Raw genomic sequence first — 72,089 nt, forward strand, 5'->3', positions numbered from 1 at the left:
CACCACCCTTTCAGGCAGTGCATTCCAGATCCTAAACACTCGCTGCATAAAAAGGTTTTCCTCATGTCGTCTTTGGTTCTTTTGCCAATCACCTTAAATCTGTGTCCTTTGGTTCTCGACCCTTCCACCAATGGGAGCAGTTTCTCTCTATCTATTGTGTCTAGACCCCTCATGATTTTGAACACCTCTATCAAATCTCCTCTTAACCTTCTCTGCTCCAAGGAGAACAACCCCAGCTTCTCTAATCTATCCATGTAACTGAAGTCCCTCATCCCTGAAACCATTCCTGTAAATCTTTTCTGCACCCTCTCTAAGGCCTTCAAATCCTTCCTAAACTGCAGTGCCCAGAATTGGACACAATACTCCAGTTGAGGCTGAACCAGTGTTTTATAAAAGCAAAGAGTAGGAATAAACGGCTCTTTTTCCGAGTGGCAGGCAGTGACTAGTGGGGTACCGCAGGGATCGGTCCTTGGACCCCAGCTATTCACAATATATATTAATGATCTGGACGAGGGAACTAGATGTAATATCTCTAAGTTTGCAGACAACACAAAGCTGGGTGGACGTGTGGGCTGTGAGGAGGATGCCGAGAAACTCCAGTACGATTTGGACAGGTTGGGTAATTGGGCAGAAGCATGGCAGATGCAATAGAACGTGGATAAATGCGAGGTTATCCACTTTGGTGTCAATAACAGGAAGGCAGATTATTATCTGAATGGCAATAGATTGGGAGAAGGGGAAGTGCAATGAGACCTGGGTATCCTTGTGCACCAGTCGCTGAAAGTAAGCATGTAGGTGCAGCATGCGGTTAAGGCGGCAAATGGTATGTTGGCCTTCATAGCGAGAGGGTTTGAGTACAAGAACAAGGATGTCTTGCTGCAGTTGTACAGGGCCTTGGTGAGACCACATCTTGAGTAGATGTGTGCAGTTTTGGTTGCCTTATCTGAGGAAGGATGTTCTTGCCATGGAAGGAGTGCAGCGAAGATTCACCAGGCTGATACCTGGGATGGCAGGAATGACGTTTGAGGAGCGATTGGGTCGGTTGGGCTTATACTCGCTGGAGATTAGAAGAATGAGAGGGGATCTCATCGAAACTTAGAAAATTCTAACAGGACTAGACAGACTAGATGCTGGAAGGATGTTCCCGATGGTCGGGGAGTCCAGAACCAGGGGTCACAGTCTAAGGATAAGGGGTAAGCCATTTAGAACAGAGATGAGGAGGAATTTCTTCACCCAGAGAGTGGTGAACCTGTGGAATTCTCTACCAAAGAAGGCAGTAGAGGCCAATTCATTAAATATATTCAAGAAAGAGTTTGATATATTTCTTAAGGCTAAAGGGATCAAGGGATATGGAGAGAAGGCAGGAACAGGGTACTGAATTTGAATGATCAGCCATGATCTCATTGAATGGCGGAGCAGGCTCGAAGGGGCCGAATGGCCTACTCCTGCTCCTCTCCTCTATGTTTCTATGTTCATCATAACTTCCTTGCTTTTGTACTCCATGATTCTATTTATGAAGCCCAGGATCCGCATGCTTTTTTAACCGCTTTCTCAACCTATCCTGCCACGTTCATCGATTTGTGCACATATACCCCCAGGTCTCCCTGTTCATGCACCCCCTTTAGGATTTCACCCTTTAGTTTATATTGCCTCTCCTTGTTCTTCCTACCAAAATGTATCACTTCACACTTTCCTGCATTAAATTTCATCTGTCATGTGTTCGCCCATTTCACCAACCTGTCTATGTCTTCTTGAAGTCTATCACTATCCTCCTCACTGTTCACTATACTTCCAAGTTTTGTGTCATCTGCAAATTTTGAAATTGTGCCTTGTACACCCAAGTCCAAATCATTATTGCATATCAAGAAAAGCAGTGGTCCTAATACTGACCCCTGGGGAACACCATTGTATACCTTCCTCCAGTCTGAAAAACAACCAACCATTCGCCACTACTCTCTGTTTCCTGTCATTTAGCCAATTTTGTATCCATGCTGCCTCTGTCCTTTTTATTCCATGGGCTTCAACCTTGCTGGCAAGCCTATTATGTGGCACTTTATCAAACGCCTTTTGGAAGTCCATTGCCTTCATCACCCCTCATCAAAAAAATCAATCAAGTTAGTTAAACACAATTTGCCTTTAACAAATCCATGCTGACTTTCCTTAATTAATCCACACTCATCCAAGTGATTGTTCATTTTGTCCCTGATTATGGTTTCTAAAAGCTTCCCCACTACCAAGGTTAAACTGACTGGTCTGTAATTGCTGGGTTTATCCTTACACACTTTTTTGAACAAGGGTGTAACATTTGCAGTTCTCCAGTCCTCTGGCACCACTCCTATATCTAAGGAGGGTTGGAAGATTATGGCCAGTACCCTCCGTGATTTCCACCTTAACTTCCCTCAGCATCTTAGAATACATCCCATCTGGTCCTGTTGACTTATCTACTTTAAGTACTGCCAGCCTTTCTAGTACCTCCTCTGTATCAATTTTTATCCTATCCAGTATCTCCACTACCTTTTCTTTCACTATGACTTTGACAGCATCTTCTTCCTTGGTGAAGACAGATGCAAAGTACTCATTTTGTACCTCAGCCATGCCCTCTGCCTCCATGCGTAGGTCTCCTTTTTGTCCCTAATTGGCCCACCCCTCCTCTTATGCCTATAGAAGACTTTTGAATTCTCTTTTATGTTAGCTGCCAATCTACTCTCATATTCTGTCTTTCCCCCTCTTATTTTCTTTTTCACTTCTCCGCTGAACTTTCTATATTCAGCCTGATTCTTACTTGTATTCTCAACCTGATATCTGTCATATGTGCTCTTTTTCTGCTTCATCTTTCTCTCTCTATCTCTTTCATCATCCAGGGAGCTCCAACTTTGGTGCCCTACCTTTCCCCCTTGTGGGAATGTACCTTGACTGTACCCGAAGAATCTTCGTGCTTAGGGCCATACTTTGTATGAGACTCCCATGGCAGAAATTTGATTGATTTCTTAACAGTTCAACTTGGTCTGGGCACCTGTCAGGAAAGTCCATTGACCCCTACCATCTTCCCTTAAAGTTTGAGCCTAGACAATCAATAAATATCATGCAATATACCAGTTATAATAATTTTGGTGCTGCTGTTGGCCTGCTCAATAGCTCCCTTGCTGTTGCCTTCAACATCCTCATCTACAAGCCCAATCGACCCAATCTCTCTTCATACATCATTCCTGCCATCCCAGGAATCAGCCTGGTGAATCTTCGCTGCACTCCTTCCATGGCAAGTACATCCTTCCTTAGATAAGGTGACCAAAACTGCACACAATACTCTAGATGTGGTCTCAACAAGGCCCTGTACAACTGCAGCAAGACATCCTTGTTCCTGTACTCAAACCCTCTCGCTGCGAAGGCCAACATACCATTTTTGCCTTCTTAACCTCCTGCTGCACCTGCATGCTTAATTTCAGCGACTGGTGCACAAGGACGCCCAGGTCTCGTTACACTTCCCCTTCTCCCAATCTATTGCCATTCAGATAATAACCTGCCTTCCTGTTTTTGACACCAAATTGGATAACCTCGCACTTATCCACATTATATTGCATCTGCCATGCTTCTGCCCAATCACCCAACCTGTCCAAATCATCCTGAAGTTTCTCGGCATCCTCCTCACAGCACACATGCACACCCAGCTTTGTGTCGTCTGCAAACTTGGAGATATTACATCTAATTCCCTCGTCCAGATCATTAATATATATTGTGAATAGCTGGGGTCCAAGGACCGATCCCTGCAGTACCCCACTAGTCACTGCCTGCCACTCTGAAAAAGAGCCGTTTATTCCAACTCTTTGCTTTCTGTCTGCCAACCAGTTCTCTATCCAAGTCAATACCTTGCCCCCAATCCCATGTGCCTTAATTTTACATGCTAATCTCTTATGCGGGACCTTATCGAAAGCCTTTTGAAAATCCAAATACACCACATCTACTGGTCCTCCCTTATCTATTTTACCAGTTACATCCTCTATAATTCCCTGCTTTCTCTCTACCACCTTTTTTGAATAGTGGGGTAACATTAGCTACTCTCCAATCCATGGGAACTGTTCCAGAGTCTATCGAATTTTGGAAGATGACCAGCAATGCATCTATTATTTCTAGGGCCACTTCCTTAAGTACCCTAGGATGTAGATTATCAGGCCCTGGGGATTTATCGGCCCTCAATCCCATCAATTTCCCTAACACCATTTCCCTACAAATACTGATTTCTATCAGTTCCTCCCTTTCATTAGGCCCTATGTTCCCCGACATCTTTGGGAGGTTATTTGTGTCCTCCTTTGTGAAGACAGAACCAAAGTATGTATTTAATTGGTCTCCATTTCTTTGTTCCCCATTATAAATTCCCCTGATTCTGACTGCAAGGGACCTACATTTGATTTCACCAATCTTTTTCCTCTTCACATATCTATAAAAGCTTTTGCAGTCAGTTTTTATGTTCCCTGAAAGCTTACTCTCATACTTTATTTTCCCCCTCTTAATTAATCCCTTTGTCCTCCTTTGTTGGATCCTAAACTGCTCCCAATCCTCAGGTTTACTGCATTTTCTTGCCAATTTATATGTCCTCTCCTTGGATCTTATGCTATCCCTAATTTCCCTTGTTAGGCACGGTTGAGTCACCTTTTTTGTTTTATTTTTATGCCAAACTGGGATGAACAAATCCATGCGATCTTTGAATGTTTGCCATTGCCCATCCACCGTCAACCCTTTGAGTGACATTCCCCAATCAATCCTACCCAACTCGCACCTCATACCATCGTAGGCTCCTTTATTTAAATTCAGGACCCTAGTCTCTGAGTCAACTATTTCACTCTCCATCTTAATGAAGAATTCTATCATATTATGATCGCTGCGACCCAAGGGGCCTCGTACAACAAGATTGCTAATTAATCCTTTCTCATTACATAATACTCAGTCTAAGATGGCCTGATCTCTAGTTGGTTCCTCGACATATTGGTCCAGGAAACCATCCCGTATACACTCCAGGAATTCCTCCTCCACAGTATTGTTATTAATTTGGTTAGCCCAATCAATATGTAGATTAAAGTCACCCATGATAACTGCTGTGCCCTTATTGCACGCTTCTCTAATTTCCCATTTAATGCCATCCCTGACCTCTGCATTACTGTTTGGAGGTCTATATACCACTCCCACTAATGTTTTCTGCCCCTTGGTATTTCTCAGTTCTACCCATACAGATTCCACATCATCAGAGCTAATATCTTCCCTTTCAATTGTGTTAATCCCCTCTTTAACCAGCAATGCTACCCCACCTCCTTTTCCTTTTTGCCTATCTTTCCTGAATATTGAATACCCCTGGATGTTGAGTTCTCAGCCTTGGCCACCCTGGAGCCATGTTTCCGTAATCCCAATCATATCATATTCGTTTACCTCTATTTGCGCAGCTAATTCATCCACCTTATTACAAATGCTCCTTGCATTAAGACACAAAGCCTTCAGGCTTGTTTTTTTAATGCTCTTAGATCTTTTTAGAATTATTATTTAATGTGGTCATGTTTGATTTAAACCCTTGATTTCTCTGCCTGTCACTTTTGTTTTTCTCCTTCCTATCTTTTGCTTTTATCCTTGTTTCCCTTTCCTCTGTCCCCCTGCTCAGGTTCCCAACCCCCTGCCATTTTAGTTTAAACCCTCCCCCAGAGCACTAGCAAACACTCCACCTAGGACATCGGTCCTGGCCCTGCCCAGGTGCAAACCATCCGGTTTGAGCCAGTTCCAATGTCCCAGGAATTTGAATCCCTCCCGCTTGCACCATTCCTCTAGCCACGTATTCATCTGAAATATCCTTCTATTTCTACTCTGACTAGCACGTGGCACTGGTAGCAATCCTGAGATTACTATCTTTGAGGTCCTATTTTTTAAATTTACCTCCTAACTCCCTATATTCAGCTTTTAGGACCTCATCCCAGTTTTTACCTATATCGTTGGTGCCTATATGCACCACGACAACTGGCTGTTCACCCTCCCCTTCCAAAATGTTCTGCAGCCGCTCTGAGACATCCTTGACCCTTGCACCAGGGAGGCAACACACCATCCTGGAGTCTCGTTTGCGGCTGCAGAAACGCCTATCTATTCCCCTTACAATAGAATCCCCTATTACTATAGCTCTCCCCCTCTTTTTCCTCCCGTCCTGTGCAGCAGAACCACCCCTGGTGCCAGGAAGTTGGCTGCTGCTGCCTTCCCCTGGTAAGCCATCCCCCCCATCAGTATCCAAAGCGGTATATCAGTTTGAGAGGGGGATGGCCACAGGGGACCCCTGCACTACCTGCCTGCGCATACTACTCTGCCTGTTGGTCACCCGTTCCCTTTCTGCCTGTGCCATCTATATCTGCAGTGTGACCAACTGATTAAACGTGCTATTCACAACATCCTCAGCATCGCGAATGGTCCAGTATGTATCCAATCGCTGCTCCAGCGCCGCAATGCGGTCTGCCAGTAGCTGCAGCTGGACACACTTCCTGCACACATAGTTGTCAGGGACATAGCTGCCAGTCTGGGCTTAGGACAAGTGGTGAGAGAACCAACACGAGGGAAAAACCTACTTGACCTCGTCCTCACCAACCTACCTGTCGCAGATGCATCTGTTCATGTACAGTATTGGTGGCAGTGACCACCGCACAGTCATTGTGGAGATGAAGTCCTGTCTTCACACTGAGGACACCCTCCATCGTGTTGTGTGGCACTACCACCATGCTAAATGGGATAGATTCAGAACAGATCTAGCAGCTCAAAACTGGGCATCCATGAGGTGCTGTGGGCCTTCAGCAGCAGCAGAATTGTATTCCACCACAATCTGTAACCTCATGGCCCAGCATATCCTTCACTCTACCATTACCATCAGGCCAGGGCAACAACCCTGGTTCAATAAGGAGTGTAGAAGAGCATGCCAGGAGCAGCACCAGGCGTACCTAAAAACGAGGTGCCAACCTGGGGCAGCTGCAACACAGGACTACATGCATGCTAAAAAGCTGAAGCAGCATGCTATAGACAGGGCTAAGCGATCCCACAATCAACTGATCAGATCAAAGCAAAACTCTGCAGTCCTGCCACATCCAGTTGTGAATGGTGGTGGACCATTAAACCACTAACGGGAGGGGGCTCCATGAATATCCCCATCCTCAATGATGGTGGAGCCCAGCACATGAGTGCAAATGACAAGGCTGAAGCATTTGCAACCACCTTCAGCCAGAAGTGCCGAGTGGATGATCCATATTGGTCTACTCCTGAGCTCCCCCCCATCACAGAAGCCAGTCTTCAGCCAATTCGATTCACTCCACATGATATCAAGAAACGGCAGAGCGCACTGGGTACAGCAGAGGCTATGGGCCGCGACAACATCACGGCTATCATGCTGAAGACTTGCGCTCCAGAACTAGCCGCGCCTCTAGCCAAGCTGTTCCAGTACAGCTACAACACTGGCATCTACCCGACAATGTGGAAAACTGCCCAGGTATGTCCTGTCCACAAAAAGCTGGACAAATCCAACCCGGCCAATTACCGCCCCATCAGTCTACTATCAATCATCAGCAAAGAGATGCAAGGTGTCATCAACAGTGCTATCAAGCGGCACTTACACACCAATAACCTGCTCACTGATGCTCAGTTTGGGTTCCGCTAAGACCACTCGGCTCCCAACCTCATTACAGCCTTGGTCCAAACATGGACAAAGGAGCTGAATTCCAGAGGTGAGGTGAGAGTGACTGCCCTTGACATCAAGGCAGCATTTGACCGAGTGTGGCATCAAGGAGCCCTAGTAAAACTGAAGTCAATGGGAATCGGGGGGAAAATGCTCCACTGGCTGGAGTCATACCTAGCACAAAGGAAGACGGTTGTGGTGGTTGAAGGTCAATCATCACAGCCCCAGGACATCACTGCAGGAGTTCCGCAGGGCAGTGTCCTAGGCCCAACCATCTTCAGCTGCTTCATCAATGACCTTCCCTCCAACATAAGGTCAGAAATGGGGATGTTCGCTGTTGACTGAACAGTGTTCAGCGCCATTCACAACTCCTCAGATAATGAAGCAGTCCATGCTCGCTTGCAACAAGACCTGGACGATGTTCAGGCTTGGGCTGATAAACGGCAGGTAACATTTGCGCCATAGAAGTGCTAGGCAATGACTCTCTCCAACAAGCAAGAGTCTAACCACCTCCCTTTGACATTCAATGGCATTACCATTGCCGAATCCCCTACCATCAACATCCTGGGGGTCACCATTGACCAGAAAGTTAATTGGACCAACCACATAAATACTGTGGCAACAAGAGCAGGTGAGAGGCTGAGGTATTCTGCAGCGAGTCTCTCATCTCCTGATTCCCCAAAGCCTTTCCAGCATCTATAAGGCACAAGTAAGGAGTGTGATGCAATACTTGCCTGGATGAGTGCAGCTCCAACAACACAAGAAGCTCGACACCATCCAGGACAAAGCAGCCCGCTTGATTGGCACCTCATCAACCAGCTTAAATATTCACTCCCTCCACCACCGGCGTACCATGGCTGCAGTGTGTACCATCTACAAGATGCACTGCAGCAACTCGCTAAGGCTTCTTCGGCAGCACCTCCCAAACCCGCGACCTCTTCCACCTAGAAGGACAAGGGCAGCAGACGCATAGGATCACCACCACCTCCAAGTTCCCCTCCAAGTCACACACCATCCTGACTTAGAAGTATATCACCGATCCTTCATTGTCGCTGGGTCAAAATCCTGGAACTCCCTCCCTAACAGCACTGTGGGAGTACCTTCACCACACTGACTGCAGCGGTTCAAGAAGTCGGCTCACCGCTACCTTCTCAAGGGCAATTAGGGATGGGCAATAAATGCTGGCCTTGCCAGAGACGCCCACATCCCATAAACGAATTTTAAAAAGCGTATCTACCAACTCCTCCTACTATTTTCTGGGGGGGTCAGCGGGCACAATCGGTGGCGGGTCGGGTAGGAAATCTTTTTTTTTTCCCCCCAAGAGGGTCAGGACCCCACTGTGAACTTGCCGCCACACGCCTTTCCCAATGTCAGGTCTGTCAGCACTGGGCAGACCCGACAGGCAGTGGTGGGCAACCCAATTCAGGTAATTAGTGGCTTGTTAGAGCCAGTTAAGAATGATTTTCAGCTTACCTTTTGCATTTGACAGTTCACCCACAGGGTCCACGCTGGTCGTGGACCACATCTGTCAAGCTGAGGCGGGAGTTCAGTGGCCATTGCTCCAGCTGATTACTTGAGTTTCAAATGTAAAATAAAAGCTCCCATCTTACAGAGATATCTTCCCTCAGCCACAAGCTCTTCCCCATTGCAGTTCCACAACATATTCACCATGCTGCAAGTCTTTACACAAGTCTCCATTCAGTCTAACCTCATTACCTCTCTCACCATTGACAGAATGCTTCGGTCATCTCTACTTCACCTGCCATCTATTCCATCAGCATGGGTGCCCTTTATACTTTCTCATCTTGGTCCTCAGAATCCCACCATGATCAGCCCCAAAACCAGCAGCACCAAAATCACCACCAACCTTTTCCGTAATCAACTGATGCTGCAAAGGACACAGGGCATCAGCACCCAAACACATTGCTGCCCGGGAGGCCAGGGATGGCTTCATCATGGCCAGATTTACTTCACTTGTCGCTGTACACCCTGCCTGACACATGATGCGCTAGGTTGGCACTACCCCACACCAACATCTTAAAGTATCCCTACAATGCCCAAACCATTCCTTTCACACCCATGACCATTGCGGGGGGGGGGGGGGGGTACCGTTAGGTCTCACCATTCACTGCAACTCACTAAACCACTTCCAAAGGTGCACACAAATCTGTCCAAGAACGGAAAGTGTTGAAAATAAAGGTTTCAATGTTTGACAGCACATTAACAGAAGCTTTACATGATCATTGTATAAAACACCCAAGTGGCTACCCTGTGTGTTGTTAGTCGGTATGATTGGACTGGGATGAGGGTGAGTGTGAGGGGTGGCTAGTGACATTGGGATGTGATAATAGAGATAGAGAGGGATGGGTGGAGATGCAAGGTAAGTTGGTGTGAGTAAGAATGTATAGGAGTAGGGTAGGGAAGGCAGAGTGATGGGGATGTGATGAGAGGCACAGCAGGATGAAATTGAGTGTGGCTTTGTACTAATGCTCATGACCTACTGAGAGCATCGAAATGTTTGCGGCACTGCACCAGGTCCTCCTGATCACATCCCTGCTTGTGCCCTCCTCTGCAATATGCAACCAGGCTGTGTTGATCTCCTAGGGAGGTCTCTTCCGCCCACGGGAAGGGAAAAGGACCTCCCTGTGTGCGGTGACACCCTCCATAAGCATTTGGAGGGAGTCATGGGAGAGCTTGGGTGCAGCACTGTGCCTTTGTGCAGTCATTGTCAGTATTTGCAGCACCTCAATGCTGTAGAACACTGACAGCACGAATGTCAAAATAAATTTGGACATGATCCCTTTAAGGAAACCGGCTGATGACGAGGAATCAAATGATGTCACCAGACCTGCTTCCTCTAATTGGCCGGGAAATGTGCTGGGTGGGCTTAACAAGCCCAATCAAGGGAAATTCATTTCACAGAGCGGGATGGAGCCAGCAGCGTGGTCAGGACCCGCCACCGGCGTTGCCCACCACAGACCCACCGAGGTTAGTAAAATCCTGCCCGTTAACTCTGTTTCTCTCTCCACAGATGCTGCCTGACCTGCTGAGTATTTCCAGCATTTTCTGTTTTTATTTTAGATTTCCAGCATCCACAGTTTTTTGCTTTTATATCTAGCATATACTGGAAATTGACCATGGGAGACTGCAATAAATAATTAGATATACTATACATGCACACACACATAAATACAATGCAAAATATCAATGCACATCTATTTTTATATATAATTAAATAACAGAGGAGATTTTAGGAAGAGAAGAACAAACAAAATCGCTGGTATTTTCTGAAGTGGTAGGAAAACAGTATTAAAAATATTTTCAGCTTGTATCTTTCAGGATCATTGAGGTATTATTTTTACCTCATGTCAGTTGATAACATTGCTTCAATACATTTAGTATATTACAATGATGGGCAAGATGCTCTCAGATTTAGGCTGCTACAGGAACATGCCAAGCAGTCATTGTCAGAAACCATGGCGATCTACTGATATACCTATAAAATTACACAGGTCTGAATAAAAGGAATTCACACGATCAGCATTTCCCGTTTCCAACAATATCTTGCTATACAGTGCTACCATCAATGATTTCATCCTGTGTAACTTTCTAAAAAAAACTGCATTTCTTTATTTTATTCATGTTTACTTCTAGCCTGAAAGATTGTTTCCATTGATATTTAGTATTTAATTAAATTCCTTTCAAACAGTAAACCCATTCTTATGCGCAATTAGAGATTACATGTCTTTATTTCAATTTTCTTATATCTAACCTCCTAAGCGTTCCTACAACACACTAAATTGAAGTGAATTCTTGTTTTTTCCTTGACCATACACACTACTTCATTTTGAAATAAAAAAATATATAATATAAAATAACAGAAAATGCTGGAAACACTCAGTCCAGGCAGCTCCACGGATGCTACCTGGCCTGCTGAGTGTTTCCAGCATTTTCTGTTGTTATTTCAAATTTCCACCATCTGCAGTATTTTGCTATTGTAAAAAAATATATATATTCCTTCAGGCAGTGATGGAAAGACTTTCTCACAGTATTATCTTCCATTGGAGATTTGTTTAATTGCCAACAGATCTTTCTCATTTTTATGACACTAGGAACATGGAGTACTGCTTATAGCATACAGTGATATGAAAAGTCAGGTCTCTGAAAAGGAATGAACGTTCAATTAAAAATAAAAATAAATCATTCATAGAGAAAAAAATCTGGGCTGGAACCTTGTATATTCTGGTGCACCCAATAGCTGCATTCTATTAATTAGAAATCTAGCCAGTTCATCCCTTTTATATCTTTTGTATTTATTTTTGCTGTTGCAGCCTGCTATGAAATTCCATGCATGTGTGCTCCTTAGTGTGGTAAAGAATGTAATTCCTAGCCTCATTGTTTTAGGCAATATTTAAGTATACAATGCAATACTATTTGTAATATTTCTCTATGCATGCTTTTTACTGAAATGTCAAAAAGAGAAAAACAGACAATGTAAGTTGATATTCTATTTCATGCTTCTCTGTATATGTATTTTAACAGGTAGACATACTGCAATAAACACAGAACATCCTTAAAACAACATTCCAATACGTTGGGTATTACGCTGCTTTGCACAAAATTATTGATTTAAAAAAATGATCAGTTTGGAATTCTGATAGCTAAAGCATAATGTATGAAGATGAAAACTGAATCAAACTCAGAACCTGAAATGACACAAAGTAAGTTAATTACATGGCTCACTGTAGAAAAAATGTTCAATTACTGGCTACTTTTTGAATAATCACATTGGGAAAAGGAAGTATGCATGTCCCTTACAGAAGGTTTGATCATGTAAATAAAACTCAAGTTAAATTATTCCTACCATATAGGAAAATAGATAACCATTTCTGTTAAAAACATGAAAATTCATCCTCCTATTTAGGTAAAGCAGGAAGGAAATGTATAACAGTGCTGTTAAAATGTTATCCTTATGGCGGATTTGAAAGAGCAGCCCTTAAGCAAGTCATTGCTGGGAACTGCGGCTCTTGGACAAAGTTTTAGCCTGCACCTTCAATTCTCTTCCCATCTACTCCACATCTGCCAGAAATCAGTGACACTTCCTTTAGCTTTCCCAGTGACTTAGAGGAAAAAAAATAATGGCCCTGAATTTGCAATCGGAAGCTTCCGGCGGGGAAATGGCTCCAATCCGCAAAGGAGATCCACGCCTACCTGGGGCCTGGGATCCACGGCGAGTCGCGCTCCTGGGCCTTTCCGGGTACGCACGGGTAGAGACCCACGTATCCCAAGGGCACATGTGGTTCACAAGCACCCTGGGATCATGTGGACTGGCCCAATGAATGAAAGAAGGGGGTCCCCATACGGAATCCCCATAAGCATGAATGGGAATACCCAAAAAAATACATGTACACATCAAATTTTTAAAAAATGCATATTTAAAATTAATTAAAATGCCATTTAATTAAATATTTAAATCAAAAATTAAATTTTTTGAAAAATGTAAATGTTTTAAAGGGGCTAAAAATAACCGTACCTTATTTTCAGGTGTTTTAATGTTTAAATGATTGAATATAAAAAAAACATTTTCTATTAAACTTTTACGCTGGTAAAAGCAGGCCTTACGCCTGCTTTTACCAGGCATAAGAATTTCACGGGCATTCACTGAGCAGAAGCTCTCCACCCGCGGAAGCCCTTTTCCTGGGGATGTGTTGGATCTGTCATGAAGATTCTTGACAGATCGCAAGTTCCGGGTTTTCACACATGCACTTTGCGTACTGTAGTCAACCACCACCTAGACCGAAGGGTGTGTTGGTGCGGGGGGGGGGGGGTGGAGGACACAAGCACAGTCACAAGATTGGTAAATGAAAAACAGCAGTTAGCTGTGTTTTATTTTTAGAAAACGGGGAAAAAGGTTCACGTCTGGCAAAATCCAAAAACATATGACATTCAACAAGAAAAATGAAAAACAAAAACCATCACCCGCCCCGGGCGGTTAAGAAGGCAGTCCTTAAATCAATTTTCTCCAAAACAATAAGCCAGGGTTACTTTACCACTGGATCTTTCTCAGCCAGTCCAGGGATCATATCAGGCTCTCCGTACTAAACCATATTCCACCCGGGTTCAACAGCAGGCCTCTCTGTGGTAGCTGCAAGCTGGCCCCCCCCAACAATAGCAGCCTTGTCCTGGCCCTCTCCTCAGGCACTGGCCTTGAAGGGATGCACTAGTTTGCCTTTTAAACTCCTGAGCTAATGGGTAGATTTGCCTCAGGTGTGTTGGAGGTGGGTGTGGCCTTCACCTGAATTGGAGTGAGAGGGGGACTTTGTCTCCATCTGGTGGCCACATCCACCACAAACTGCCCCCATAGCTCAGTACGAAAACCTGGAACTTGCGCGGCCCTTACGGGCGCCTGCGTGTACCCATAGGGGCCGCAAAATACGGGCCAATGACCTTTAGTAAGTGATCTATGCTACTTCAAACAGCATCTCTGTGTTCAGAGCAACAAGAATAGTTCTGGGTCTCAAAAACTGCTAAAGAGTGGCTGAAAAAAATTGGATTTGTTCTCATCAGGGAAGGTGTCTGAAAACGAGTGTGAATTCTTTAATGCTAGAGATCAAAAATGCTACAATGGGCCGGATCTTGATGGGAAAAAGACAATGTGCAATAACACACATCATTATTAATGCGTAAATTCAGGGGATTAAGATTTGCGAATCTCCAGAACTTGCTGGTCGAATTATGCCACTCACTTTACACAAACTGCATTCTGCCCTTTGCCTCCCCGTTATTTTTACACATTAATGCCCATTAAACTCGCTGCAGAAAGTTAGGGCTGGAACTTAAAAGCACAAGTACCTTTTTAATGACATAATTGTTCATTGTTAATGCAATGTCAATCAACCTCTCTGGCCCAGAAAGGAAATAATTTGAACTGTTTAACAATTTACTACATGCAAGAATGATATTTAAGATGTTAAAAATGTCCAATTTTATTTTTTCTTACTTTTCCTTTCTCTTTTCTCTTAATCCAATCTTTCTTTCCATCTCTGTTTCTCTTTCTGTACCTGATTTGACTCTAGTTCACCCACTCTAATTCACCTTCCTTTTGAAATTGTTGAACTCGATGTTGAGTTCAGAAGGCTGTAAAGTGCCTAATCAAAAGATGAGCTGCTGTTCCTTGACCTTACGTTGAGCTTCAATGGAACAGTGTAAGAGGCCGTGGACGGAGAGGTCAGAGTGGGAGTGGAGCGGAGAATTAAAGTGACAGGCGACCGGAAACTCGGGGTCACCATTACGGACTGAACGAAGCGGTTCCGCAAAGCGGTCACCCAATCTGCATTTGGTCTCCCCAATGTAGTGGAGGCTGGTGGAGTGAAAGGCGAGGACAAGGGGAACCCTATCGTGGTTCCGGGAAAGAGGGGAAGGGGCGAGAGTAGAAGTGCGGGAAATAGAACGGACACGGTCAAGGGCCGTGTCAACCACGGTAGAGGGGAATCCTCAGTTGAGGAAAAAGGAAGACACGTCGGAAGCACTAGTATGGAAGGTGGCATCGTCAGAGCAGATGCGGCGGAGACGGAGAAACTGGGAGAATGGAATAGAGTCCTTACAGGAAGCGGGGTGGGAGGAAGTGTAATCCAGGTAGCTGTGGGAGTCAGTGGGCTTATAGTGAATGTTTGTCAATAGCCTATCCCCAGAGATGGAGACAGAGAAGTCGAGGAAGGGAAAGGAAGAGTCAGAGATGGACTATGTGAAGGTGAGGGAAGGGTGGAAATTGGAAGCAAAGTTCAGCCAGGCGAAGGAGCGTGGTGGTGGATGGGGACTGTTTGGGCCTCTGTTCAAGGAAGAAGCGGCGTGCCCCCAGGCCATCCTGGTGGGGGATGGAGGTGTAGAGGGATTGGACGTCCATAGTGAAAAGGAGATGGTTGGGGCCAGGAAACTGTTAGTGGTGGAGGGCGTCGGAAGAGTCGCAGTTGTAGCTGGGAAGAGACTGAACAAGGGGAGAAAAAAAGAGTCGAGACAGGAAGAGATAAGTTCTGTGGGGCAAGGACAGGCTGAAACGATGGGTCTACCAGGGCAGTCCTGTTTGTGGATCTTGGGAAGGAGGTAGAAGCGGGCTGTGCAGGGTTGGGGAACTATGAGGTTGGCGGCCATGGAGTGAAGATCTCCAGAGGAGACAAGGTCAGTGAGTGTCTTGGAAACGATGGCTTGATGTTCAGTAGTGGGGTCATGGTCCAGGGGGAGGCAGGAGGAGGTGTCGGAGCGTTGGCATTCAGCCTCTGCTAGGTAGAGGTTGGTTCACCAAACAACAACAGCGCCACCCTTGTCAGCAGGTTTAATGACAATGTTGGGGTTGGATCTGAGAGAATGGAGTGCTGCAAGATCAGAGGGAGGTAGGTTGGAGCGGGTAAGGGAAACAGAGCAATTAAGACGGCCGATGTCGCACCGGCAGTTTGCAATGAAAAGATCTAGCGAGGTTAAGAGGCCAGAGGGAGGGGTCCAGGTAGAATGAGAATTCTGAAAATGGGAGAAAGTGTCAGCTGTGCGAGGGGAAGACTCCTGGCCAAAGAAAGGGCACAGAGACGAAGGCGACGGAAAAAGAGCTCAGCGTCATGCCGAATTCGAAATTCATTGAAATGGGGGCGTAAGGGGATGAAGCTCAGGCCTTTGCTGTGGACTGATCATTCGGGATCAGAGAGGGGAAGGTCAGAGGGGATAGTGAAAACACGGTAGGGAGCGAGAGATTGGAAGAAGGAATGGGGTCAGAGGAAAGTGAAGGGAAAGAAGGTTCTGGAGGGGTGTTGGTGTCCAAGAGTTGTCGAAGCTTACAATCCTCGACACCTGAACTTTTATTTAGTCTGTTGGCTCAATTACATTGGCCCAGAAATTCGGGTCTCCGCGGGTGAGTACGCATGGGGTACTCACCCGTAGGCCCAATAGAAGTGCCGGTTTCCTGCATGCACTGTGCATGTGCAGGAAACCGGCACTTCCGTTCCTCTGAATGAAGGGGTTCAGAGGTCGAACGCGTGCGCGGGAGAGGCTGCGCATGCACATCGAACTTTGTTTTTTTTTTATATAAACAGGTTTTCCCACGAGGGTAAGCCTGCAGAAGTTAGACATGTAAAAAGCAGGCGTAAGGCCTGCTTTTTACAAGGTAAGTGGTGAATTAATTAAAATTAACATTTTTTCCACAGGTTTATTATTTTTAAATACTATAAAGCAAGATAAGTTTATTTTTAGCCCCGTTAGAAAATAAAATTATTTTTTTCAAAAATTTAAATTGTTTAAAATAGTTATTTCATGTAATTTATAGTTTATTTAAAAATGTGATTTTTAAAAAAATTAATTGAAGATTTAGTGCTATTTTGGGGCCGTAGTCCGATTGGCTCCCCATGGCCCACGTGATCCCAGGGGACGCATCGAACTAACTGCGCCCCTGGGATACGCAAGCACTGCGCACCGGCATTTGGAGCAGGCCCTGGATTGGAATCCCACGCGGGCCCACAGCTCAACGGCCGGCGCGCAAGGTAAGTGCAGATCGGGGGCTTGCACCCACGGGAAGCCCCCGACCCGAATTTCTGGGCTGTTGTAATATTTTATACTTTTATCCACATTTCCATAGGCCTCAGTTTTGCATAGGTACAATTTACACATATGCTATACAGTTTAGATACTGTATGCCATATGTTTGATAACTACATAAACCTAAAATCTCATGTTATTTCAAGTTCAATAATTTGAATGATTAGTTGTCTATAAATAACCATTTAAATCAGATAAAATATACCTATCATTTCTCTATGTAAAGTTTACAATTACAGTATTATATTATGCATTCTAAAAGTAAAGAATGAAGCAAGTAGAACTTTAAAGTTTTATTGGCATGACTGATCCATGTAACATGTGCAATAAGCACATCAAGCACATTTGATTACAATAGGATTTATTTTCTGTGCTTGCAAAAGTCAAGGTTAGTATAAAGCAGGTTTCCAAGCTTTACACTCAGTATTTTTTGCTAATATTAAAACAAGAACACATGATCAATAAATGTAATCATTTAAAACACAATGTGTTGTGCATCGAGTTCTGAAAGATTTTGGCACTTCAGCAAAGGTAGTAAGGCATTTTGGCAATCATTCAGAAGTCAGGACCATTCTTCTTAAGCTGTTTATAATCAGTGTTGACTGCAATAAACTGTCAAAATAAGAATAAAACAATCAGCAGGCATGTTTCTCAATCATTTCACAGTTCATTTATTATGTTATGACTATTGCTTTATTATTTAGTTTTCTTAAATGCATGAGAGGAAGTAAATTTACTTCCAACAGTGCAACTGTAAGTAAATGTTTTCAACAAATTCTCTCTCCACCAAGTTACCTTGTATTGGCGATTATGACCCAATTTAGTCCATGGCTCAGGGTTGTTCTTTTTGTCCCAGCTGAAGATTAAAATGAAAATATATAAATATATAGACTCATCAAATCATTGAATGATACAGCACAGAAGGAGGCCATTTGGTCCATCGTGTCTGTGCCGGCTCTTTGAAACAGCTATCCAATTTGTCCCACTCCCTTGTTCTTCCACCATAGCCCTGCAAATGCTTCCACTTCAAGTATTTATCCAATTCCCTTTTCAAAGTTATTACTGAATTTGCTTCCACCACCCTTTCAGACAATGCACTGCAGATCATAACAACTCGCTGCGTAAAACTTTTTTCCCTCATTTTTACTTTCTAAAAATGTATTCATTCATGGGATTTGGTGCAGCTGGCAAGGCCAGTATTTACTGCCCATCCTCTAGTTGCCCTTGAGAAGGTGGTGGTGAGCTGCCTTTTTGAACTGCTGCAGTCCGTGTGGTGAAGGTACACCCACAATGCTGTTAGGGAGGGAGTTCCAGGATTTTGACCCAGCAACAATGAAGGAACAGTGATATATTTCCAAGTCAGGATGGTGTAAAACTTGATGGGGAACTTGGAGGTGGTCACTGACCCTGAAATTAGCTTCCGACCACATATCCGTAGCATAATTAAGAAAGCCTATTTCCACCTCCACCCTGCCTCAGCTCATCTGCTGCTGAAACTCTCATCCATGCCTTTGTTACCTCTAGACTTGACTATTCCAACACACTCCTGGCTGGCCTCCCACATTCTACCCTACGTAAACTTGAGGTGATCCAAAACTCAGCTGCCCGTGTCCTAACTTGCACCAAGTCCCGTTCATCCATCACCCCTGTGCTCACTGACCTACATTGGTTCCCGGTTAAGCAATGCGTCGATTTCTAAATTCTCATCATTGTTTTCAAATCCCTCCAAGGCCTCGCCCCTCCCTATCTCTGTAATCTTCTCCAGCCCCACAGCACCCCCACCTCCCAACTCAGATATCTGTCCTCCTCTAATTCTGGCCTCTTGAGCATCCCTGATTATAATCACTCAACTATTGGTGGCCGTGCCTTCTGTTGCCTAGGCCCTAAGCTCTGGAATTCCCTCCCTAAACCTCTCCGCCTCGCTACCTCTTTCCTTCTTTAAGATGCTCCTTAAAACCTACCTCTTTGACCAATAACGGTGCACGGGTGGTGGAGGGAGTGAATGTTTAAGGTGGTGGACGGGGTGCCAATGAAGTGGACTGTTTTGTTCTGGATGGTGTCAAGCTTCTTGAGTGTTGTCGGAGCTGCACTCATCCAGGCAAGTGTAAAGTATTCTATCAAATTCCTGACTTGTGCCTTGTAGGTGGTGGAAAGGCTTTGGGGAGTCAAGAGGTGAGTCACTCACTCACCACAGAATATCCAGCCTCTGACCTGCTCTTGTAGCCATAGTATTTATGTGCCTGGTCTAGTTAAGTTTCTGGGCAATGTTGATTCCCAGGATGTTGTTGGTGGGGGATTCGGCAATGGTAATGCCAATGAATATCAAGGGGAGGTGGTTAGACGCTCTCTTGATGAAGATGGTCATTGCCTGGCACTTGTGTGGCGCAAATGTTACTTGCCACTTATCAGCCCAAGTCTGAATGTTGTCCAGGTCTAGCTGCATGTGGACACGGACTGCTTCATTATCAGAGAAATTGCGAATGGAACTGAACTGTGTAATCATCAGCAAACATCCCCACTTGTGATGGAGGGAAGATCATTGATGAAACAGCTGAAGATATTCAGGACCAGGAAACTGCCCTGAGGAACTCCTGCTACAGTGTCCTGGGGCTGAGATGATTGGCCTCCAACAATCACAATGCCGCCTCTGATTCTTTTGCTAATTATCTTAAATCTGTATCCTCTGGTTACTGAGCCTTCTGCCTCGGGAAACAGTTTCTCCTTATTTACTCTGTTAAACCCCTTCATGTTTTTGAACAGCTCTATCAAATCTTCCCTTAACCTTCTCTGCTTCAAGGAGAACTACAGTTCCTTTAGTCTCTCCATGTGACTGAAGTCTTTCATCCCTAGTACCATTCTAGCAAATTTCCTCTGCACCTTCTGAGGCCTTGACAGCCTTCCTAAAGTGTGGTGCCTGGAATTGGACACAATACTCCAGCTGGGGCCTAACTAGTGTTTTATAAAGGTTTAGCATCACTTCCTTGCTTTTGTACTCTATGCCTTTATTTATAAAGCCATACATAAAGAAGAAACTAACATAAGCTATATTATTTATTATTTCACGTACCAGACATCAGGGCTGAACATTGCCAGGCGTGACAGGTAAAGCCCAGCACCAGCAGCTCCAAGTCCAATGAAGAAGAATAGAGGAATCAACTGAAGTAACAAACATAGATAGATGTTACTTTTCTCTCACAGATAAAGTGGAATACAATTGTTTAAAAACAATTCTTTGAACAAACAATACTTTTGCAATACCTATTAAATGAGTCCTATTATCAACAGTTTTTAAAACAAAGTATTAAATGGCAGTAAATAATACTTTTAATTTAATTGCTGATGTGAAAACCTGACTGGAAAATGTTACAACTTTTGCAATGGTTATGCAGCCTTGCATATGAATTCAGTCCCTTACAATACTGGGCTCAGTAACACCTCCAGGCTAGCTTCCCCAATGACTTTGCCATTATTCACTGCAATAACCACTTTCTCCCTAAAATATTTTTTGCAGCTTTTACTCGGTCCTGGACACTGAACTTATTGGGGCAAGTGGGGGGGGGGGGGGGGGGAGGAAAGAGGAGCAACTGAAATTTGTGGCAAACGGTCAGTGGCTTCAGAAGCATAGAATTTAAAGTACAGAATGCAGCCAGCCATTGCACCTGTACACTTCAGTTGAAACTATGTACTCTGATCCTACTTTCCTGCACCTTTCCCATATTATTTTTCAAATACGTATCCAATTCCCTTTAAATAATATTGCTTCAATAGCCACTTGTAGTAAAACCTTGTGTATTGAAAACATGTTTCTAACTTCTGCATATATTCTTCTAGTGCTAATTTGGAATCTATGCTCTCTAGTTACTGATTTTCTAACAAGTGGAAACAATGTTTCACTATTTACGCTTTCATAATTTTGAAAACTTCTGTTAGATCCTTCCAACCTTCTCTGTTCCAGTGAAAATGACCCAATTTTGAGCCTTTCTTCACAACTGTAACCTCTCATTCCTGGTATTGTTCTAGTAAATCTTCACTGTACCTGTTCTTTGGCACTAATGGCCCGGATTTTGTGGTCAGCGGTGAACGAACTTGCCCACAGACTATCTATGGGCTTTTGCACTGGAATGTGTGATGATTCAAAATCCATTTCAGTGCAGCACCATCTACAGGTGATCTGGGACCTGTGTAAAAAGGGCAAGCAACTGTGTATCTCATTAACCAATCAGATTGATGAGATGTGCAGTCTAAACCAGGAAATGTAAGTCAGAATATTTAATTCAATGCCAAATCATGTACAGAAAGCAAAATAGAGGGGGAAAGAAAGATGAGATTAAGAGAGCATAGGATAAAAAAAAACAAAAGTTTAAAAATCATTTACATTTTTTTTTTTTTTTAATCTACAACCAGCGAGGCCCGAGAGCACTCGGAGCAGCGGGAGCAGAGGAGGAGCAGCTGGGTATAAAAACCCACGACCAGCGAGGCATACCAACTCCGCAGCGGGGAGAGAGGTAAAAAATAGTCAGTGTGTGACGTCACCAGGGAGCAGGTAAGTGATTGGTTGGTGAGTATTTCTCTTTTTTAAACTTTAACTCTGTAGTTTATCGTTACTAGGGTCTTTTCTGGTGTAGCAGGTACTGTTGGTAGACTATACAAGAGCCTTAGAGATATCTTTAATTGGTGATAGTAAATTAATTTAAATTAATTAAGGGGAAAGTCATGCCAGGAGAGCCCAGCCCCGTGATGTGCTCCTCCTGCTCCATGTGGGAATTCAGGGGCACTGCCCCTGGTGACTACGTGTGCAGGAAATGCATCCATCTGCAGCTATTAGCAGACCGCATTGAGGAGCTGGAGCTGCGGGTGGATGGGTTGTGGAGCATTCACGAGGCTGAGAAGTTCGTGGATAGCACGTTTAGTGAGTTGGTCACACCGCAGGGAAGGGCTGCACAGGAAGAAAGGAAATGGGTGACCACCAGGCAGAGCAATAGAAGTAGGCAGGTAGTGCAGGAAACCCCTGTGACCATTCCCCTCTCAAACAAGTATACCGTTTTGGATACTGTTGGGGGGAATGACTCACCAGGGGAAGGCAGCAGCAGCCAGCTTCCTGGCACTGGGGGCGCTCCTGCTGCCCAGGAGGGGAGGAAAAAGAGTGGGAGAGCAATAGTCGTAGGGGATTCTATAGTAAGGGGAACAGATAGGCGTTTCTGTGGCCGTAGACGTGAATCCAGGATGGTTTGTTGCCTCCCTGGTGCCAGGGTCAAGGATGTCACTGAGCGGCTGCAGGGCATTCTGGAGGGGGAGGGTGAACAGCCAGAGGTCGTGGTCCACATTGGTACCAACGACATAGGTAAAAAGAGGGATGAGGTCCTGCAGCAAGAATTTAGGGAGCTAGGGGCAAGATTAAGGAGCAGGACCTCAAAAGGTTGTAATCTCTGGATTACTCCCGGTGCCACGTGCTAGTGAGTATAGGAATAGGAGGATAGAACAGATGAATGCGTGGCTAAAGGGATGGTGCAGGAGGGAGGGCTTTAGTTTCCTGGATCACTGGGTCTGCTTCTGGGAAAGGTGGGACTTGTACAAGTCGGACGGTTTACACCTGAACCAGAGGGGAACCAATATCCTTGCGGGGAGGTTTGCTAGCACTGCTGGGGGGGGGTTTAAACTAATTCGGCAGGGGGATGGGATACAGAGTGGAGCTATAGTAGGGGGTGATGTACAGCCAAATAAGGAGGAAAAAACAAGTCAGCAGGGAAGGCAGAGCAAAGATGTGAAGGCAAAAGGGAATATGGCAGGGCTGGAAGGCATTTATTTTAATGCAAGGAGTCTTGCAAATAAGGTGGATGAACTGAAGTTGTTGTTGAACACATGGGAGTACGATATTGTTGCTATCACGGAGACATGGTTGAGGGAGGGTCAGGACTGGCAGCTAAATATTCCGGGGTATAGAATCTTCAGGCGAGACAGAGGGGGGTGTAAAAGGGGGGGGGTGTTGCAATATTAATTAAGGAGTCTATTACTGCTGTAAGGAGGGATGATATATTAGCGGGTTCCTCTAATGAGGCCATATGGGTAGAACTTAAAAACAAAAAGGGGTCAAGCACCTTGCTGGGAGTGTACTATAGGCCCCCAAACAGTCAGGGGGAGATAGAGGAACAGATATGCAGGCAGATATCAGAAAAGTGTGAAAATAATAGGGTAGTAATAGTGGGGGATTTCAACTTCCCCAATATAAATTGGGATAGTCAGAGGGTGAAAGGCTTGGAGGGAGCAGAATTCTTAAAGTGCATCCAGGAAAGCTTTTTGAGCCAACATGTAGAAAGTCCTACAAGAGAGGGGGCGGTACTGGACCTAATTCTAGGGAATGTAGCCGGGCAGGTGGTGGAAGTGTCTGTAGGAGAGCATTTTGGCGATAGTGACCACAATTCGGTGAGATTTAAGGTGGTCATGGAAAAAGACAAAGACGGCCCGGAAATCAGGGTTCTAAATTGGGGGAAGGCCGATTTTAATAAGATAAGACAGGATCTGGCAAAAGTGGACTGGGAGCAGCTACTTATAGGAAAATCCACATCAAAACAGTGGGAGGCTTTCAGAAGGGAAATAGAGAGAGTACAACACCAACATGTTCCTGTAAAGGTCAAGGGTGGGACCAACAAGCAAAGGGAACCTTGGATGACAAAGGATATACAAAAATGCATTAGGAAAAAAAGGGGGGCTTTTGGCAGTTACAAAAGACAAAAGACGGTGGAAGCCCTAGAGGAGTATAAGAGGTGCAGGGGCATACTTAAAAAGGAAATTAGGAGGGCGAGGAGGGGCCATGAAATAACACTGGCGAGCAAAATAAAGGAAAATCCTAAGATGTTTTATAAGTATATTAAGGGCAAGAGGATAACCAGGGAAAGGGTAGGGCCCATTAGGGACCAAAGTGGCAAGCTGTGTGTAGAGCCAGATGAAGTAGGTGGGGTTTTAAATAATTTTTTTGCCTCAGTGTTCACTATGGAGAAAGACGATGTAGATATAGAAGTCGGGCAAGGGGACTGTGACATACTTGAACATATTAGCATCGAGAGGGAGGAGGTACTAGCGGTTTTAGCAGGCCAAAAAGTGGATAAATCCCCAGGCCCGGACGAGATGTATCCCAGGCTGTTGTGTGAGGCAAAGGAGGAGATTGCAGGGGCTCCGACACAAATTTTCAGAACCTCTCTGGCCACAGGGGATGTACCAGAGGACTGGAGAACAGCTAATGTAGTACCATTATTCAAGAAGGGTAGCAGGGATAAACCAGGGAATTACAGGCCAGTGAGCCTAACATCTGTGGTAGGGAAATTATTGGAAAAAATTCTGAGGGACAAAATTAGTCTCCACTTGGAGAGGCAAGGATTAATCGGGGATAGTCAGCATGGCTTTGTCAAGGGTAAATCATGTCTGACCAATCTGATTGAATTTTTCGAGGGGGTGACTAGGTGTGTGGATGAGGGAAATGCTGTGGATGTGGTTTACATGGACTTCAGTAAAGCTTTTGAAAGGTCCCGCATAGGAGACTGGTCAAGAAGGTAAGAGCCCATGGGATCCAGGGGGCCTTGGCGCGTTGGATCCTAAACTGGCTGAGTGGCAGGAGGCAGAGGGTGATGATCGAAGGTTGCTTTTGTGACTGGAAGCCTGTGTCCAGTGGGGTACCTCAGGGATCGGTGCTGGGTCCCTTGCTGTTTGTGATCTACATTAATGATTTGGATGAGAATGTAAAGGGTATGATCAGTAAGTTCGCGGATGACACGAAAATTGGTGGGGTGGTAAATTGCGAGGAGGAAAGCCTCAGGCTGCAGGACAATATTAACGGGTTGGTCAGATGGGCGGAAAAGTTGCAAATGGAATTTAACCCGGAAAAGTGCGAGGTGATGCATTTTGGACGGACAAATAAGGCAAGGGAATACACAATGAGTGGTAGGACCCTAGGAAGTACAGAGGGTCAGAGGGACCTTGGTGTACATGTACATAATTCCCTGAAGGCAGCGGAACAGGTAGATAAGGTGGTTAAAAAGGCTTATGGGATACTTGCCTTCATTAGCAGAGGCATAGAATATAAGAGCAGGGAGGTTATGATGGAGCTGTACAAAACGCTGGTGAGGCCACAGCTGGAGTACTGTGTGCAGTTCTGGTCGCCTCACTATAGGAAGGATGTGATTGCTTTGGAGAGGGTGCAGAGAAGATTCACCAGGATGTTACCTGGGATGGAGCGCCTCAGCTATGAAGAGAGACTGGACAGGCTGGGGTTGTTTTCCTTGGAGCAAAGAAGGCTGAGGGGGGACCTGATTGAGGTGTACAAAATGATGAGGGGCATAGATAGGGTAGATAAAGAGGAACTTTTCCCCTTAGTAGGGGGGTCAATAACAAGGGGGCACAGATTCAGGGTAAGGGGCAGGAGATTTAGGGGGGATTTGAGGAGGAACTTTTTCACCCAGAGGGTGGTTGGAAGCTGGAACTCACTGCCTGAAAGGGTGGTAGAGGCAGGAACCCTCACAACATTCAAGAAGCATTTGGATGAGCACTTGAAATGCCATTGCATACAAGGCTATGGACCAAATGCTGGAAAATGGGATTAGACTGGACAGGGAGGGATGGGCGGCGCAGACACGATGGGCCGAAGGGCCTCTTTCTGTGCTGAAAAACTCTATGACTCTATGACTCTAATAATTAAAATCTGATGGAATGAGACACTTGTTAATTTTCAGTGTCAGAGAGGTTGTTTGGCAGTAATTAAGCTTATCACGCCATTCAAAATCCACTTACACTAGACTGGAAAAGCCTTAACTGTTTCTGGCACATTTAGTGGGTTTCTAGTGGGTAAGTACAACAATTTCATGCCCTTCCATGTTTTTCAATGTCGAGTCTCAGGCGAGATACTGTTATTGCAAAGCTTCTGGAGGAGCAGTACAACTCAGGACAGCAAATTCCTGATTTCCGCATTTAACTGCGCATGCAATGAGTAATACAGCAGTCATGGGTGATTTTAATCTTCATATCGACTGGGGAAATGAAATTTGCAGTAATATAGTGTGGAGTACGAATTCATGGAATGTATGCAAGATAGCTTCTAGATCAGTATGTCAAGAAACCAACAAGCAAACAGGCTATTTTAGATCTAGTATTGTGCAATGAGAAAGGGTTAATTAATAACCTTGTACTAGAGGAGCCTCTGAGGAAGAGTGATCATAATATGATAGACTTTTATAGTGAGTTTGAGTGTGATTTAGTTACGCTCGAAACTAGGGTCTTAAATTTGAACAAAGCAAACTACGTAGGTATGAAGGGCAAGTTGGTGAACGTAGATTGGGAAACTAGATTAAAAGATATGACGGTAGATAAGCAATGGCAAACATTTAAAGAATTAATTCAACGAATATACATTCCCTAAGGAATGAGGAGATTGCCCTATGAGGAGAGATTAAGTAGACTAGGCCTATATTCCTGAGTTTAGAAGACCTAATTGAAACATATAAAATTCTTAAGGGGCTTGACAGGGTTAATGCAGGGAAAATGTTTCCCCTGGCTGGGGAATCTAGAACACGAGGTCATAGTCACAGAATAAGGGGTAGGCCATTTAGGACTGAGATGAGGAGAAATTTCTTCACTCAAAGAGTTGTAAATCTTGGAATTCTCTACCCCAGAGAGCTGTGGATGCTCAGTTGATGAGTATATTCAAGACAGAGGTCGATAATTTTTTGGGACCGAAGGGAATCAAGGGATATGGAGATAGTGCGGGAAGGTGGAGTTGAGGTAGAATATCAGCCATGATCTTGATGAGTGGCGGAACAGGCTCAAAGGGCCAAATGGCCTACTCCAGCTCCTATTTCTTATATTCTTATGAATAAAAACCCCCATGGGAAAAGTGGTCCAATCGGGTCTAACAAGAGAAGTTAAAGTTAGTATTAGATTAAAGAAAGAGGCTTATAATGTTGCCAAAAAGACTAGTAAGCCTGAGGAATTAGATGATTTTATAATTCTGCAAAGGATTTTATTTGTTCATGTGATGTGGGCATCGCTGGCAAGGCCAGCATTTATTGCCCATCCTTAATTGCCCTTGAGAAGGTGGTGGTGAACCGCCTTCTTGAACCGCTGCAGTCCATGAGGTGAAGGTACGCCCATAGTGCTGTTGGGGGTAGTTCCAAGTTGTTGACCCACTGACGAGAAAGGAACAGCAATATATTCTCAAGTCAGGATGGTGTGTGACTTGGAGTGTGATGTTTCCATGCTCCTGCTGCCCTTGTCCTTCTAGGTTGTAGAGGTCGCGGGTTTGGGTGGTGCTGTCGAAGAAGCCTTGGCAAGTTGCTGCAGTGCATCTTGTAGATGGCACACACTGCAGCCACGGTGTGCCAATGGTGGAGGGAGCAAATGTTTAAGGTGGTGGATGGGGTGCCAATGAAGTGGGCTGCTTTGTCCTGGATGGTGTCGAGCTTCTTGAGTGTTGTTGGAACTGCACTCATCCAGGCAAGTGCAGCGTATTCCACCACACTCCTGACTTGTGCCTTGTAGATAGTGCAAAGGCTTTGGGGAGTCAGGAGGTGAGACACTCGCTGCAGAATACCCAGCCCCTAACCTGCTCTTATAGTCACAGTATTTATGTGGCTGGTCCAGTTAATTTTCTGATCAATGGTGACCCCCCAGGATGTTATGACAGTAATGCCATTGAATGTCAAGGAGAGGTGGTTAAACTCTCTCTTGTTGGAGATTTTCATTGCCTGGCACAAATGTTATTTGTCACTTAGCATCTCAAGCTTGAATGTTGTCCAGGTCTTGCTTCATGTAGGCAGTGACTGCTTCATTATCCGAGGAATTGCCAGTAGAAAGAGTTTTCACCCCGATTCCCATTGACTTCAAATTTTACTGGGGCTCCTTGATACCACACTCAGTCAAATGCCACCTTGATGTCAAGGACAGTCACTCTCACCTCACCCCTGGAATTCAACTCTTTTGTCTATGTTTGGACCAAGGCTGTAATGAGGTCTGGAGCCAAGTAGACCGGGGCAGAACCCAAATGGAGCATCAGTGAGCAGGTTATTGGTGAGTAAGTGCCACTTGATAGCACTGTTGAGGACACCTTCCATCATTTTGCTGATGATTGAGAGTAGGCTGATGGGGCAGTAATTGCCAGATTGGATTTGTCCTGCTTTTTGTGGATAGGACATACCTGGGCAATTTTCCACTTTGTCGGGTAGATGCCAGTATTGTAGCTGTACTGGACCAACTTGGCTAGTTCTGGAGCACAAGGCTTCAGCACAATAGCCGGGATGTTGTCGAGGCCCATAGCCTTTGCTGTATCCAGTGCGCTCAGCTGTTTCTTGATATCACGTCAAGTGAATTGAATTGGCTGAAGACTGGTTTCTGTAATGGTGGGGACCTCAGGAGGCTAAAATGATGTGTACAGCCCGACAGTCTATGCACTGTTTCCACTAAACCAAACACCCAGTAGAGAAGATCAATGAACTGAGGTGCCCTCACCCTTCAAGACATGCCCTTTTGTGCCCCGCCGCAGCTTCTGGCCCAGTCAATTAATGCAATTACTGAAAGACCACACCCACAGGCCGGCAGGTCCAATCGTTGATCCGCTCCTAGCCGCGCCTCCCCGACGGGTATTTTTGGATAACAAAGCACTTATATAAATAGAAAAGAGGTCCAAGCACAGATCCTGGGGCACACTTCAACTCACATCCTGCTAATCTGAAAACATCCATTTACCCTTGATGGAGTGTGACTGAGAACTGGGACAACTATGAGCTGATCAAAGAGAGTCAGCAATGATTTGTGAAGGGGATGTCGGATTAATTTAGTTTAATTTTTTGACAAAGTCACTAGCATAGTGGATAGGAGAGTGTCTATAGATGTTGTCAATATTGACTTCCGAAAGGCATTTAATAATGTTCCGCACAAGAGATTATCAGCAATAATGAAAGAAGACTTACATTTATATAGCGCCTTTCATGACCACCGGACGTCCCAAAGCACTTTACAGCCAATGAAGTAATTTTGAAGTGTAGTCACTGTTGTAATGTAGGAAACGCAGCAGACAATTTGCGCTCAGCAAGCTCCCACAAACAGCAATGTGATAATGACCAGATAATCTGTTTTAGTGGTATTGATTGAGGGATAAATATTGGCCAGGACACCGGGGATAACTCCCCACTCTTCTTCGAAATAGTGCCATGGGTTCTTTTACATCCACCTGAGAGAGCAGACAGGGCCTCAGTTTAACGTCTCATCAGAAAGACGGCACCTCCAACAGTACAGCACTCCCTCTTTATTGCACTGAGTGTCAGCTCAGATTTTTGTGCTCAAGTCTCTGGAGTGGGACTTGAACCCACAACCTCTGACTCAGAGGTGAGAGTGTTACCAACTGAGCCACTGGCTGAAAGCACACAGAATCAGAGGTAACCTAGTGACATGGGCCGGTAATTGGTTGGAACATAACAGACAGGGAGTAGGGATAAAGGGAACTTTGTCTGATTGGTGAGATGTGACAAGTGGTGTTCCCCGGGGATCTATAATGGGGCATCAGCTATTCACCAGATATACATTAATGACTTGGATGAAGGACTAGAGTTATATATCCGTTTGCCGATGATACTAAGTTAAGAGGTATAGTAAGTTGTGTGGATGCGAGCTGGAAGTTACAAAGTGACATAGATGACTAAGTGAGTGGGCAAAACCCACTCAAGGTGAGGAAGTGTGAGGTCAACCAACTTGGATCTAAGAAAGACAAATCAGAATATTTTCTTAATGGTGAGAGGCTAGGAGCTATGTAGGAGGAAAGGGATATAGATGTCCATGTGCACAAATCACTAAATGCTAGTGCACAGGTACAAAAAGTAATGAAAAAGGGTAATAGAATGTTGGCCTTTATCTTAAGGGGGATGGAATTCAAAAGTGAGGAAGCAATGCTTCAGTTGTATGGAGCCTTGGTCAGACCCCATTCACAGTATTCTGTTCATAGGTACCAAACCTCAGGAAAAATATATTAGCCTTGGACGGGGTACAGCGTAGATTCACCAGAATTATATCGGGGATTAAAGAATTAAATTGTCAGGACAGATTGCATAAACTTGACTTGTATTCCCTCGAGTTTAGAAGGTTGATGGCTGATCGAATCATGGGCCCGTAATTTCCGATAGGAGGCTTCCTGCGTGCAGATGCCTCCTATCGGTAAAAAATCTACGCCCTTACCCGAGGGCTCCCGAGGTCTGGCCGTTTCCGATCCTGGGCCTCTCCTGGTGTGCGCGCACAGAGGCCAGGGTATCCCAGGGGCGCATGCAGTTCGCAAGTGTCCCTGGGATCACGTCACATGGGCCAGACGAGCCAATGGGAGAAGGGAATCCCCCTTCATACTTTTGACAGGTAGACCTGTCAAAAGTATGAATGGGGATCACTGAAAAAAGACATCAAAACATTAAATACATTTTTTTTTTTTTTAAATCATCACGTTTTAAAAGGAGTTACATTACATTAAATTAAATATTTTTTAATTTTTTGAAAAAATTTTTTTTTACAGGGCTAAAAATAAACTTACCTTTTTTAGAAAGTATTTTTAAATTATAAATGAGTGAAAACATATATTTTTTAAACTTTTTTAAACTCTTATGCTGGTAAAAAGGCCTTACGCCTGCTTTTACCAGGCGTAAGATTTTTAAAGGTTTTCAGTGGGCGGAGGTTCTGCAGAAAGTGGAACTCTCCACCCAGAGGTCCTTCTCCAGGGCAGGCGTGCGATCTGTCAAGGGGATTCTTGACAGGTCGGAAATGCCGGTTTTCAGCGCATGCACTTCGTATGCCTGAAACCGGCACTTGCGAGGTCCCTGCGGGTGGGTACACAGCTCTTACATACCCGCAGGCATCGGAAATTACGGGCCATGGTGTTTAAAATCAAAGGGATTTGAATGGGTATATACAGAGAAACTATTTCCTCTGACGGGGGGGAAACCAGAATAAGAGTGCATAGTCGTAAAATGAGTTTGGCCATTTAGGAGCGAATTCAGGAAGCATTTTTTCCCCACACAAAATGTAGTGGAAATCTGGACCTCTCTTCCCCCAAAAGGCTGTGCATGCTAGGTCAATTGAAATTCTCAAGACTGAGATCAATAGATTTTTGTTGGGTAAGGGTATCAAGGTATATGGAGGAAAGGCAGGTAAATGGAGTTGAGATACAGCTCAGCCATGATCTAATTGAACAGCAGAAGAGGCTCGAGGGGCAGAATGGCCTACTCCTGTTCCTATATTATAATTTTTAGGTGTGCCTTATGTATTTTCTCAGGTACAGCAATGCTGGTCACTCCTTCAAGCATTTTACATTCAGAAGTGTGCCCATCCTACCCAATATCTAGTTACATGATAGCATAACAGAGGAGTACAACAACAGAACTCTCTTGTAATCTAAACTAGGTATCACGTCTTTTATAAGTGCCCTTACATGTGATTCTCTAGTCTTTCTCGAGGTGGATTAAGAAACACTTTAGTGGGATGAGGCCTGCGTTATTAAGCTGATTTATTTTACAGACACTAAGGGGGTAATTTTAACCAAACTCGCCAGGTGGGAATCCCACGGGATCGGGTGTAATACTGGTTTTACATCCCGACCAATATTACTTTTCATTACTTCAATGGACAATAAAAATCATGCAGTGTGTAAAACCAGCGCTGCACCCGATCGCATCAGTTTCCCCGACAGGCGGGTGAGGCTACAATCCCCCGCTAAGTGAACGTACAAAGTAAATCCCACATCCTTCACTAAATTTCAGTTCTCCCCCAAAAAATGATCCCCATCCCTTTCATGGGATGACTCTCTTATTTTGCCGTAATTTTATTGCTAGAAAAATTTTAACTGCAAAAATTGACCTCCTACACTTCAGTCTTCAGCTCTGGACCCTAGGCCTATACCTCAGTCGCTTGGTTAAAATATGTCTGCGTGCTCAAGTGTCTCTTTTTTCCTCTGCTCCTGGTATTCATAGAAAATGGAATGGCAGGCCATCCTGCTCCTTCCCGAATTCAGGGATTTTCCAGTAGGCCCATCAACCAAACAGATTATCCCCTCTCCTAAGAATATACATTCAGCAGACACTGGTATCACATGAGTAGAACTATCCCCACCAGTGTTCCCGTTAAGTTGTGCAGCCACACAGCTGTTTGGAGGTCCCGCACAGCCTGGGATCGGCTTTTCAAATGGGACAAATGCATGAAATTTTGAACAGGCCACACAGCCCGTTAAAGGGACCGTGCACCCCCCAAAAAAATTAGGGGGAACATTGATCCCCACCATAATAATATGTGGTTATTTTATTTTTCTAAATGATTAGTGTTCTGTCCGTGTATAATAAGACACAGACTGCAGGAGAATGGTACAACAGGTGTTTACTCAACGTGGCTCACACTGCAACTGGTCTGTCCAGATTACTACTCAGTGCTATATACAGGTGTGGTCACTGCCGGTACTGCAGTATACATGAGCTGTAAAAGATAGTTCCCCCCTTAAAAAGGTATATACATTACAATTCCTCCCCTATTAGATTAATAGTACCATAACACTCATTTAACAATTAAATATCAAACTAATTACAATTAACACTTAACATGCAACATTAGCTGAAAATAGTCTATTTATATATTCAGTCTTTGGGGAGGCTTCCTGATCCTTTCTGGATAGCGCCTTTCCCGAGTGTCTTGCTCTTGGTGCGGAGGCGATTCTGGCCCCCTGTCGTCGGTTGGTTCATCAGCTTCCGATGCTACTGTTTCTGGGGTAGATGCGACCTGTACGTCGGGTTCATCACCAGGTACGTATGGGCGAGGCATGGGGTTGACTTGTTCCTGTGACTCTAGGATCTGGTCAGCATGGCGTCTCACGATGCTCTCCCCAACGTCCACTGTGTACATTAGTGGGCCCTGCCGTGTGCATATCGTTCCTGGCTGCCATTTTTCTGTTCTGTAGTCGCGGGCCAAGACTGGTTGCCCTACATTGAAGCTCCTTGTTGGATTCTCATGGATGTGCTGGAATTGCTTACTCTCAACATCTCTTCGTACGTTTGGTCTGAGCAAATCCAGGTGAGATCTTAACCTTCGGTTAAAGAACATCATGGCTGGGGCCTGGTTGGTGACTGCATGTGTCGCATTCCAGTAGGCGATCAGGAAATTGTCCACCTTGTGCTGCAGCGGAATGTTGTCATTGTACATAGCCTTTATTGCCTTCTTAAAGGTTTGTACGAACCTCTCAGCCAATCTATTTGTGGCTGGATGATACGGGGCGGATGTGTAATGCCTTACCCCATTCTTTTTCAAGAACCTCCGGAACTCTTCGGACACAAACTGTGGTCCGTTGTCGGAGCAAATCTGTTCTGGCAAGCCATTCCTGGCAAAAATGGTCCGTAGGACTGCAATAGTTTTCTCCGTGGTGGTGGAGGACATTTTGATGACCTCAGGCCATTTCGAGTGCGCATCCACGGCTATTAAAAACATGGAGTCCATGAATGGACCAGCAAAATCAATATGCACCCGTTGCCATGGAGATGAGGGCCACTCCCATGGGTGTAGCGGGGCCTGTGGTGGTGCATTTTGGACTTTCTGGCATCCTGAGCAGCTCTTGGTCAGGTCCTCGATTTGTTTATCGATTCCCAGCCACCACACAAGCCCTGGCTAGACTTCTCATTTTTACCCCTCCCAGATGACCCTCATGAAGCTCATTGAGCACTCTATCCCTTAACTTGGGTGGAATTACCACTTGGGATCCACACATCAAGGTCCCCCGGCACACTGACATCTGTTCTCTCCTTGTCGAGAATGCTGGCAACAGTGAGTCGCCATCCCTTCACCGTCAAATCATATACCCGAGACAGTGTCGGGTCATTTAGGGTTTCCTTTTCGATACAAGCTTTAGTTACCGGTAGGTATTCAACTATAGTCGAATGGAATATTTCGACAGGATGCACTGCTAGTGCTTCCTCCGCAGTAGGCAGTGGCAGGCGTGATAGCCCATCAGCATTTCCATGCTGTTTCGTGCCCTTATATTCAATCTCAGTGGTGCGCCCGTAGAAAAAGTGACCATCTTTGTAGTCGTTGCGCAGTCATCACCGGAACACCCTTCTTCGGATTAAAAATGGAGACAAGAGGCTGGTGATCAGTCAGCAAGGTGAATTTCTGCCCGTGCAGATAGTGATCGAACTTTTTCACTCCCCACACTAGGCTGAGGGCCTCCCTGTCAATCTGGGCAGTTACGCTCGGCTGAGGTTAGTGATCGTGACGCAAAAGCTATTGGCCTCTGAGCCGTCTGGGAATTTGTGCGACAGCACCTCTCCAATGCCGTAGGGTGACGCATCACATGCCAACCGAATTGGTAATGCTGGGTTGTAATGGGCCAATACCTCTTTCGATGTGATTAGTGTTTTGCTCTTCTGGCAAGCTCATCTACATTCGTCACTCCACTTCCATGGCACACCAGTTTGCAGTAGGGTGTTCAGTGGGTGTAGTATTGTAGATAAATTTGGCAAGAAATTATGGTAGCAGTTTACCAGCCCGAGGAACGACCTCAGTTGTGACACTTTTTCCGGTGCTGGAGCCTTGACTACTGCCTCAATCTTCTCTGGGGACTTATGTAACCCCTCTTTATCGATAACGTGGCCACAATACGAGATCTGTTTTCTAAAAAACTCGCATTTGGGGCGGTTAGCTCGGAGTCCATATTCCTGCAATCTAGTGAGCACCTGCTCCAGGTTGGCAAGGTGATCACTGTCATTTTCGCCCGTGACCAGGATGTCGTCCAAATAACACTGGGTCCCTGGGATCCCTTGCAGGACTTGTTCCATTGCCCTCTGCCAAATAGCCGGAGCTGATGCTACCCCGAATACCAGCCGGTTGTATTGGTAGAGACCTTTATGGGTGTTGATTGTGAGGTATTTTTTTGATGCTTCTTCTACCTCCATTTGCAGATACGCCTGGGCCAGATCAATCTTAGTGAAGCGTTTCCCTCCAGATAGCGAGGCGAAAGTATCTTCAATCCATGGAAGTGGATATTGTGCGGTGTGAAGGACCGGGTTCACTGTTACCTTGAAGTCCCCACAGATGCGAACCTTCCTTGGTTCCCCAGGCGTGCTGCTCAACGACTTTTTCATCACAGGGACGATGGGTGTAGCCCACTCGCTCCAGTCTACCATGGACAGTACACCTGAACGTTCCAGACTCTCCAGCTCTGCTTCGATGGCTGGGCGGATTGCAGAAGGTATCGGTCTGGCCTTAAAAAATTTTGGGCTTGCGTTTTCTTCAATTTTAATCGTCGCTGTCATGCCTTTTAGTGTTCCGAGTCCTTGCTGGAACACTTCTTTCGCGTCAGTAAGGATCTTTGACAGTCGCCCAGTTGTGACGTCGTCATCCTTTTTGTCAGCCACAGTCAGTGCCTGTATGGAATGCCAATCCAGTTGTATTTTCCGGATCCATTCACGTACCAGTAATGGTGGTCCTCCATCTTGCAATACATACAGGTCTAGTTTTGGTGTTTCCTTACCGTTATATATAACGGTCACCCTTATTTTTCCTTTGGGGTAGACTTTTTGCCCCGTGTACGTCTTCAAAATAATTTTTGTGTCTCTCAAGGGTGTGAGAGAATAGCCGCTCGTAGTCCCGTCGGTTTATGACTGTTAGGGCTGATCCTGTGTCCAATTCCATCTTTACCTGGACTCCTGCTATCTTGAGAGTGACCCAAATGGTTCGGTGATCCTCTGTTGTGATCACATTATGTTGTTTCAGACAACTCAGTTCCCTGCTTTCGGAGTCGTTATCACTCTTTTGTTCGTCTGAACTATTCTCCGTCATCTTATGTACCTTCTTGTACTTTCCTTTGGTAGGTTTCTTATTGCTGGTTTTCTTTCCCGACCTGCAGACTCGTGCTATGTGTCCTACTTTGCCACACTGTCTGTACACTTTGTCTTTGAACCAGCAATCATTCTGGTCATGTGTTGTTCTGCCGCAGCGATAGCACTTCTCTGTTCCATATGACATTTCGTTTGTGCCATATTCTTGCGGTCTCTGTTGTATCTCTGCAGCGGCCCGTGCTGCTGCTTCATATGATACCGCAATGCTGAAAGCCTTTTCCTGCGTAAGGTCCTTTTCAGATAAAAGCCATTTCTGGGTTCCTTCACTTTGAAGCCCACACACAAACTTGTCCCTTAAGGTATCTGCTAGTCCTGCTCCAAACTGGCAGTGTTTCGATAGTTTGCACAGTTCTGTTAAATAATCAGCATTGCTTTCATCCTTATGCTGGTTCCGTTTGTGAAACTTGAATCTTTCTGCTATCAGCAGCGGTGCGGGGTTTAAATGTTCCTGTAGTATCGTTACTATGTCTTGAAAACTCTTTTCCATTGGCTTCGTTGGGGTTACTAGATTTCGTAATAAACCATACGTCTTTGCACCCATTAAATTTAACAATACCGACGCTTTCTTGTCATCTGACACCTCATTTGCCTTGCAGTATCTCTATTCGTTCGACATATGTAGTCCAATCTTCGACTTCATTGTCAAATGCGGTGATACTGCCACTCTTCGGCATTTTGGGTGTGGTTTAAAATGGTGTCTCCCAATGGCTTAAAATGGCGTCTCCCGCGCTTTCCTTCCTCCCCCGCTGCTGCCAACGCCGCTCTCGGCGGTCCTCGTGGCAATGGCGGCGCCTCGCGGGTTTCTGCGCGTCTCTCTCCCATCTTCGACGTTGCTCGGCCCCTGAACACCGGCCTCGCCCTGTGCGCTGTGCCCTCTCTCTCTCCCCAGTCGACGCTGCTCGGCCCTTTGCTGTGCCACTCGGTCGGGCTCTAGCCCGCCGCTGTCCGGGAAGGGTCTGCGCACTACCTGTTGCCAGCCCGTTTCGCTGGACCACCTCGACTGGAAAACCAAGCCTGGCTCTCGACAGCCTCCCCCGCAATTCTCGAGTCTCTGCTGGATGACTGGGCGGTTGCCCGTGGTCGACGCCCGAGTCTCTGGCCTTGACCTCCAATCCACTGATCTCCAGGAATGAATACCCGGGAGGTGATGCAGAGCTGCAGGTAGGTTCGAACTTGCCTTGTCGCCAATGTTGTGTCCGTGTATAATAAGACAGACTGCAGGAGAACGGTACAACAGGTGTTTACTCAACGTGGCTCACACTGCAACTGGTCTGTACAGATTACTACTCAGTGCTATATACAGGTGTGGTCACTGCCGGTACTGCAATATACATGAGCTGTAAAAGATAGTTCCCCCCTTAAAGGTATATACATTACAATTAGGCCAGAGACAAAATAACAAATATCCTTGGTCAGTGCAAACTATAATCTTCTTCTTGGCCAGTCCCTCGGAACCGAGGATGACTTGCTTCCACATTACAAATGAGTTATCAGGTGACTGATGAGTCCAATGTGGGACCTACAGTCTCTGTCACAGGTGGGGCAGACGGTGGGTAGGGTGCTTGGGTGGACGTGCGTTGCTCGTGCTTGGCACAACACACCTCCTCAGGTTGCAGTGTTCAAAAGAAAACACTGCAAATTCACTTTGTTTTAAAACATAACTGATTCCCAAATCCTCTGTGAAAGGGGAGATTAAAAAGTTTAGCAAAAGAGGCGAGTCTTGAGCTGGTTTTTAAAAGGTGAATAGAGAGGTTAAGAGGCAGAGAGGTTTAAGTAGGGAATTCCAAAAACAGAGTAGGACTGAGGCAGCTGAATGCTCTGCCACCAATGATGAGATGAAAGGGGAGGGTAAAATGCACAAAGGAATCGAACGTTCAGGAGGCTGGGAAAAAACTACAAAGATAGGTGACGCAAAGTCATGGAGAGATTTATAAATGAGGATAAGGATTGTAAATGTGATACTTTGGGGAACTGAGAGTCAATGTAGATCAGTGAGGATGGGGTGATGGGTGAGCGGGACGGGACAGGACATGTGCAGCCGAGTATTGGACAAGTTGGAAGGTGTTGGACGGGAGAGCAGCAAAAAGAGTGATGCCGTGTATAATCAACTAATGTGCTCAGGGTGCATTTGTAACTATATTTAAAATAATGTATTACAACTAATGATACTTGCATTTGTATAGAGATACAAAAACGACTTCTGCTAACTTGCTCAGTGTGTAAATGTATCGTGATTAGGGAATGTAACTTACTACCACCATTTGATACTCTCCATATAAACCTTTCTGATGTTAGCTTTAGCACTGTACAGTATCTGAAAGTATTCTGGTTGCTACTGCAACACATCAATGCTGCCATCATGTGTTTATTTGAACAGCCTCTTACTACAATTTGCATTTATATAGCACCTATAACATAAAACAAATCCCAAGGTGCTTCATGCAGGTGTGTGAAAATGGGCACCAAGCCAAAGGAGGAGATAGTAGAAGGGGCGATCAAAAGCTTGGTCAAATAAGTGGGTTTTAAGGAAAGTCTCAAAAGAGAAGAGGGTGGATAAGTTTAGAGAGGAAAATCCAGGCAGTGAAGTTAGGTGGTTGAAGGCACAGCTGCCAACAGTGGGGTGAAGGGGGAATGCATAAAAGAGATCAGACTCAGAAGAATGGAGAGTTCAAGGGAGTTGTAGGGTTGGAGGAGGTCACAGAGATAGGGAGGAGCGAGGTCATGGGGGGATTTAAACACAAGGATGAGAATAAAAAAATTGATGCAGTGAGGGTGTCATGGAGCCAATGTAAGTCAGTGAGAGCAGGGGTGATGGGCATTCTGATATGGTGTCTGGGAAGGAGATGGATTCTGTGGCAAGGGAGTGGAGTTTGTAGTGGAGGTTAAAGAGGATAGCTTTGGTCTTCCCAACGATTAGCTGCAGGAAGTTAAAATTCTTCCAAGGTTGGATGTTAGACAAGCAATCTGACAGCACACAGGCAATGGGGGGGTCGAGAGAGGTGGTGGAGAGTTAGAACTGGATACCATTGATGTTCATGTAGAAGCTGACCCAATAGCTGTGGATGTTGTTGCCAAGGAGGGGGCCAAGGTTGGGTCTTTGGAGAACTCCAGGAAGTATTGCTGCAGGGATGGGAAGAGAAAGCATTGCTACAGATGCTCTGGCTACAATCAGATAGGCAAGAGTGAACTCAAGTGAGAGCAGTCCCAGAAAGTTGAACAACAAAGGCGGCATTGAAGGAGGTTGGTGTGGTCGAATATAGCTGCAGAGTTCGAGGAGAGATAATACACCACATAATTACACCATGTGACAGGATGGTGCATTTCTAGTATTAAAATAAAAACATTATTGACAATTAGGTAATGTGACAGAAATGGTGCATTTTTACTGGGAAATTACTGCACAACACAAAATCACCAATAATTCAACATTAATAACCAATCTCATATAGATTAGAATGACTGGTACAAAGCTGTGTGTGGTGGGGGGCCGGGGGGGGGTTGGTAAGAATTGTTGGGGGTACTAATTTGTCCCTTCAATAACCCTGACTAAAATATTAATATACTCTTCTGCAGTCCCTCAATTCAATAAGATTCTGCTTCATACATTTTCATTCATCTTAACTGATCATAAAAATTACATTCAAAGTTCAAAACAAAAATCAGGGGATGAAAGCTATATAGTTCCAGGCCTATTGCATTTACTCACCATAATATACAGGCAATAAAGAGATTCAAGAAAGGTGCAACTAAAATTCTAAAGTAAAATCATATTCTCCCTGCACCCCTTCTCAAAAAAAATTGGAGTATAATAAATTCTGCTATTCAAGGTAGAACAAGTGTAGGTAAGTTTAAAAATCAGTAAGTTATAATGACAGAGCCAACATTATTCTTGAATTGTATCTTTTAAATCCCAGAACTTTATATTTCCCTCCAATGTTGCATGTATACCTGTCTCATATTGGATAAAATGTAATGTACACAAAACTTGTGCAAGTGAAGTTTTGCCTCTTAACAAAGGTGATAAAAAATGATTTATGAATGAATATTGATAATACAGTCAAAGTATCAAGTCAATGTATAGCTGTTATCAAGTCTAATTTAGTGCTGGGATACATAATTCAAAACAAGTTACTTTAACCTTATATAGATCACTGTATGGTCACCTAAGAATATTGTGTGCAATTTTAGGCATCCTACCTTAAAAAAGACTTTGATAGGTTGGACAGAGTCTAAAGAGAGACAAGGATGACTTTAAAACCCACATTTTAAGTTCTACGTTATGAAGATAGACAGCACTGAACTTGTTTTTATTGCAGGAAAGACATCGGGGACAATGGCGAAACTCTCATAACATAGCTGCAAGCAGGTTAACTTTGACTTATTGCAAATGTAATACAAAGCTTAGCCAAAGTCAAGCAAGACTAGAGATCAGAAGATTTCGCCCCACAAACTAGTGGATGTGCAGAACAGATTTCCGCAAAAGCCATAAATGTAATGTCAACTGATATCCTAATGTACAGGATTGAATGTTAAAATGCTAAACATAGGAGAGATAAGCAAACACTGTGGGGCAATTGCTCCTGTGCTGATGGAGCCATGAATATATTGTTGTGGAAAGCACCTCATCAGGACTAAATGGTGTGTATGCGAAGGTTAGATAGATATTCTGCTGTTTACTTCAATTTCTTTTAGGGGCAGGGAGGTATTTTCCACAACTTTCTCTCAGGAGACTGCACAACAAAGTTCATAATAGTGTAAATTGTTCATGGAAGAAAATAGAATGACCTTTCCTTGTTTTGCATTTTTTCAGTCAGCATGGCTTTCAAAAGAGGTCATGCTTGACCTACCTTATTGAATTCTTTGAAGGAGTAACAGAAAGAGTAGATAAGGGTAATGTAGTAGATGTAATATATTTGGATTTTCAAAAGGCCTTCAATAAGGTATCACATAGAAGGACTCATGACTAAGGTCAGAGCATGTGGAGTCAGGGGACAAGTAGCAGAAATGGATAGCAAACTGGCTGCAAAACAGAAAACAGAGAGTAGGGGTTAAAGTATTTGCTCAGACTGGCGGAAAGTGGGGAGTGGTGTTCCACAGGGATCAGTGCTGGGACCATTGTTGTTCACTATATGCATAAACTATTTGGACTCGGGAATCGGAAGTACAATCACAAAATTTGCGGATGACACCAAATTGAGGGGTATAGTTAATACTGAGGAACACCGCGACAAAATACAAGACAACGCTCATAAACTTGCAGAATGGGCGTGTAAATGGCAAATTAATTTCAACAAGTGAGGTGGTGCATTTTGGCAGGATAAATAAGGCCACATACTCCTTGGAAATAAAAGTCTAAATGGGGTAGAGGAGCAAAGAGATCTAGGAGTACAGATTCACAAATCATTAAATGTAGCGACGCAGGTTAACAAGGCCATAAAAATTGCAAACAAAGCACTGGGGTTCTTTTCGAGAGCAACAGAATTGAAAAGCAGAAAAGTTATGTTAAACTTGTATAGAACCTTGGTCAGGCCACACTTAGAGTACAGTGCACAGCTCTAGTCTCCATATTACGAAAAGGATTATAGAGGCACTGGAGAAGGTGCAAAAAAGATTTACAAAGATAATACTAGTACTGAGAGGTTATAACTATCAGGAAACACTGAACAGGCTGGGGCTCTTTTCTCTAGAAAAGAGAAGGCTGAGAGGTGACCTAATAGAGGTCTTTAAAATTATGAAGGGGTTTGATAGGGTAGACGTAGAGAAAATGTTTGTTTGTGGGGGAATCCAAAACTAGGAGTCATAAATATAAGACAGTCACAAATAAATCTAATAAGGAATTCAGGAGAAACTTCTTTACCCAGATAATGGTTAGAATGTGGACCTTTCTACCACATGGAGTAATTGAGGTGAATAGCATAGTTGTATCTAAGGGAAAGCTAGATAAGTACATGGGGGATAAAGGACTAGGAGTTTATGCTGATAGGGTTAGATGAAGTAGGGTGAGAGGAGGCTCGTGTGGAGAATAAACGCTGCATGGAGCAGTTGGGCCAAATGGCCTGTTCCTATGCTGGAAATTCGATGTAATTTTCTTACGTTCTTAATTCTCAATCTGCCTGCATGCCATGCTTGCTGTACAATAGCTTCTACTGGCTAATGTATTATCTAATCTAATACAAGATAGAAGGGCAGGTATGTCCTAACTGCCAATAAATAATGGTACCTGGGGTCCAAGACTTGATAGAAGACAAGCAGTTTGACAGCACAGAGGCATTGGAAAGGATACAGTCCAGACTGACCCCCACCTTCATGCCACCAACTCCATCCACCTCCCTGCCTGTTTGCTTAGGCTGAACCAGGTTGTACACAACCTCTGCATTTTTTTTTAGACCCAACGTTCAAACCCCATATAGCCTTTCCATCACCAAGACTACTTACTTCCACCTCCACAATGCCATCTCCATATTTAACTTACCCCCACTATCAACAAAACCCTTATCTAAACTTTTGTCATCTCTAGGCTTGTCTTTTCCCACGCCCTCCTTTTTGGGCCATCAACCTCTACCTTCTGAATTGTCCAAAACTATCATAGCCTTCACTCTTGTCCTTGTTGCTACCCCATCCCCCCAAAAATCTAATTTCAAAATTTTCTTCCTCATTCACAAATCACTTCCCAGCCTCACCCCTATCCTACCTCTGTAACCTTCTTCAATCATACATCCCTTCCTTTGCCCTGCAACCTTCTGACTCTGGCCTGCTGATCGCACCTCTCCACTCCACTCCACTCCACTCTCGATGGCACAGCCTTTTCCTGTGTTGGCATTCCTTCACTAAACCTCTCTTTCTCTCCAACTCTGTCACTGCCTTTAAAAGCCTTCTCAAAACCCAGTTCTGATGAAAGGTACACACTTGAAATGCCATAACTTGCCTGTTTATTGCTGCTGACTGACCTGCTCTGCATTTGCAGCATTTTCTGTTTTTATTTCAGATTTCCAGCACTTGCAGTTTTTCCTTTTTCTCAAAACTAATTTCTTTGAATAAGCTCTTGGTCACCTCTGCTAATCCTCCAGCAAAGTCTTGGCATCTGCTCGTTTTCTGCTCTGTGAAGCACGTTTAGATGTTTTATTCTATGTTAAATGCACTATATGAATGCAAGTTGTTATTCCTGATGTAGAGTAGAAATCTAAAAGAGATACATCAATTTGCAGTTGATATGAGTTTTCAAATGATGTGTGCTACCCAACCTATTATTCTAGTAAACAATATAAAGTTGAAGTAACAGTCATACTGAAAATATTATCAAGCTTCACGTATTCTCTTTGGGGAGGGAGGAGAAGAAAAAGAGCTCAAGAAAAACAGTAACTATCAGACCCAGAACTGACCGTATCCAAACAGCTAATGGTCAACTATATGATACAATGAATATTTCCTTGAGTCAGGTGACTTAAAACAAACAAGTAAGTTTGCTCACAAGCTCAAGTACCTAGATTACATAATCAATCATTGACCATTGACTTACTTCATTTATAAAGTTGCACATTTAAAAAATAAATTTAGGAAACATTTATATAGAGAGTAGTTTGGTATTCCAATTAGGTCATGAAAACTGTATCCCATGGCCCTCTGGAGAAAACCATCAACACCTTGCAAGACTTCTTAACAAAAATGAAGTATTAAATTCATAGGAAGCCTCAACTCCAAATATGACTAAATTCACAGGATGAACATTTTAGCCTCATATCTGAATATAGATAAAAAATTCTGTGTTCAAATTGATATAATCGGCCAGTTTTAACAGTTAGGCTCTGTACAAGAACTGATAGTGTCAACAGACTAGCAATAACTAAGTGTGAAATTATAAAAGGCGGTTCCAAACAAGTGTATTTGAGCACATTTTTTGACCATTTAAAAGGTTAAGGGCACTCCACGAGGACATCCTTCAAATGTTTCTAGCTATACCGCACTTGAAGAGTTCTAACGTTTCTGGTCAAGTAGGGATCGATTTCTTGTTCAAGTGACATCAGCAATGATTCTCCCAGCAAATACCACCACTAACTCTATGGGAAACAATATCCCTTTTATTTTGATGCATGGCCATGGTGATCGCTGTTGGTCCAGAATTTGCTGGAGTGGGCATCTCGCCGGGAGTTGCATTTTTTTCCTCATCCTTAAGCTCCAATTATTTATACGCTGCAAATTGCTGGAGGTGCAAATTGATAATGGTGTGGCGTGGTCAATGGGGCATCTTGGATCTTAGTGAATGATAGGGCCAATAGTCTATCTCCGTAACCAATAAAATTTAAAGATAAAGAAACAGAAATGACGGAGAAAGATCTAGGGTGAAATAGAGTCAAATTAGATACTGAGCAAGAAATAAAGGAAGGGAAAGGAAGATTGGATTGAGAGAGATAGAGGGGGAAAAAGAAAAAACCTCGAGGAACAATTTACTACCAGCAGAAGTGATACTCCACAATTTCAATTGTTCCCTTTTTGGGCCTCCAAGGTTGAGTGGCATGTCAGGACTAGGGTTGAAAAGGGGTGGAAAGTTTCTGGTAAATTTCCGGAAATTTTCCACGGGAAGTTTAGCTTGGGAATTTTGCCCAAAAAAGCACATGCTAGCATAATATTGTTTTTTTTGTATTTCTTTCTTTTTTTTCCCCCCACAGGTCCTCTCTTAAAATTACTAACAGAGATGGAATCTTAATTATTAAGGAATTTCTTAATCAATATATGTTTATCTTCTTACTTGGCTTGTTTTAATAATTACAAGTTTTGTGTGTGACTGTGAACAAATGTGTCCTGATTGGTTGGATGAGTGGATGAGCGATTAGCTCCCTCTATTTGTAATATTTGCATATCGAATTGTGATTGGCCTGCAGGCATCTGTAAGACTGCTATAGTTTTTTTTTAAGATCCAGGTTAGGGGTCCTGAGGGAAGTCATTTTGTTTTCTGCTGATGTTGTGATGATGCAGTAAGTAAATCAGACTTTATACCAAATAAACCAGTTACTTGTTGAACTCTGTTGTCCTTCAATTTAAAATATACAAAATAATACACTATTGGTGATGTAGCGTCGTGTGTGTACAGGTCATGCTTCCATCACATGGAGCATCAGCAAAAATGTACTCGCCCTGTTGCAATCGTGCTGATCGACCGCAGTTCGACAGAGACGAATGCCCTTTATTTCTCTGCATAGAACAATGCCATGTTTACCGTCGGATGTGTGGAAGGATTTTATCCCAGGCATTAAAGATGGAAAGACTGTGTACATGTGCAAACACTGTAGAAAGCCATATGTAAAGAATGCCACAAAGATGCAGCAGCATTTATCCAAATGCAACAACTTCACTCAAAGCTCACAGCAGTCAGCCCAGAGTTCCTCTGCTTCCATTCAAGAAGATGATGGTTCTCATTCAGCATCAGGCTCATCATCAGCAACTCCTGGCCCACTTGGAAGGTTCTTTGATACAATGGATAACCATAGCCAGAAGAATGCAGATGAGTGCCTTGCTCAAGCTGTATATACAACAGGCTCACCCCTCATGCTCACAGCCAATGTGTACTGGAAGAGATTTTTCAATGTTATTCGCCCTGCATACTGTCCTCCCACCAGACATGCTTTGTCTACTTATTTGCTGGAGGCTGAGTATAACAGAGTCCAAGGAAAGCTCAAAGAAACGATAGCGATGGCAGACTGTGTTGCAGTTATCTCAGATGGGTGGTCAAATGTACGAGGGGAGGGCATTATAAACTACATCGTCTCCACTCCTCTCCCAGTGTTCTTCAAGAGCACAGACACGAAGGACAACAGACACACAGGCACATACATTGCTGATGAGCTGAAAGCGGTCATCAACGATCTTGGATCACAAAAGGAATATGAAGGCTGCTTGGGCTCAAGTGGAGGAGCCCTACCCTCATATTACGTCTATTGGGTGCGCAGCTCATGGGCTTAACCTGCTCCTCAAGGACATCATGGGTTTGAGAACCATGGAAGCACTGTACAAGAGAGCCAAGCAAGTTGTTAAGTATGTCAGGGGAAAACAGGTAGTTGCAGCAACCTACAACTCCAAGCAAATGACAAAGAACAGGAACAGCACACTGAAGCTGCCCAACAACATGAGATGGGGTGGTGTTGTCATAATGTACAACAGCCTTCTGGAGGGTAAGGAGTCGCTGCAAGAAATGGCAATATCCCAGTCTGGGGATATGGAAACCACCATCAAGAAAATACTGCTGGATGATGTGTTTTGGGAGAGAGTGGTTAGCAGCCTTAAACTACTCTCACCAGTAGCATCTGCAATTGCTCAGATTGAAGGCGATGACACTGTCTTGTCAGATGTTCTCAGGCTTTTTACTGATTTAAAAGAACAAATCAGCATTGCCCTACCCACATCCCTGCTGCTCAAAGCAGAGAAGGCAATTGTTCAATTCATGCAGACGCGTCAAGAATTTTGTGTCAAGCCGATTCATGCTGCAGCATACATGCTGGACCCAAAGCATGTTGGGAGACCAATACTTTCTGGAGAACAGATCAACAGCGCTTAGTGTGATTTCTACCCTCTCACACCATCTCAATCTGGATGTGGGCAAAGTTCTGGGAAGTCTGACAAAGTTCTCTACCAAGCAAGGTCTTTGGAATGGGGATGGGATATGGGAATCATGCAAGCATATCAGTGCACATACCTGGTGGAAGGGACTTTGTGCATCTGAAGCCCTGTCACCTATTGCATCGGTGATACTCCAAATCCCACCTTCATCAGCGGCCTCTGAACGAAACTGGTCACTTTTTGGGAATACACATACAAAGGTGCGCAACAGGCTGACTAACAAGAGAGTGGAGAAACTGGTGGCTATCCGGGCGAACCTACAACTTATTGAGCCAGATACAGAAGTGTCCACCACACAGCTAGACACTGACACAGAGGAGGAAATGGACACGTCAGAGCCAGAGTCAGAGAATCAGGAGGAGCAATGAGGAGTAGAAGACTCAGAAGACTCATGAATAGAAGACGCAAAGGGACAAAATAAGGACAAATTACAGGCTAAATAAGCTGACGCGCTTTTTATTTTATTTTAGATGGGTCTTTTTTGTGGGGGTTCAATAAAGTTCAAAATTATAACCTAAATGAAGTTTTGAAAGCCTGTTTTTATTTGTATGGAACAGTATGTCTATTTTGACAACAAAGATAATATAAGGGTCAGAGACAAAAACCATCAGTGTGCAAAAAAACTCAAAATTCCCAAAATTCCCATAAATTCCCGAAAATTCCCATGGAAAGTTTCCTCTTTTAAAAATTACCAGAATTTTGCAACCCTAGTCAGGACCATAAATTACATCATTAACAGAGTCCTTATGCTGCGAAATTGCAGTCCTAACTTTCTGCAGCGAGTTTAATTTGCATTTATGGCGCAAATCCAGCAATACCTACACGCATGGTGAGGTTGACAGCGAGATCCCGTTTTTGCCAGGAGTGGCACAAATCATCCAGCAATTTGTGCCGATTTGCAACTCACGCCGTATCTCTTCATCACCACAGATTGCGGGGTTTTTTTACGTACTAATAACAGCGTACATTGTGAATTCACTGTTACTTTGCCAGCAAATTCTGGGCCATTAAATAATGAAGTATCAGTCAAATATTTAGTAGCTTGAAATGCCAGCTGTCCTCAGAAATTTGATATGATGATAGAAGTTCTAAAAAGGTACCAGAAATTATCTGGCTTAGACTTAAAAGGAATTACTTCTCCAGTGTTCCCTCGCGTCAAAGAACGTGTTCACTTTATTTTAAAATGTAACCATACTACACCTGCACTCTTCATCAGAGTCCTTTTTAAACAAGTTCCCTTTATCCTTCCCCCTCCGTGGGTGAGCAACTTATTTTTGTGCAATATCTTCTGGAAGGTGAACATACGTAGGCATTGGGCAAGGCCAAGCTCAGCTACGATAATCTGTCCTTGCCAAGTTGAATATTTTGACGACATTCCCTATGGAGCTAATAGATAGGCTAATTCCTCAATTCTGTTGGGAGTGCATGATCATGGAATTAGTCCTCAAGTTCTAGCATAAATCACTGCCTTCAGGAGAGCAAGGGAAGAAAACAGGAGAATTAGACAGCACCCTTAAAGCAAGTCTCATAATTTCATCTTTCCAGTGTAAATCCCAGTTTAAAATATTTAAGTTTCGAATGCAGAGATCAATTTCTGAAACATTCATTCGTGTATTCACACCAATGTCCACTCTCCACCCTAGATTACCACCAATAACAGACCAAAATTCAAGGGCACAAGAGTAGAGATCAGCAGTACATGTAAACCATTTTACTTATCACTGTTCAAATCTGAGGAATTGACAACACAGTAGGTATATTTTATTTTCCCTTCAAATAGACAGTCTTCTTTAACTCCCGTGTACATTAAATAAAATTGTTGAAGAGTACTTAGGATCATAGGAACAGGAGTAGTTCATTCAGCACCTTGAGCCTGCTCCGCCATTCAATTTGATCATGGCTGATCTGTATATCAACTCCATTCACCCGCCTTTACTTCATATACCTTGATACCCTTAAATAACACAAATCTATCGATCTCAGTCATGAAAGCTCCAACTGTCCCAGCATCATAACCTTTTAGGGGAGAAAATTCCAGATTTCTGCTACCCTGTGTGTGGAAAAAGTGCTTCTTCATTTTGCTGCTGAATGGCCTATCTCTAATTTTAACATTTTGCCCCTTCATTCTTGATTTTCCCACCAGAGAAAATATTAAATCCTTTTAACATTTTAAACACCTTGATTAGATCATCCCTCAAGCTTCTATACTCAAGGGAATACAAGCCAAGTTTATGCAACCTGTTATCATGTAACCCTCTAAACCCCATTATCATTCTGGTGAATCTGTGCTACACCCCCTCCAAAGCCAAAATATCCATCCCTCAGTTCCCAGAACTGATTGCAGTACTCCAGATTGGTTCTGACCAAGGCTCGAGACAACTGAAGTATAACGCCCTCCCCTTTGCATTCCAGCCCCCCTGAGAAAAAGGCCAACATTCCATTAGCCTTTTTGATTGCTTGGGGACACTCAAATCTCTGCTCTTCCACAGTGTCTAGTTTCTCACCATTTACAAAATACTACCTGTCTACTAGCTTTTAATGATGCGTACTTGGACTCCCAAATCTCTTTGCTCCTACATGGTTCCTCACCATTTAGAAAATACTTTGATTTATCTTTCTTGGGTCCAAAGTGGATGACCTCACGCTTGACCACATTGAACTCCATCTGCCATAGTTTTGCCCACTTATTTAATTTGTTTGTCATTTTGCAACTTCCTGCTCCCATCTGCACTACTTACTGTCCCTCCTACCTTAGTGTCATCTGCAAACCTGCATTTACAACTCTCTATTCCTTCAACCAAGTCAGTAATAAATATGGTGAAAAATTGAGGCCCCAGAACAGATCCCTGGGGAAACCACTTGTCACACCGTGCCAATCAGAGTACTTGTGCAAAACTACACGTTTAAAAGAACTCTCCCAACAGTCATTAATTTTTCTAAACACCAGTGAGGGAAAAGTAAAGCACTCACACTTCAAAAGTATTTTAATGCAGCAGTTAGATCACACTAGGAAAACTTAGTTCCTAGAACGGTGGCATAGTGGTTAGCACTGTTGCCTCACAGCGCCAGGGACCCGGGTTCAAATCTGGCCTCGGGCGACTGTGTGGAGTTTGCACATTCTCCCTGTGTCTGCGTGGGTTTCCTCCGGGTGCTCCAGTTTCCTCCCACAGTCCAAAGATGTGCAGGTTAGGTTGATTTGGCTATGATAAATTGACCCTTAGTGTTAGGGGATTAAATACGTGGGGTTACGGGGATAGGGTGGGATATGTGTCAGTGCAGGCTCGATGGGCCGAAATGGCCTCTATCTGCACTGTAGATTCTGTGATTTTGTGAAAAGTCATGACAATCATAGCTCAAAATTGCCAATTTAACACCATCATGCTGCCTGCCACTACCAGATGCTATAACTAATACAGGGAGAGTCGAGAACTAGGGGGCATGATCTCAGGATAAGGGGTCAGCAGTTCAAGAAGGCGGCCCAACACCACCTTCTCAAGGACAATTAGGGATGGGCAATAAATGCTGGTCTTGCCAGCGATGCCCACATCCCATAAAAAAAAATTAAAAAAATTTAGGTCTGAGATGAGGAGAAATTTCTTCACTCAGAGGGTTGTAAATCTATGGAATTCTCTACCCCAGAGGGCTATTTCTTACAGGATGCTCAGTCATTGGGTATATTCAAGGCTGAGATCAATAGATTTGGGAATCAAGGGATATGGGGATCGGGTGGGAAAGTGGAGGTCGCAGATCAGCCATGATCTTACTGAATGGCACAGCAGAGTTGAAGGGCCGTATGACCTACTTCTGCTCCTACTTCTATGTTCTTACAGCAGATAAATTGACACCATTTTGCAGTTTTAACCTGTTGCCCTCTCCCCATTTATATATAGTTGTAAAAATAAAAAATAAAACTCTTCTATGGATGACATCGTTGCATTAGCAACATCTTCACAACCTCTTCTGTGCATGAACACAGGCCTGCTGCCTGTATCTTATCCCACACCAAGGCTCACTCAACCATCACACATGTCCTTGATGGCCTAAATTGGCTCCATCCTCAATGTCTCTAGTTTAAAATCCTTGTTAAAAACCCTTCATGGCCTCACCTTCCCATCTCTGTAACATCCTCCAGACCTATAACCCACATCCCCCCAAACTCTCCATCCCTCCTTCATTCATCAAGACCCCGCATTCTAGAGCTTCCTCCCTAAACTCCCCTACCTCCCTCTCGTTCTTTAACACCCACCTTAAAACCTACCTCTTTGGCCAAGCTTTTGGTCAGCCCTCCCAATATCTTGTCCTTTTCCAGCATTTTCTGTTTTTATATCAGATTTCCAGCATCCACAGCATTTTGCTTTTATCTTGTCCTTTATCTCTGGGTCTATTTATTTCTGTGAAGTACCTGGGGCATTTTTTAGGGACATAGAAACCAGAGTAGGTCATTCAGCCACTCCAGCCTGCACCGCCATTCAATTAGAACATGGCTGATCTACACCTCAACTCCATTTTCCCACCTTTGCTCCACATCGCTTGAAACCCTCACCTAACAAAAATCTATCGATCTTAGTCTTGAAATCACCAATTGTCCCAGCATCTACAACCTTTTCTACTCTGTTTCCTACATTACAATTTCAATTCAATTTCAATTTCAATTTTATTGGTCACATAACTAAATACAAGAAGTGTAATCTAGTCAGTGAAATGCTTTTTTCTTGACTAGCCGAGAGCACCAAGCAGCAAGAACACTTAGCTGCCTGGTACGCACGGAGCTCGCAAGGACGGCAGCCATCTTCATCGGCGCCATCACAAAAAAACACATACCGACATATACACGCATACATACTTTAAATATAAATAAAGCAGACATAAAATAAATAAAAAACATAAAAAAGACAGCACATAAAATGAACAAGCAATAATGTAAAAAAAGTAATTTCTACAGTAATTACATTGATATTTCTACCCAGGCTTCTAGAATAATCTCTGGGGTTACAGGGTGGCCGCACTGGGAGAGCATCTTGAGGAACTCACAACTTAATTAATTAATTCAATTTATTTAATTAATGAATTAATAATTAATTAATAAAATTAAATAAATAAAGAGCCCCCTCAGTCTTTCTCGATGTTTCCATCTTGGTCTCTCTCGATGTTTCCCCTCTCTCTCTCTCGATGTTTCCTGGCTTTCTCGATGTTTTCTCTCAGTTTTTCCTCGATGTTTCCCCTCGGTTTCTTCCACACACCTGGCCTGCACATTACCCCTGGCTGTCCAACTTGGCGTCCTGGTAACCGGGTTCCGCTCCAGCTCTCGTCTTTCAAACTGTCACTCCAGCTCTCGACCTTCAAACTGTCACTCCAGCTCTCGTCTTTCAAACTGTCTCTCCAGCTCTGATCCTTCAAACTGTCTCTCCAGCTCTCGACCTTCAAACTGTCTCTCCAGCTCTGATCCTTCAAATTATCACTCCAGCTCTTGACCTTCAAATTGTCTCTCCGGCTCTCGACCTTCAAACTGTCTCTCCAGCTCTCGACCTTCAAACTGTCTCTCCAGCTCTCGTCTTTCAAACTGTCTCTCCAGCTCTGATCCTTCAAACTGTCTCTCCAGCTCTCGCTCCTTCAAACTATCACTCCAGCTCTCGACCTTCAACCCTCTCTTACAACAGCAACTACATGTCAAAAAGTACTTAATTGGCTGTAAAGCACTTTGGGACATCCATTGGTCATGAAAGGCGCTATATAAATGCAGGTCTTTCTTTTTAAAGGCGCTATATAAATGCAGGTCTTTTTTAAAGGCGCTATATAAATGCAAGTTTTTCTTTTTGAAGGCACTATATAAATGCAAGTCTTTCTTTTTGAAGGCACTATATAAATGCAAGTCTTTCTTTTTGAAGGCACTATATAAATGCAAGTTGTTGTGATGGGGCATCCCCATCCCCAGGGGGGTTAAAGCCCACCTGCGTGTGTTGACAGGGCTTTGCGCGCATGCGCCTCTCCCACCTGGGGACAGGCCCACGTGCCTCGTCAATGATGTCACCGCAGACGGACGAGAGAAAAAAACTTGAAAAGTGACTTGTGCTGAAGCGGCAGCAATTACTCACACTTGGGTGCTTCTTGCCTTGACTTATCATGAGCCGGAACATTGCGGTAGGCGAGCTGAGGCTGGTGCGGGACGGCGGATTTCACTTCTTGCCCTTTCCCAACCGCGAAATCAGTGCCGCCCCCAGCACCAGGACCCCACCTGGAGCTGGCCAAACACACTGCCTGGCTAAGGGCTCAAGGTGAGAGGGAGGGCTGGACTGGGCTGGGGGGAGAAAGAAAGAGGCCTTTGGGAACTCTGAGAAAGATCAGAATGATCTTCAAAGGATATTTTAATACAATAATAACATAATATGTAAGGGCGGGGGTGAAGCTGGGGCAATAGCAATTCAACTCTGCCCGGCAGCTATCCAGTTGGACCCTTAGGGTCCTCCCATCTATAACGGGAAATTTCTCCAAAAATACCCCTCGGAGCGGGTCAGCGATTGGACCTGCCGGCCTGTGGGCGTGGTCATTCAGTAATTGCATTGACTGACTGGGCCAGAAGCTGGGGCGGGGCAGAACAGGCATAAAGGGGCGTGCCTTGAAGGGTGAGGGCACTTCAGTTCATTGATTTTCTCTGCTGGGTGTTTGGTGTGCTGGAAGCAGCTGCATAGACTGTCAGGCTGTACACCTTATTTTAGCATTATTAGTAGATCATGTTATCAACAGTGACACATTTACACTAGCAGTGCAGCCAAAAGAAGGAACTTCAAGAGAGTTCAGGATCAAAATTGCATTCTACTACTCAATGGTGTCCTGTTTGTGCTCCAAAGTACTGCATTAATAATTTGCCTCAAAAAGATAAAATTGTACTTAATTATACATAAATAAATAAGAAAAACAGAATCAATTACTTCAAGTGAGACTTTTCTTGGTTAATAAATGTAACCTAAAGCTCAATGTTCAGATTTCTGTTCAAGGTTTGAACATCCTTTGTCTTGAGTATAGCGGGGCATTGAGGCACAAAATATTGAACAATTCATAAGAACATAAGAAGTAAGAGCAGGAGTAGCCCATACGGCCCTTCGAGCCTGCTCAGCCATTCAATAAGATCATGGCTGATCATCGACCTCAACTCCACTTTCCTGCTTGATCTCCATATCCCTTGATTCCCCTAGAGTCCAAAAATCGATTTCAGCCTTGAATATACTCATAGGGCTGGATTTTCCTAAGCCCCTGGAGTCGGGTTGGAGGCGTGCGGGCGATAAAAATCGGAGATCCGGGGGTCCCGACCCCATCCCGCCTCCAACCCGCCTCCATGTCAATTTCATAGGAGTCGGGTTCCCGACAAGTGCTGGAACCCGACTCCCAGAGGCGGGAAGGGATTAAAGGCAATTAAACTGCCTGTTAACAGGTCGTTAACAGGTAGTTTTTTGCCTATTCGCGATTTTTATTGCTGGTTTGTGGGCTTCCCGACAGCTCCAAACCACGAAAATTTTTCGAGGCGGGACGTGGGTCTGAGGTCTTGGAGGGGTCGAGATGCCCAGTGTTCAGGTGAGTGAGGGGTGCAGGAGTGCAAAGGTAAGTGTTTTGCAAGTGTTTAAATAAGTTTAACTTACTTTTACCTTTACAGGAGTCCTGCATTCCAGTGTCGGGAGTCGGCTGCAAGAACCACAGAAGATCCGATTTTTAAAAAAAAAATCAGCTTCTTTGTTTCTACAGCAAAATGATTTTAAAGTTATCCTGAGAAAGGACTGAGGCTGAATTAGCAGTTTTTCAGTGCTTGACAGCTTCAAACAGCTGTTAAACACTGATATTTCATGTGCCAAAAGCTTTTGACAGATGAAATGTCAATCTCTGACGTCACCTGTTGCCGGGTGGCCCTTAATTGGCCTGCTGAGCCCACAGGGCGGGCTCAACAAGGTCAATCAGAGGAAAATACAGTGGGTTGGCCACATCTCCATGGAGGCGGGACAACAAGCCCGAATGTGGGTTTCCCACCTCCAACCCGCCCCCGTAGCAAAATCCAGCCCAAAGACTCAGCATTCACAGCCCTCTGGGGCAGAGAATTCCAAAGATTCACAACCTTCTGAGTGAAGAAATTCTTCCTTATTTCAGTCTTAAATGGTCTACCCCTTATCCTGAGATTATGCCCCCTAGTTCTAGACACTCCAGCCAGAGGAAACAACCTCTCAGCATCTACCCTATCAATCCCCTTCAGAATCTTGTATGTTTCAATGAGATCACCTTTCATTCTTCTAAACTCCAGAGAGTATAGGCCCATTCTACACAATCTCTCATCATAGAACAGCCCTCTCATCCCAGGAATCAATCTAGTGAACCTTTGTTGCACCGCCTCCAAGGCAAGTATATCCTTCCTTAGATAAGGAGACCAAAATTGTGCACAGTACTCCAGTTGTGGTCTCACCAAGGCCCTATACAATTGTAACAAGACTTCCTTACTCTTGTACTCCAACCCCCTTGCAAAAAAGGCCAACATGCCATTTGCCTTCCTTATTGCTTGTTGTGCCTGCATGCTAGCTTTCTGTGTTTCTTGCACGAGGACACCCAAATCTCTCTGAACACCAACATTTGAAAGTTTCTCACCATTTAAAAAATATTGTTTTTCTATTCTTCCTACTGTATTGTTTTGTACGTGGGTTCAATGATGACACATTGATGAAAGAGTATGGCCTAGAAATTCACTATGGCCCCGCCAGCTGGCTAGCGCCCAAAAGTTAGCGCTGGGCGGGAAGCCTATAGCGATCGTCAGATATTCATTGTTAGCGCCCCAATTCGGAACCGGGCGCTATACCAGGGTGTGCCCGCCTCCGCTTGGGGCGCTGACACTGAATATCAGTGCTCTTGGCGCCGCTGCGCCAGCCGCTGCGGAGCGGCAGGCTGCGGTACTGCAGGCCTCCTCCTCTTAAGGGGGAGCTGCCTGCAACGGGGAGATCACCGCTGGATAGTGCCGGCAAATGAGCCCGGCACCACGGAGAAGTGCCGGGCTCGCGGAAAGCAGCCGGCAATGCCGCGGGGGGGTGGTGGAGGAGGCCAGGGAAGGAGGTGCGGGCAGGCGGCCGCCGAAAAAGCGGCCGGCCGCACCTTCCGCTTTAAAGCGCCCCACTAAGGCAGCAGGACGGCCCCGTTTTCTGGTCGCTGTTTGCGGCCGCTTCGGAGGAGGCGGCCGCAACTAAATATGGGGATCGGGCCAGTTTCGGGGCGGAACCGGGGCACTGCGCACACCGATGACGTCATCGGTGCCGGCGCAGCGCTAACGGCTACCGCCGCCAATACCGCTGCGCTGAATATCTGCGCAAACTCATTTCTGGCGCAAAATCACTCTTTAGGCGTTAACTGGGCGCAAAGCTGGCAGCGCCTTAATGAATTTCTAGGCCATTGTCTTTTAATCTAAAGTGTGTTCAAGTAAGTTAACTGCTTTACAGGAGACACCATCTTAGAGATCCATCCAAAACGAAACTACTCTGCCTCTCTCACATGCCCTCTGCTGGTAAGGCATAAATAATCAAACAGGCAAATATGCTGGTAAGGCATAATAATCAAACAGGCAAATACCATCACTATTTGCTGATATCATTACATCTCCCTTTCTTAAAACAAAAGTATTTTACTTTTATCTAACAACATGTTTCCTTTGTATTACTCTGTATTTTAACTGTAACACTTAATGAACTTACATTATCATTATCATTATCAAGGTTTTTTAACCTTGTTTTGTGTGTTCACATTAAATATGTAAATACACTAGAACTTGAAGAGAGAATAAGATAACATTACTTCCTTCTATAACAATAGTCCTTAAATTTGCTCAATGAGTCTCTCAGGAGGCTTCGGGTGTCTTGAGGATTTTCTGATTGATTGTCCTTGAATCTGAGTTGTTGCCTCAGATGATGGGTTCTCAGCTGTGTGATCAGGTTGTTCAACAGTATCAGTCTTTTGACCTGCTGTGGCTGGTCCCATGAGAAGATCCCGACGATTTCTTCGCAGAACAGCACCCTCATCTGTCTGAATGGTGTATGATCTTGGTTGGACTTCACTCAGGACAGTTCCCTTCTGAGTCCATATGTTTGTTTTGTCTTTGAACCTTACTTGGTCACCAGTGTGGAGTTCAGGTAGGTTTTGTGTTCCTCTGTCATAGTAGTACTTTTGCTTTTCTTTCTGTTCTTTGAACTTCCTCACTTTCTCCCCCTCTTTTGTTTTCAGGAGGTTCTCCGGGATGGGTAGGTTTGACCTTAGCAGACGTCCCATAAGGAGTTGGGCTGGTGACATACCACACTCGAGCGGCGTTGTGCGGTATACAAGCATGCTCTGGTAGAAGTCAGTTCCACTGTCTTTTGCCTTGTACATCAGTCTTTTCACTGTCTGGACCGATTTTTCCACTAGTCCATTGGACTGTGGAAAGTGAGGACTTGACGTTGTGTGGACAAAGTCCCACTCTTTGGCAAAGTGTCGGAAACTTGCATTGTAAAACTGGGATCCGTTGTCTGTGAAGACCTCACTTGCCACGCCATGTCTGGAGAATATGGCTTTCATACATGTTATCACAGCATCTGCAGTGGTGGTGTACAGTCTACAAACCTCTGGATACAGGGAGTAATAGTCTGTGACTACAATAGTCCTTCCCTTGACATACGAATAGGTCAGCGCCTACCTTCTGGTAAGGTCTGTCTGGCGCTGGGTGTGGCTTTAGTGGTTCTACAGGATTGCTTGCTTGATATTTCAGGCATATTGTGCAGTTTGACACCTCATTTGTCACACCTTGGTTGATTCGTGGCCAGTACATCACCTCTCGTGCTCTTTTACACTTTTCGATTCCCAGATGTCCTCCATGGATCCTTTTTAGCATCTCTTTTCTCAGACTCTTTGGGATAACTATTTTACTTCCTTTGTAGATGATGTCTTCGACCACTGATAGTTCTGCCCTGCAGTTCCAGTACTCTGCCATGTCAGGTGAGCAGTCTTGCTTCATGTTGGGCCATCCATCCAAGATGCTTTTCCTCAGTCGTCTCAGTGTTTCATCTTTGTTTGTCTCAGTCTTTATGAGCTCCATTTTTGCATCTGCTATGGGCAGTGCACTTGTGATCATGTCCACGTAGGCGTTCACGTCTTCATCCATTTTGGTGTTTGCGGGCTCTCTTGGGTCAACAGCTCTGGACAACGTGTCTGCTGTATACATCAGCTTACCCGGGGTGTACGCAACATTCATTGTATAGCGTTGCAGCCTGATCATCATTGTTTGTATTCTAAGCGGACAGCCATTTAGTGGCTTTTGGAACAATGCAATCAAGGGCTTATGGTCAGTCTCTACACTGATTGCTTGTCCTGACACAAACTGGTGAAATCTTTCACAGGCGTATGTGATGCTGAGCAGCTCCTTTTCTATTTGAGCATATCGCATCTCCACGTCTGTCATTGAGCGCAATGCATATGCAATAGGTTGCCAGTCGTCATATTTTTGCAGAAGAACGGCACCGAGCCCACTCTGTGATGCATCTGATGATATCTTGATGGGTCTCGCTGGGTCATAAAACCTCAGAACTGGTTCCTCTGTGAGCAGTTTCTTTAGATCGCTCCATGACTTCTCATGCTCATGATTCCATTCCCATTCTATGTTCTTTTCAGTTAGTCGTCTCAGTGGCGCCATCTTTTCTGAGAGGTTGGATATGAATTTACCCATGTAGTTGATCATTCCATTAAACCTCTGCACGTCCTTTTTGCATTGTGGCTTTGGCATATTCTCAATGGCGGACACCTTTCTGGGATCTGGTCTGATGCCCTCACTGCTAAGGATATCTCCCACGAATGTCAGTTCTGTCACCCTGAGCTGGCATTTCTCTCTATTCAGCTTCAGGTTTGTTTTCCTTGTTGCTTCCAGCACTTTTTTCAGTCTCTCGTCATGCTCAGTTCTCGTGGTTCCCCATACTATGATGTCATCCGTTGAGGTATCAACTCATTCCAGGTGCTCATAGATCATATGGATAGTTTTGTGATACACTTCAGGAGCTGAGGCAATGCCAAATGGTAACCTTAGGAATCTGTATCTGCCAAATGGACTGTTGAACGTGCACAGTCTTGAACTTGCCTCATCCAGTTTCATCTGCCAAAATCCTGATGATGCATCTAACTTGCTGAAATACTTTGCATTTGCAAACTGTGACATGATTTCCTCACATGTAGGAAGCTTGAAGTGCTCTCTCTTTATTGCTCTGTTTAGATCTCTTGGATCCAGGCAAATTCTGAGCTTTCCATTCTTTTTGTCCACAACGACGAGGGAACTCACCCACTCAGTTGGCTCATCTATCTTCTGAATCACGTTCAGGCTTTCTATCCTGTCCAACTCTGCCTTCAGTTGCTTTTGAAGAGCAAACGGAACTTTTCTGCATGGATGTATGACCGTTGGCATACTTTTATCTACTCTGATCGTGTGTTTTCCTGGAAGGCAGCCTAGACCCTGAAATAGGTCATTGTACTCTTTCATGGGTTCATCATAGACTGTCTCTCCTTCGCTTTCCACAACGAGGACTCTCTTTACCAGGTTCAGTCTCTCACAGGCTATTAAGCCTAGTATGGCCTGCACATCCTTTGGCACCACGATGAATGCTAGCGTGTGCTCTCTGTCCTTGTGTGTCACTTTAACAATGCATTTTCCTTTCACTGGTATATCAGTACCTGAGTATCCTGTCACTTTCACTTTTGTTCCATGTATCTTTGGTTTGGGTCTAATTTTCTTAAAATCAGTCTCTGATATCACATTAACTTGTGCTCCAGTATCCAATTTAAATGGAATGTGTATGTCATTCACTTTTAGTGTCAACATCCAGTCTCTTTTTTCTTTTTTGTTTTCAGACACAACATCCACATAGAACTCCTCTATCTCGCTTTCATCTACTGCATGGACCTTGCTTTGTTGCGCTTGGTTCTTACAGCAACGGGCATAATGGTTGTTTTTGTTGCAACTATTGCATGTTTTACCATATGCTGGACACTTTTTTGGTGGATGCTGTGTACCGCATCGACTACATGACTTTCGATTGCCCCTTTCATTTTTGTTCGCTGGCCACGCCTCTTTTTTCACATTGGCGCTCTTTTTGTTAAACGGTTTGTGTCCGTTCTTTCTCACTGCATCCACGTTGCAGCTACTGTCACTGAACAGCTCCTTTGCGACTTCACAGTCTCTGTAGCCCTTCACAGTGCTATGGCTTTTCCCAGGTCTAGATTTTGCTCTCTTAGCAGTCTTTCCCTTAGACCATTATCTGGAATACAACACACCAGTCTGTCTTTTATCAGCGAGTCTGTCAGTCCCCCAAATTCACACGTTTTGCTTCTGTTTCTCAGTTCAGTCACATACTGATCAATAGTCTCTCCCGTTTTCTGTACACGTGAAAAATCTGTGCCTCTCAAATGTCACGTTACGTTTAGGTATGCAGTAGGCCTCAAACTGTTCCATTATTTTATCCAGCTTCATTTTGTCTCCATCAGCAGTGAATGTGAAGTTATTATACACCTCCAGCGCTTCATCTCCCACGACATGTAAGAACACTGACGCTTTCATTTTATCACTTTTCTCGTCAGCTCCGATTGCTGCTAAATACAACTCCAAATGTTGTTTGAACCTCCTCCAACTTTCAGCCACATTACCTGTCAACTGAAGCTTCGCCGGTGGGTGTAAACCTCCCATTTTTCACTTCGTTAGCTATTCTCCAAAGGTAAGTAACGATGTTCTCTTTTGGCTTGCTAATATGTGAAGAGCTGATTTCGCTGGGTAGCTTACTTGCCACGACTCTGTTCACTGTCTCGTCGAGTTGCTAACTTCAGATTTTTCCTCTTCATCTCTTTATATCCCACTTCTGACACCATGTATTGTTTTGTACGTGGGTTCAATGACGACACATTGATGAAAGAGTATGTCTTTTAATCTAAAGTGTGTTCAAGTAAGTTAACTGCTTTACAGGAGACACCATCTTAGAGATCCATCCAAAACAAAACTACTCTGCCTCTCTCACATGCCCTCTGCTGGTAAGGCATAAATAATCAAACAGGCAAATATGCTGGTAAGGCATAATAATCAAACAGGCAAATACCATCACTATTTGCTGATATCATTACACCTACCAAAGTGATTAACCTCACATTTTCCTACATTATACTCCATCTGCCACCTTACTGCCCATTCACTTAGTCTATCTATATCCCTTTACAGACTCTTTGTGTTCTCCTCACAGCTTACTGTCCTACCGAGCTTTGCATCATCAGCAAACTTGGATACATTACACTCGGTCCCTTCATCTAGGTCATTAATATAGCTTATAAATAGCTGAAGCCCCAACAATGATCCTTTGGGGCACCCCACTAGTTACAGCCTGCCTTCCTGAAAAAGATCCGTTTATCCCTACTCTCTGTTTTCTGTCCATTAACCAGTCCTCTATCCATGCTACTATATTACCCCCAACCCCATGAGCCCTAATCTTGTGTACGTAATAATCTTTTATGTGGCACCTTATCGAATGCCTTTTGGAAATCCAAATATACTACATCCAGCCTACCATTGTACGTTTTCATATCAAATGCCAAAGCCGCACACTGCCACTGACTGGAATATTTTTGATCATGTTGCCATTCACCTAATTATGTTTGAATGGTGCTAACTTCTCACTTCCTGTACTCTGGGAGGTTTTATTGCTCTTATGGCTTCTGCAATGCTAATCCAGATGTATGGTTTATCACAGGGCACAAGAAGGTCAACTGCCAAACTGAGAGTCTCCTGGACATTCCTACACTCTTGGCCTGCCTGAAATTTTCGTTGAATTTGAATGTATCTTTACTGCCAATTACAGACTTTCCAACTTACATTTAACTTTCAGGAGTCCGCAAATGTTTCAGGTTTTTGCACCGTGTTCATTTTTTTCTTGGCTTGGATGCAGTAGGATATTTGAACCATTATGGGAAAAATACTTAGCTGATAAATACTTTACATCATAGAACATCAAGATGATATTTTAAATATATATATATCTGTACATATAACATGCAGAACGGGACAGAATACTTTACATAATACATTTCAAGGTCCAGCAAATCAAGAGTTAAAAACCTGTAAGAAATGTTACCTTTGAGAGAACTGGTACAGAGTACTATTACATTTTATAATTATTGTAATGTGTTAATATTTAATATTTGCTGCCTTTAATTCTAGTGGCCATGGTAACCACAAACAATTACTTAAAACAAAGGCTAAAATGTTTAAAATGTGTACAGGAAAGAATTTAACGAGTTGAAGCTGAGAAGCATTATCCTGACACCAACTTTGGCTATATTAGTTTAAGAAAGTGTTTTTACTGATGATCCCTTTATATGCTTATTTTTCTGTTAATTATTTGAGATATTTTTGTATTAATCAGGTGAGGAATACCGGTAATTAGGAATCATTCCATTAGTCAAATCAAATTTACACCCATGGCAATATAAATTCAGTTTAAAAATTATAATACAGTCATGAAACCTTAATGTTGTACTGCTACCACTGAGATTTAGTCAAGATGGTGGTCCACTAGTGGAGTAACAAGCCAACTCCAATTTAAAGTTAAAGTTGATACAAGTGACGCAAATCTGATAGTTAAGCAATAATGAGGTTAAGCTATGATTACCCAGGTTCCTCATGCCTGGTTGCTAGCAAGGAAGAAATTTGTTGGTACTGTATTAGGAACAGAGAAAAGATAAATGTACTCTTCACTTTAGTACAGCTTTTCTTGTAGGTCCATGAACAATGGCACAAACCCAAGTCATAAAATGCCACACCCTCTGCGAGATACCATTTAAAGCACTGCCCTTATGCACACACTCTTGTATTTTGAAGGTAGTAGCTGAGGAGCAGTAAACAAATGCTGAGGCACCCAGGACAAAGTGCTCATCAGCTGTTAGGGGTTTCTTAGTGAGGTCAGTAGCCAGTGATGCAGGAGAACCATCCACCCAGTGATTTTTCTACATCAAATAATACAGATATATTGAAATGCCATACAATGAAGGGATTATAGGCTGCTGGCTGCTTTCTGAATAACAGTGATTGACGTACATGACGATGTTCTTGTGGTCAGGTATCAACTGAACATTAATTGAGTTTAAAACCTTTCTCTTCTTGAATCTATAGGGTTGATATGAAGAGCTCTGATGCCCACATGTGTGACTCTTTGCATTTGAGGGAATCCTGCCACCCGTACAAGCTGTACAGCTGATGTTTCCTTTCCACAGAAAAAGTAATGAAGATGCCACCCCTTGTAAACAATGGCCCGAAATTTGTGGTCAGTGGTGAAGCAAAGGCATTTGCCACTGGCCCCAAAGAAAGCTGCCCACAAAGATCTTGTGATCTCTGTGGCGAGAAGTTTGTCTTTTTTGACGCGTAAGTGATTTCAGTCTAGTACAATGGAGAATCCCTAGAGCGCTCTGCTGTGACATGAACAAGCTGTCTAAGCAGCCAATCACAATGTAGAACTCTCACAGACAGAGAACCAGGAATTGAAGAAGCTGCTTTTATTCAGACTTTTTAGAAATGTTACAGAGACCAAAACAAAGATTGGGACTCTCACATGAGGAAAAGGTAAACCCCGAATAAATATGAATAACATTTTAAAAAATAATTTTTTTTGAAGTTTCTTAAAAATTGTAATTGTTATCGAATGCAGAAATTTGGCACTCCACAAAATTAAGATGAGTTTTTCAGGGCCATAATGTTTGTCTAGCAGTCAATACACTGTCAAAACCCCAGTTACACCTAATCCAACAAGGCCTAACTTTCAATGGGGTACTTAACAGCGATATCACTGCGGAAAAGCCCAAGTTTTCGTCAGTTTCACTGATTTCCCTGATTACATTGATTGTCGGCTATGGGGTGGGCGTAGCGGGGGGGGGGGGCGGGCACAGTGCAGCCAGTGTCGGAGCAGTGAATGACTGACCGCAACTTCAGGATTTCTGCATTAGGATGCGCATGCACTACATCCTGAAGTTGCAGTCAGTTTCAAAGGGATAATAATAGCGAACACTGTTAGTTCGCTGTTATTACCCACTGCAAATTCCGGCCCATAGTGTTTGTCACTTGCTTGATATATGAGCCAAAATGCAGCTAAGGGAACAGTAAACTGATTTTTTTTTTAAACTTCAAAAAACTTACCTTTTTACTTTAAGAGACCTACTTTAACAGTGAATTTCAGGGACTCCCGCTGCACCCAACTTTAATGGGTATGACTTGTGTTGTGGTAAAATTAAGAGGTTGAAAATGTAATTATAACATATTAAAGGTCTTGTCTCTAGCACACACTTGTAAGCATTGTATTTACACTTATTGCCTGTCACACTTTGGACATCACACTTTGACACATGTGGAAATGTGCTAGCATTGGATTTAAATATATTAATGAACCCACGCATCCCAGTAGTACCGCATCAGTATTTCAGCCCAAATGACACCAAATGGCACATGACGAATCAGGCGCATGAGGTGGCATCCCCAAATTTATGACCTCGGAATGCTGCATGGGATACCTTACCAGTGCCTCAAATGACAATCTAAATAGTGATAAAGTTTTCCAAATGACTATTGTAGTTTAACTGCAAGCTCTCTTAAAAATAATGTTGTGCCATTGCTTAAAATAACAGCTATTAGTGGCTCAGTCGATTTTTCCCATTGCTTCTTAGCTTTCGTCACCAGCAGAGTGACAGACATGCTATCTTAAGCCAAAGGAGCTGATCATCTTTCACAGGTGAAACTTTCCCCTCTCTTTTGTGCTTCTAATTTGGGTTTCAGTTGCAGTGGAAGTTATCCAGAATTTCTGTTCATTTTCATAATATAGGAAATCTGACGCTGTGAGACTCCAAACAGTATTGCCACTTTACGTTATAACATTTTAGGACCGATAAGAATTTCTAAAACCTTCACTTTCTCATTGAGGGACTGATGTTTCTATTTTCAGCATGGAGGATTCATACTTTCAGAGTTTTTAGCTCTCGAAAAATGCTTTTACTTCACAATTCTAATTTCAGGAAAGCAAAGCTATACTGGCCTCTCAGAGCCGCACGCATTTAATTCCTATCCATACATAGAGGAGAGTGGCTCCGGGGCACAGCCAGTGAATCCAGTGGCAGTTTACAAGACGCATTAGAAAGTGTGTCTCCAATGTCATCAGACATGGTAACCCTGTGCTTTCATATTTCCTAGTGCAGCCACAGGCATCCTGTCACAAATTTGAGCATAATTTTATTCAGATGCCATTTCCTGGATTTAAAATGCCGCCAGGCCTCAGAAGTCTCAATCTGAATGCTAGACTTCCACTTTGGCACCAGAATTTATAAAGGCAACTTTTACTGCAGTTGCCTTTCTTTCCCAAGCCCCACTTTGCTGTCAATTCCCCACTGATCTCTATTCCAATTGCACCTTTATTATTTTTATTTTTACAGATGCCCCTGTGTTACATTTTAAAATTATTGTCTACTTGGCCACGAGTGATTTTGGATTAATTTAAATTAAGAGTTTGCTATTAAATTAAATTTGTCTCACAAGGTATTAAATCTGCAAAACATATGTTGTGAAGTTTGATCTTCAAAATGTTTGATCCAGTCAACAACTTAATTAAGATTTTCCAGAACATTCTGGGTTTCCCTATAGAATTTACACTTCTATTATTACTTTACAAAAATTTTAAATAAAATTAATTCAACCAACTGGTAATTAATCAGATGAATTATGTTGCAACCTTATCTGATTTCTGATAAAAACAGAATCAGTTTTGTGCTAACAATTTATGAAATTTGTGGCTGATTCTAAATTAGGTCTCTGTTATCTGTCAAGAGTTGAAGTGCTCAGGTAATGTCTGATAGAGGAGAACCAACACTGAATTGCTTGGTTTTTCTCTGAAAATTATGTTATTCTAAGAGACTTGGGGGGGGGGGGGGAATTCAGTTGCTTAGCGCCTCCCGTTAGCGCCTCCGGGGGACGCTAACGGGGCGCTAGGAAGTTCGTGCCCGAGCGCGTCGATTTTAGCACTGCTCGCGAAATTGACCAGACATTTTGCGGTGGCGCTAAACACTACCGCCAAGATCTCCTGCGCCCGCAGATCGGGCCGTCAGTCGAGCGTGCAACGCCCCGGTATCGTCCCAGACCGGATACTGAGTCGCACCCCCTGCCTTTCCGCCTGCCGCTAACAATGGCAGGTAATGGGGAACGTTTTGCAGTCGGGAAGGAGCTGGGGGAGCGCTATTTAAAGGCGGCCGCTTCCTGCCTTTTCTTGCCGGTGACATTTTTGCACCACGCATGCTGAGAAGGAGAGAGACGTCTGGAGAGATTCAACATTGTGTGAAGGAGTTTTGGGTCCTGAGCAGTACTTTGCAGGTTCATTTTTATTTCACCTTCATTCCAGCGATTTAGAAGAGACTATGGGGGCTGCACTGACTCGGGGCGTCGTCCTGCACCTGCAGCATCGGAGGTGCAGAGAGAGTGTGGCAAACATGGCCAGAGGGAAGAAGGCCAACAGGCCTCTGCACAGGGGACCTTACCCTCTGAGGGTATTCAGGTAGCAGTTCTCATACCTTCATTTGTCTGAGGATCAGTGTTTGCGCAGGCTGCGCTTCAGCAAGGAGGTGGTCACTGAGCTCTGCCACCTGCTGCAACCAAATCTGCAGCCTCAACTAAGGACTAGGATGTTTCTGTCGGTGGCAGTGAAGGTGACAGTGGCTCTGAATTTTTATGCCGGCGGCTCCTTTCAAGCTTCTACTGGGGACATCGCCAATATCTCCCAGTTCACTGTGCATTGTTGTATCCGGGAGGTAGCAAATGCCCTATATAAAAGGAGACGCCAGTACATCTCTTTCCTGAACGCGCATGTGGCTTTGCTAGGATAGCGGGCTTCCCCATGGTGCAGGGCACCATTGACTGCACGCATGTGGCATTGTGGGCACCGCATGAAAATGCAGAGGTATTCCGAAACCGCAAGGGCTACCACTCCTTAAATGTGCAGTTGGCCTGTGACCACACACAGCTGATACTCGCCGTCAATGCCCGCTATCCTGGCAGCAGCCATGCTGCTTTCATCCTGCGCCAGACTGGTGTGCCAGATGTTTTCCAGGCATCGCATCACCCAAGTGGATGGCTACTCGGGGACAAGGGTTATCCACTCTGCACCTGACTGATGACACCGCTCCGTAACCCCAACACCCCTGCCGAGCTGCGGTATAATGAGAGCCATATCGCCACCAGGAACATAATTGAGCAGATGGTCAGCGTGCTGAAGCAACGGTTCCACTGTCTGGACCACTCAGGAGGAGCCCTGCAGTACTCTCCTGAGCGAGTCTCCCTGTTCATAGTTGTGTGTTGCATGCTTCATAACCTCGCAACCCTGAGGACCCAGCCATTGCCACCAGGGATTGGTGCACCACCTGAGGAGGAGGAGGAAGAGGGAGAGGAGGAGGAGGATCAGCAGCACCAATGTGGGAGGGAGGTGCACAATGTTGCCAGTGCAAGGGCCATCTGTGAATGGCTGATAAGAAGCCGCTTCTAGGCCCCTACTGAGAAGATGGCTTCTGGCATGAAGAACAACATCATGGAAAGCAACCCGCACCCCCGATTGCCGGCCAAAGCTGGAATGATTCAAAAGACCAAAAATGTAAAGATTGAATAAAAAAACTTATTCATTTTACAAACTCTGTGTGTGTCATTTATTCAGGACAAACAATTAGAAACAAACACAACAAATCACGAACTAACAGAACTGGTTCTCACAAGATGGAGATAAATGGCACAACAGTAAACAAATGTAATCACACGAACCTCAACCTTTACCACAAACATTCCCATCATTTATTTACACATCCTACTGTTTGCCCTTCGAGGGTGATCTCCATTCCCTGCACACTTCCCCCCTTCCCACCCTACTGCTCCTGCGCAATGGGGCCCCAGTGGCTGCAGCAAGGCTGGTGGAAGGCTGCTGAATGTCAGATCCAGAGACTGCAGATGCCCTTGAAGGATGCCCTCAACCAGCTCTGGGCCTGGAGGGCCCGGCTGCAGACTGCACCAACTCTGCATGGGCAGCAGCAGTCTGGGCTGGCTGTGTTGCAGGCCGTGGCAAGTGCAATGGGGAAGTGATAGTGCTGGGAGCACAAATGCTGTCATCCTGAGAGAGGACAGCACCTTCCTGCTCGACCGACACACTGGCACTCCCACGGGGCAGTACCTCAGCATCTGGAGCAACCTGCTCGAGCACAGATTGCTGGCCTGCTGCAGTACTGTGAGATCCCCGAGGGACTGTGGGTGACCCAGTGAGGATGGCAGCAGTCAGTGCTTGCATGACATCAATCTGAGACTGCATGAGAGCAGCCTGAGACTGGATGGCACCAGCCAATGACTGAATTGCAGCAGTAAGCCATTGCGTTGCGCTGGCCTGTGCTGCAACGGACTGCTCCACACTCCTAGCCAGCCCATCCATGCTTTCGAGCACCCTTGCCATTGCACCCATGAGCTCATTGTGCATGCTCAAGGCCTGGCTGTTCATGGCCGCGATGGCGCAGTCCTCATCTGAGTCCTGTGCAGCAGGACTCGCTTGCCTACCCACCCTCCGGGGAGCTGGCCCCCGAGCTTCCCTACCCCCATGGTGTTGCTGCAGCCCGCTGGGTCCAGGAGCTTCGCCCTCATCAGACCCTACTTCCCTGCTCCCCTCCAAGGAAGGCGTGGTCCCAGTGTCAGAATTGGCTCCCTCGGGAGACGCAGGCAGTGAGGCTCCGGCTTCCTCTTCCTCCTCGCCTGGGGCGTCGCTGCCACTGGCAGGTTGAGGGACAGGCTGGTCAGCTGGTGGTTCACTATCTGAAAGCAGGGAGGTACAAGAATGGCTTTAGCGTGAGGACAAGGGGGGCAGTATGGGAGCAAATACTAGAGATAGTTAGTTGGATTGAAAGTGTAAAAGGCTGGTGTTGTGAGGGGCAAGTGGTATGAGAGAGGAGAGAAAGCTGATGAACATACTATTACTGTCCCCAAGGGGATCGACATCGCCAGCGGCCACGGCACCTATGACCTGGCTGGCAACGATCCGGTGCACTCTCGCCTCCAAATCGGTGAGGGTGTGTAGGTCAGCCGGTCCTCCTCCCATGCATTGCTGCTCCCACCTGCAAGAAAAAGGATGGCGTCTGAGTGAATGTGCAGCCATGTACTTGCCTGATGTGCCTCCCATAGTTGAATAGCCCTTAATGTGTGCAAGGTGTGGAATGTGCGTGTGTGTTTTATGAGATGGCCATAGGTCTTGGATGAGTGTTGGGCATTTGGGGTTTTTAAACCCTCTGGGCACAGAGTAAAGTTGAGATGGAGGGATGTAGAGGTATTGAAAAGCAGCCACTCACCCTGATCATTCGAGTGAGGTCGTTGAACTTCTTCCAACACTGAGTATGTATCCTCGGCACCAGGCTCCTCGAGGAGATGTGCTGAGCCACCTCCCTCCAGACTCTTCGTTACTCCCGGGGCAATGGCCTTATGCCACTCTGTGGGTACAACATTGCCGTCGCCGCTCGACAGCGCCAACCAGATCCACCAAGGCCTGGTCGCTAAAGCGCTGAGCTCTCTCCCTGGGCCTATCCATCACTCCTCTCAGCAGAATGGTGGTAGGTCTACGCTACAATGAGCAGGATGTGGCTGGCTAGCAAGATGGACCCTCCCCTTTAAGAACTGGCCAGCGCCATTCTGTCTGTGTTCCATTGCTAACTGACATCACCTGAGCTTCGGTAGCGCTCTGAGGTAGCGCCTCGCTCCTCTGCGTTAGTGCCTTAAGAGAGGTGTGTCGCGCCTGATTTAGTGCTCAAATCACCTCCAGGGGCGATAGAGGTGAATTTTGCAGTCAGAGGCGATAATTAGCACCGGGTGCTAAACTTTGCGCCCGGCCGATATGAGCACCCCAAACAGGGCGATACCGAATTTCTTTCCCTTGCACCTTTATTAATAACCTTCAACTGTTATAGGAAAAGTCAAGTAGTAGTTTGGTCACAATTATTGAGAAGATTGATATATCACAAGACCAAGCCATGAGCAAAGGTGGGCTTAAAATATATATTAAAAAATGAGTTTGCTCCAGAATCTAAAAAGGTAGAAATTGGACCTCGTTGTGCCTATTTTACAGGTGTAAAATGGCACAAGAAGGGCTTATTTTGGGGACCAATGTCCCACGCCCAAAGAACACCTGAAAGACAGTCCCTGGAGGCCGCCTAAAACAGGTGAGGGTAGTGTAACATTTGCATATTGAATTATCATTAGCCCGCAGGCATCTGTAAGAAATACCTATTATATTCACGTGATCACATGCTGAGTTGTCATTGGCCTGCAGGCATCTGTAAGGACTACTATTGTTTGGAAGACCTAGGCTAGGGGTCCTAACGCCAGGTTTTTCTCCACTGTGCTGTATGATTCAGATCACAGACCTATTGCTTAATAAAAGAGTTAAACTGTAATACTCCGTTGTCCTGCAATTTATTATTTTTGTACAAAGTGTGCAAAACAAGACATGGTGTCAGAACAAGGATTTGAAATGGACATCGTTGGAGCTCCCTTACCCTGAATGAATTGAGAATCTTTGAATTTACCCAGAGAATGGAGCAAGTTCAAGCAACATATGGAGTTGATGTTCTCGGGTCCACTGAAAAGCAAAGGGGAGGAAGAAAGATGCAGCTACCTACTCCTGTGGATCGGAGAAAAAGGGAGAGACATTTTTAACACATGGTCTCTCACCACGGATGAAGCAAAGGTACTGAAAAGTTATTTTGACCATTTTGATCTTATGTGATGCCCAAGACAAATGCAATATTCGCTAGGTACAAGTTTCAGGAGAAAGTACAAGGAGCTAGTGAGTCATTTGAACAGTTCGTGACTGAGTTAAAACTGCTGGCAAAAGACTGCAAATATGCAGAAGATAAAGATGAGATGGTCAGAGACCGCATCGTGTTTGGAATACATTCAGCTAAAGTGAGAGAGAAACTTTTGAATGTTGGGTCCGGACTAACGCTGGACAAAGCTATGGATATAGCTAGATCGCACGAGATAGCCCAAGCACAGTTGAAAACCATAACCGGAGCAGCTTGCATGAACAGACAGTGCACGCAGTTAATAGACACACACCAAAGAACACCGCCCAGAGAGCGTGTTTCAGAACAGAAAGAACAGAGAGAGTTCTAAAAATGAGCGACACAGACATAAAACGCTTCAAAAACTGTGGATATTGTGGAAACAACTGGCATGGAGAAAAGGAGCACTGCCCTGCCAAAGGAAGGCAATGAGCTAAATGTGGTAAACGAAACCACTTTGCTAAAGTTTGCAGGACTGTTTTTGTGATAGCAGTACACACAGTGAGTGACAGCCAAATGCCAGATAGAGAGCCAAATGCAGAGGAACTGTTTATTGATTCTGTGTCACAGAAAAAACAGATTTCAGACACTGAGCAAGCCTTTGCAGGTATTGAGATAGGAAAACAGGGCACAGAGCTTAGGTTTAAACTAGACACTGGAGCTCAGGTTAATGTAATTCCTCTGAGTGAGTATCACAGCTTGAAGGATGAGTATGAGCTACAGCCCACCTCACGCAGACTGACCAGCTATGGGGGTGAGCAGCTCATTGTAAAAGGCACATGTGTGATGAGATGCAAGTACAAAGAAAGCGACATGATGTTGGACTTTTACATTGTTGACACTCGAGCACCTCCAGTGCTAGGTCTAAAGGCATGTTTAGACATGGACCTCATCAAGCTACTGCTATCATTGACAGCACCAATTGAGAAGCAGACAGTCATGGAGGAGTTTGCTGATGTTTTCAAAGGAATCGGACTATTCCCAGGTGAATGCACTATTCACTTTGACCCAGCAGCAACCCCTGTGGTTTGCCCACCGAGAAGGATACCCCTTGCATTACGTAGTCGCCTGAAGGAGGAGCTGCAGAGCATGGAGAATACAGAAATCATCGTCCGGGAAATAGAACCGACAGAGTGGGTCAACGCATTAGTAGTGGTTGAGAAACCACGTACAGGCAAGCTCAGAGTCTGTCTCAACCCCAGAGATTTGAACAAGGCTATCAAACGCCCTCACTACCCTCTACCAACGCTAGATGACATCATACCCCAAGCTAGTGGGAGCATGTTACTTCAGTGTAATGGATGCAGGATCAGGATACTGGACTATCAAGCTCACGGAAGAGTCATCTAAGCTAACAATGTTCAACACACCATTTGGACGCTACCGATTTCTGCGTTTACCATTTGGTCTTATCTCAGCTCAGGATGAATTCCAGCGGAAGATCGACGAAACCT

The 72,089-nt window shown here is 44.5% G+C and overlaps 1 protein-coding gene across 3 annotated transcripts; it reads right to left on the reverse strand.

The window, feature by feature from the left end:
- Nucleotides 1-17,534: 17,534 nt before the first annotated feature.
- Nucleotides 17,535-53,159, reverse strand: LOC147117400 (cytochrome c oxidase subunit FA4-like). Of its 3 annotated transcripts, none has more exons than XM_085988372.1 (5): nt 51,987-52,228; nt 40,336-40,367; nt 20,322-20,410; nt 18,050-18,110; nt 17,535-17,866 (listed from the first exon to the last, which is right to left on the reverse strand). In XM_085988372.1, the coding sequence occupies exons 1-5, from the start codon at nt 51,997-51,999 to the stop codon at nt 17,810-17,812; spliced, it is 252 nt and encodes an 83-aa protein (XP_085844498.1). In that variant the 5' UTR covers nt 52,000-52,228; the 3' UTR covers nt 17,535-17,809. The 3 variants fall into 3 exon arrangements, with proteins under 3 accessions (XP_085844498.1, XP_085844496.1, XP_085844497.1); XM_085988370.1 differs by lacking the exon at nt 51,987-52,228 and adding an exon at nt 47,947-47,974; XM_085988371.1 differs by lacking the exons at nt 40,336-40,367; nt 51,987-52,228 and adding an exon at nt 52,839-53,159.
- Between the last annotated feature and the right edge of the window lie 18,930 nt (nt 53,160-72,089).

The sequence above is a fragment of the Somniosus microcephalus genome, chromosome 5, assembly GCF_052327205.1.
Source record: "Somniosus microcephalus isolate GS21.2 chromosome 5, FLI_Smic_1.0, whole genome shotgun sequence".
Taxonomy (NCBI): Eukaryota; Metazoa; Chordata; class Chondrichthyes; order Squaliformes; family Somniosidae; genus Somniosus; species Somniosus microcephalus.

Coding starts and splice junctions, on each gene's coding strand:
- LOC147117400 (XM_085988372.1), bottom strand. Junction 18,111..20,321: donor ATGTTCAGCCCTGATGTCTG/GTACGTGAAATA, acceptor TTTAATCTTCAG/CTGGGACAAAAAGAACAACC. Junction 17,867..18,049: donor GTCATAATCGCCAATACAAG/GTAACTTGGTGG, acceptor TTATTTTGACAG/TTTATTGCAGTCAACACTGA.